Source organism: Phodopus roborovskii, unplaced genomic scaffold (assembly GCF_943737965.1).
Source record: "Phodopus roborovskii unplaced genomic scaffold, PHOROB, whole genome shotgun sequence".
NCBI lineage: Eukaryota > Metazoa > Chordata > Mammalia > Rodentia > Cricetidae > Phodopus > Phodopus roborovskii.
In genome coordinates this window covers 10,871,064-10,943,152 of record NW_026125278.1, presented here as the reverse complement: position 1 = coordinate 10,943,152, position 72,089 = coordinate 10,871,064, and the positions used below count along the sequence as shown (strand labels likewise).

Below are 72,089 nucleotides of genomic sequence, written 5' to 3'. Positions count from 1 at the left end.
GCTGTTGGACAGCCCTTCTTTTTTTTTTACACAATGCAGATGGAGGGATTGCATCGTGGGTTGTCTTTTGTGTTTGCTAAGCTCACGGACCTGCTTTCTATGATAATGTTTTTGTTTGTTCATGTTCATAACTGATTAAGTTCTTATTTGTGTGAGTCAGTTATTCATCAGCATCCGGGCTAGTTTAATGTGGGTAACTGCCTGCATATTTGACTGTTTCCCTAAGCATTCTGCTTCTGTCTTAAGACCATCGCTTTTATCCAGTCCAGCTTCTCTTTCCCGGGTTTACAGCTGGTGTGGGGATGAGTGTAAATAGGAAAATGAGCTCTGTGGTGCTTCATGGAAGCAGGGAAAGCAGGCTCTTCATGTGCTTCTTCCAAAGGGCTTTGAACAGTACCAGCTATTCCACCCAGCAGAGCTACTAACAGGTATGGGGCTGTTCTAGAAAGAATTGTGAAAACATTAGGACATAGGGTCAAAGGCAAAGGTAATCTTAGAGGAAGGGATTTTTTTTTTCCTGTAAGTTTTCATGAGTCATCATTATTTCATGCATGTCTGCCTGTAGTCAGGCTCAAGGATAATTTTTTTCTGCCTAACTTTCTCTTTCTCTCTTTTTCTTCCTAGTGAGGAAAATGAAACCTAAGGGCAGTTTCCTGCTTTGAGTTTCAGTTTTGTTTCTTTGCTTGTGTTTCTGTCTTCTGTCTGCTCCCCAGCTCAGGAAAACGTCTATTTCATTTGCTCTCTGCTCCAGTCTTCTCCAGGTTCTGCACTGGGTAAGCACCTCCTGGCCACCTGGCTCTCCACTTGCCTGGTTCTCTTTGATCCTCAGGGAGAAGCTGGCAGGGTGACCAACCAACCACACTTTTCTCATTCATTTCTGTACTTACTTTAATGAAAATTTCACACATTACTAAGTTCAGGGAGGGTGAACTCTTAAAAAAAAAAAAAAACTCCAAATACTTCTATCACATTTCAGCTATGATTTGCTCCATTCAATTAGAATGCTTTGGAAGGAAAGTAGAAGCAATCTATGACTCTCTCCTCTGTTCCCTTCTTTACTTCTTTCACAGAGTGAAACATAATCCAGACATCATTACCATGTTTACTTCTGGGCATCTACTGTGTGTATTATGTATGAATGGAATCTTTGGTATTGCTTTGTGCTAGTATTTTATGTAAGTGGTGCCAGACCTAATTTCTTGTGCTTAGTTTGCATTTTAAATTAAGAGAAAATTATCTGACTTTTACCCATGTTTATTAAGATGGAGCTAGGCCACTAACATCAACTGCTGTCGATTCTTCATTGTGGAGGTGTACCAGATTTGTGTATCTGATCTATACATGTCTTCATAAACAGTATGGGTCTGAATATACTTTCCCCTGAACTCTGTGTGGACGATGTCAACAATCTTGTTTAGAATATTTGTCTCATGGGTATGTGTGTATGATCGATTGTTCATATGTGTACACACACATCCAGTGCCTATCGAAGCCAGCAGAGAGCCTCAGACCTATTCAAATGGGAGTTTCAGATGGTTGAGAGAGCCCTGGAAACTAAACCCTGGTCCCCTAGAACAGTGGCAAGTTCTTTGAATTGCTTAGCCATCTCTACAGCCTCCAATACCAGGAATTTTGAATCTCTGTATCTGGGCCAACTGTTGGCACCACTGAATATTTACTCTGATGTGGAATGTATTCAGCACAGAGTTGTATTACAAAATGTTTATCACGTTTTCATCACTTGTTACCTTTTTTGGGCCACCATATCTTTGATTTTTGCTCTTCACATTCTTGGGCTATTTTTATTCTATGTGGTTCATTGCTTCCTTATTCCTCTGTAAGATAGCTATGTAGACTATGCATTATAATTCACCAACTAGTTTTTTTAAATTGTGTCTTGCTATAAGGCAATCATTCATTTTCAAAGTCAATTTTTATCTTTCCTTTATAGCTTGTATCTGTAGTGTCTTATTTCAGACATCCAGTAATTAAGTTGCAGTGCAAAGATCCACACCAGAAACCCTGTTTATCTGAACTCAACAAGACTGAGCTATTGGAAAATAAAACAAATTCTGCATACCCTCAGTCTATCATCTCTGGATAAAGCTGGCAAAATGTTTTTTTTTTTTTTTTTGTCATAGTCCAAAATAACATTTCTGTTTTAGTCCTGTTAGTCTAGCTAGAGCTTTACTTAAGTTTTCAGCATTTCAGATGGCTGGATGTGTGTGTGTGTGTGTGTGTGTGTGTGTGTGTGTGTGTGTGTGTCCGCGCGCGCACATACACATAAGTGCACACTTACCACAGCATTTGTAGAGTTCAGAGGACAACCTGTTGTGCCTGTAATTGTCTTTCATTTTGTTTGAAGAAAGTTCTCTTGTGCACTACTGCATTGTAGCCTGCTGTCTGGCTCACATGCTCCTACATGGTCCACAGGCTCCTACCTGGTCCTCATGTTCCTATCTGGTCCACATATTTCTTCCTGGCCCACATGCTCCTACCTGGTTTGCATGCTTCTAGCTCACTCAAATCTTCAGGGGATTCTCCTACTTTTAGATCCCTTTTCACCATGGGAATAACAGTATTATAGATGACCACTATTGTGTCTGGCTTTACAAGAGTTTTGCTCTTGTACTTACATGGCAAACACTTTTCTCACTGAGCCATTTCTTATCCTCTAAGGTACCTCTCTGAAGCTGACATGTACAGCTCAGGGGAGTGTAATTCTAAATGTCAACTTTGCTATTCTGTGCTAAGTCTTCTAAATCTTAGCCTGTAATATAATTATTTACCAAACTTCCTATTAATTAGACTGATTGTCCAATGATTTTTAATACATTAAAAAGCAGTCTATACCATTTCTAAAAATTCTAGTAACTAGTGTAATGGCTACAGGGTTAGCTCTCACTGTGGGACTTACATACCTATTGATAACTTTCTTATTTTTATTATTTTCTTGTGAACTATTTCTGAATATATTTTCATCTCTGTCCTTTAATTCATGCGTTGGCAAATTACAGTCCATGTGTGGCAAAAGAATGTTTTGTTGACATGCAGCCATGTTCATCTGGTTAGATATAGAAGTAGTATGTTTTTGTTACTATAATAAAATATCTCAAACAAGGTAACTTTATAAAGGAAACAGATTCATTTAGCTCACAGTTCTCGATATCTAAAGCTATGTTGCCCAGACATGGTACATGTCTTCTTGGTTGTACCGCATCAAAGAGGATTTTTTCATGGTGGTATCATATATATGCAAAAGATATCAGAATCATAGACAATGCTAGACTTCTTTGGCAACTCTGTCATGAAAAAGAACTAGGATTCTCTGGACAATACCTTCGTTTCCTGGAAACATATGTTTCTAAATTGAAATGTCTATTTCTCACAAAGTCCTGTTTCTTTAATGTTCTATCAGTCAATACCTCATTGGGGGCAAAGCTCCAAACACATGAGTCTTGGGGTGAATCACACTTAAACGACAACACATGTTGTTTATAAATGTTATGATTACCATGGTGGACAAATAATCAAGGTAGAGACTATTGGATCCATAAAGCCTAGATAAATTATTCACTATTTGTATAATTAAGATATTTATTGATTACTAATCTTCCTTTCCTCTAGTCTGGAATTTACTCTGTCAGCCAATGGTAAATTTTATTTATTTATTTATTTACAGAAAAGTCTCCTATGTAATTCTGGCTGGACTGGAACTCACTATGTATTGTAGAACAGGGTGGCCTTATACACACAGAAATGTACTTACCTTTGTCTCATGAGTGCAGGAATTAAAGGAGTGTGCCATTATTTCCAGCCCAGTATTAAATTTTAATGCTACGTATCATTTCTAAAGTATCTACTTTTCATATGTAGTTGTTGTTTCTACATCTCTGCATTGTATTATTTGGCTTCAAAATACTAATGTGTTTCAGTTGCATCAAAGGACAATAGAACTTGCTGGAACTAAACAGTTGTAATTTAAGCTGCTGTATCATGGTAGTCACTCAGCTCCCTTTTGTTTTTCCATCAGTTGCAGGAATATGGAGGTTACAACCAGGTTGACATGGATACAGGAAAAGGTTCTGGAGAAACTACTTGGGAATACATCGTTGACTCTTCTCTATAAGTCTGGAGTTCATGAATTATGCACTCTTGATATGACCAAGAGATGTTCTCATCAGGGTTCCACAATGACAGTAGTTCACTTGGAGCAAGATGTTATGGGTATTTTTATGCTGGAACACTTTCCCGTTTTACATTCAGAAAAGCTAGGCACTTGTGTTTTGTTTGCATTTAAAAATAGTGACAGCGCTGAAATATCAGCTCTATTTTTTAATGCACAGGTAGAAATCAATGCTTCACAGCTGAAATTTTTATTACTCGATCACCGTGGTTTGTCTATCACCGTGACGCCAAGCAAACACAAACTTCATATGAACAGTGAAGTGATGCAAAAACTAAAGCTTAATCTTAAGAGCGTCTCTGAATATTTGGAGTGTGAAATTTTTCGAGTTGATGGTATGTACAAAAGGATAATCTAGTTCTAGTTACAAAAGGATAATTGGTTCTAGACTTCCCAGTTCATATATTATCATTGGTGTACACGGACAAGGAAAATTACCAATAAACATTAATCTGTTATGCAGGACTAAGAACTATGGGCTTCTGTGAACAAAGAAATTAAAGATGGATATGCATAAAGATAGAGATGGCCTTGCATCTGGCTCTCTGATGCACTCACCAACACATTTCAAACTTGCATTGATTTATGATTATCTTTGTTCTATAAAACTATAAAAAAGTTGCAATATGGAATTTGGGATAGCATACACCTGTGTTCCCAGGTCATGGTCAATACAATGACTCCAGAATACATTTATTCCCTTAAAAGACAGAGATGGAGATGCAGGGATTGGAGAGAGGAGAAGAGAAGTGGGGTTGGAGAGAAGAAAGGAGGGTGACAGCAGAGAGAAACTTTGACTTGCAAAGAGATGGATTTTTTTTTCTCTTCTTTCTCACCTTGAACCCTTACTTGAGAAGGCCAGGGTTATATAAACAGTCCAGCTGTGTTTAGGAAAAAGACTTGACCACAAAGAACCAAGCAAGTCAGAGCATACTATACTGTGTTTATTTTCTGTAGGTATTAAGGATGATCCTGGCTTCATAAAGAAGATGGTGAACGTCAAACAGTAGGTTACATTCTTGACCTGCTTGTCATTTATTTTATTTCAATTAATTATGATAAAAGGGCTGACAATGAACTAATAACAAAGATAAAAATTTCACATTTCTTGGAATGACATAAAGTTGTTATTGACAGACAATATTCCAGTTCATATCAAAACAAAATCTCTTTTTTCAATTTATAGATATGAATATATTTTTATTTCCCCTTAATATATTTTATTGCAAATAATCACTTACTTTCAGTGTCCATATCTTTCAAATATTTGTGTTATAAGGTTAACAATAGCTTGTTACAGGTTAGGATTTCATGCTGGGCAGTGGTGGTGCACGCCTTTAACCATAGCACTCAAGAGGCAGAGGCAGAGGGAGGTGGATCTCTGTGAGTCTGAAGCCAGCCTGGTCTACAGAGCAAGTTCTAGGACAGCTAGGGCTACACAGAGAAACCCTGTCTTGAAAAAAAAAACTCTCTCTCTATATATGTGAAAAAGAAAAAAAGAACAAAACCCTTCCACTCCAATATGTGTGTGATTTATCTAAGTGCAAAATACTTAACACAGGATGTTTATGTTTAGGGTGCTATATGTAATATATTATAGAGCTACTAGCAAAATAACCGTGTAGATAAACCCATCCCTAAATGAGAAGAAACAGAAGCTCTAGGCTAACTACACTGCTGTGAGGAAGACCTGCTGTTGCATTTAATTTCTGTATTCTTTTTTTATTTTTTTATTTTGCATATCGACCCCAGTTCCCTCTCCCTTCCTCCAATGCTCCCCTCCCCCTTCCCATCCTATCCCCCCCCTCCACAGGGAGGGTGATGCCTTCCAGGAGGGATCAACAAAATGACTAGGCCCTCCCTTCTGCCTCTAGGCTTAGGGAGTATCCCTCCATGGGGAATGTGCTCCCAAAGTCCTTTCGTGTTCCATTGTCAGAGGTCCCTTAGACTGCCCAGGCCTTCTAACTGAGATGCATAATTTCTGCATTCTTAATAGGCACAGAAAAAGGTTCCTGTCTGCTCTCAGAGCCTACAAGCCCAGTGGAGATGAGGTTTCAGAAGTCTGCATTCTCTTGGTGGGCCCTGTGGGTTCTGGGAAGTCCAGCTTTTTCAACTCAGTGAAGTCTGCTTTCTATTGTCACTATACTCACCAGGCTGCAGTGGGGTCTGATGACACCAGCATTACCAAACAGGTGAGCAACCTGAGGAGTGGCGGAAGATGGTGATTTACAGGTCGCAGTGAATGCATTTGCTCATTTCTTTGCAATTTTCCCCCCTCAGACATACACTTTTTCCTAATCTACAATCAAATGCTAAATAATTAAGTAAAATAGAAGTAAACATTGCATCAGAATTATCTCTATTCCATAATATTATCCAGAGAAGCATTTTGGTTTTACAGATCTGAGAATTAGTTACATAAAATATCTTATAGTGCTTGTTGCAACTATAATTACAAGACTATAGCAAGTTTATCAGTGGTTCTATATTCAAAAACACAAAATGTTTCTAATAATTTCATGAATTACATCTGGTTTCTTATGTGGATTTATTTCATCATATCAGAGTATTTGAGAAGTCAAAGCAAGATGATACAACAAGAATTAATTAAGCATTAATTGAAGTACTTCAGCAACCAAATTGTTCTGATGTCACAGATGGGTTTTGTACTTTCTAGTCGAGTACAGCATTAGGCCATCCTTTGGCACATTTGGAAGAACCATAAAGGCATAACAGCTTTGAACACTGAAGAAATTATTTTTTCAGGCTTCATAAGGTGGTACATGCCTGTAATCTAAGCCCTTGGGAGGCTGAGGTGGGGGGGATCAGGCCAGTTCCAGGCCACTATTTTAAAATATTAACTGATTTCTCTTTTGTCTTGAATGCTAACCAATATAGTTTAACTCAACAATTTTTTACAGTACAGGATATATTCTGTTAAAGATGGAGAAGGTGGGGAAACTCTCCCATTTATGTTGTGTGATTCAATGGGTCTGGATGAGAGGGACGAAGCAGGACTATGCATAGATGATATACCTCATATCTTAAAAGGCTGTGTACCAGACAGGTATCAGGTAAGATCTCTTCCACCCCAAGACACTTAAAATTGTTTCATTGCATCTCTACCCTACAAGACCATGTGAACTATCCTTTTATGATTCCAACATTAACACTACTCCACTTACAATGAATTTATATGTATGAGAGAAAGCTCAAGAGATGGTCCTTACAGTGTGTGCCATTGAGAATAAAACTAAATGCCAGGGCTTGACTTATTTGGATTCCAGGAGATGTTCATAGGACTGTTCTGTTTATATGATTCTTTCAATAATGCCAGCTGTGAGCAAAGAAGTCATTTAAGTAGCTAAACTATTGCTGGTTTAATGTTGTGCATGTATAGTTATACAGACAAAATGTTAGGCTAATTATCTGTTAATGTATTCCAGAAGAGTGAGGTGGTGCTATTACACGCCTAGACACTTTCAATTTCTAATCCTTTATCGTTTCCTCTCTCAGTTGAACTTGATTGAAAAGACTGACAATGTGTTCATTTTCTTTTTCATTTGAAATTATTTGTTAAAATCATAATTTGTTCTAGACACAAAGAGAATAACTTAAAAAGTCCACAGTTAAACAAGAGAGCAGGTATTATTTTCAAGTGACTCATAGTCTACTTAGGGAAAGGAATTGCAAAATTATAGGGAGGAAGAGGAAGAATCAGAAAGACAGGAAAGTCTAATCACTAAGACCCTCAGGTTTCATAGCAGAGAACCAGCCAATTCAGTTCAACACTGAACATGCACGCACGCACGCACACACACACACACACCCAGTGCACACTTATAAATTTTTGCTGTTTTGCAATCTATTCTCTCAATAACAGAAAGATCACTGTCATGTTTGTGGTAAGGAGAAGCTAAACTGGAAATTGATACTTCTTTAGTTTCACTTCATCTTACTTTGCCTTGAAAAAAAATAAGTAGAAATCGTAGCCTTTAAGTTTAAATGTCCTTTCATTATCTTTTCCCTGCCTGCCTCTGCAGACCTTTTAAGCATGCAAAATTCTCAAAAAGGGATTTTAAGATATGCGTAGCAAATCTTAATGGTATTTGCTTCCAGAGATTGGATATTTAAGTCATGTTTCTAAAAGTATTCTTTGCATTTCCCTTCAATAATTACAGTGATTAATCATCATTTTTATCAAAACAAAAAAGTCATTTCTCTTTAAGAACACTATGGTGAGATCTTGGCAATGGGAAGCAGGCAAGAAGGAAGCTGTAAATAAGAAACTGGGGAGAGAAGAGCGAGTGGTTGTGGTTTCTACTGTGGAGCCCAAGAAAAGTCTCTGAAAAATGAGCCTCTACCTGTGTTTCTGTCTAGTTCGATCCATGTAAGCCCATTAAGCCAAGGCACTTCACCTACGCCAAGCCTCCACCACTGAAGGACAGGATTCACTGTGTGGCTTATGTCTTAAACATCAACTCTGTTAACACACTGTCTGATAAAATGGTGGCAAAGCTCAAAAAAATTCACAAAGACGTAGTAGACTGTGGTAAGTCTCATTGTACAAACTTTGAAAAAATAATCACATTTCATAGAAAATTATAAAGGGAGTAATGAAGAGTCCCATGTTTCCCTTTGGTAAGGGTCCTGAGCTCCAAGTTCATAGCAAGTGATCATTGAAAGACTTGACTGAGAGGCATCTTCTTATCTGTTAGCCTTCAGAACTGAAGGACTAGGCTGTCTATAGTTATCTGTTGTCTGAAGGACTAGGCTGTCTATAGTTATCTGTTGTATAATTCTTTTGTAGTTTTTAAAAGGGCTCTCACAGGAAGTAGGTAGTAATATCAAAACCAGGGTGCTGACTCTGTTACACTATTTTATCATATGTAGCAACTCACGAAATTATGTCTACAACCTAGGATACAGAATTATCTCATCACTACAAGGATAACACACTGACCCTTCACCACCATTAACTTCTTGTAGTTACTTCTCTAAGGTTGTAAGCCTTCATTTGCTAATATTATGTAAATAGAATCATTTCTTATGGCATCTTTTGAGAATGACCATTTTAACTTGGCCTAACACCACTTTAAGTCCATAGCAGACATTTTATGTAGTGGCTGCTTACTCAATGGCTGTTGAGTAATATTCCCTGGTATAGTTACATCAAGTTGTGTTTAACCATTGCCTAGTTTTAGGTATCATAAATAAAATGCTTCCAAACATAGGTGTTTTTATTTTGTGGGGGCATAGTTCCCCAGGGACAAGACAGATATATTATATAAAAAGTGTATGTTAATTTTTTTTAAAAAAAAATCACAAAACTGCTATTCAGAGAACTGATACTGGCACTATATGGCTGATCCAAGCTTTCTGCATCCTTTCTATTATTCACTATTAATTCACTCTTAAAAATTAACTTCTGCAATAGATATGTACAGATTTGTCACCATGGTTTTAACTTTATTTACCTAGTGATCCAAGCATTAATTATCTTTTCACATAATCACTGGCCTCCTATATATCTCTAGTAAAATGCTTTCTTTCATATCTTTCACCAGTTTTTCTGATTAATTTATTTGTATGTTTTCTTTTATGTTGAATCTTAAGAGATCCCTTGTCTTAGTGTAATATTTTTGTGAAGAGACATCATGACCATGGCAACTCTTATAAAGGAAAGCATTTACCTGGGGCTGGCTTAAAGTTCCAGAGTTTTGAAATACTTCACTATGAAATCATAGTGAAGAGCATGGCAGCAGACAGGTAGACATGATGCTGCAGAAGTATCTGAGACTTCTACATCTGGATCCTCAGGTAGCAGGAAGAGACTCTGGGCTGGACTTGGACTCTTGAGACCTCAAAGCCCACCCCTAGAGACATCTGTCCTTCAAGAAGGCCACACTTCCTAATCCTTAGGAACTCTGAGCATTCAAATATATTAGCCTACAGGGCTGTTTTTATTCAAATAACCATATCCCTAAATTTGAGTCACTGTCAGACACATGGTTTGCAAGTAGTTTCTCCATGTCAGTATCTATATTTTTTGTTTTGTTTTTCATTATCATTAATCTTGGTTCTGCCATCTCTCATTCCTCTAGGAACTCTTATGGCATGACTACTAGGTCTTTTACCATAGACTGCCTATTTACTTTTCTGCATATCTAATGGACACTTAATGTAACTGTATATGGAAACATCTCTGAAACATTGGTGGATATGGGGTATGACTGAGTTAGAGGAGTGCTAAGATTTGAAGTCAGTTTTTAAGGACATATGGCATTACACCATCATGTTATAAAGTGATGTTTAATGAGAGCCTTCCTCGGGGAAAAACACTAATTGGTTTAATTGGTTGTCTATTTCCAAAGAGTCACAACTGAAAATATACATACAGGTAGATACAGCTGATATTTAGGAATACATATGTATATACATCTATGCATGCAATACCAGTAAAAAATAAAAATGAAGCTATAAATTTGAAGGAGAGCAGGGAGGGTACATGGAAGAATTTCCAGTGAGGAAATGGATAGGAGAATGTTGTAATCAAATTATAGTCTCCAAGCGAGAGGGATGAGGAAGGGGGTAGAGTGTGAATTTTGAAAATAGCAGATCTGCACGCTTGAGGGAGAAGGTAGCAAGATCTCGACTGAACTTTGATGTCAGTGTAGCTGGCTGGTATACACTCTCCCTCATTTTGTCTCTTTCCTTGTGTTTCTCTTTATTTTAATGGTGCAGTAGCCACGTTCCCCATTTTAAAAGCATACCAAGGTTTTAAACTTACAGTGAACTTAGGTATGTCTCAAAGTAAGCTCTTCTTTTGGAAGGAAATGACCTTTAGAAGAAGATCAGACTCAGATTTACTGGGGATATTTCACATCCCTCTCTCCAAACCATCTCACAGAAAGCACTGTTCATTCATACATATATACATTTAAAAATTATCTTGAAGTATTACTATAATAATGATGTCTGTTTGATACAGGTGTAGGACAAGTAGCCCTGCTTACCAACGTGGATAACTGTGACGAAGTTCTTGATGACTGTTTTTTAAACATGACAGAAAGTGTGACTTCTCAAAGCCAGGTAAAGAGTGATGTTTATGATCAAGTGATACAGAATAACAGCCACATGCTCACTTGCTCCTCTCGCTCTCTCTCCTTCTCATCACCACTGTGTGTATATGTATATGCACGCGTGTGTTTGTATGAGTGTGTGTGAGCATGAGCATGTGTGTTTATTCATAGGTGAACTGAGAATTAGATCATGATGAGTTCATTTCTGCAGTATTGTAATGCCAGACACTCAGGAAGCTGACATAAGAAGATTGCAAGTTTAAGGTCCGTTTGGAATGCAGAGTAAATTCAAGACCTTGTCTCAAACTAAAGAGTGAAAAGGGACTGTAGATATAGCTCAATGAGGGAGTACTTACCAAGAAAATGTGAGGCCTCAAGTTCAGTCCTCATTAATACAAAGAACTGGATTGATTGCTCAGTTTGCTGCAGTTTATATTTCATTTACAACTATAAGTATCCATAATCTACATAAATGTGATTGTATTCTGAAGAGTATTCTGTCCTTAATTGTGTTTAATAATAAGTCAAATTTCTAATATTATCTACTTCATACATGCACAAATATGTGTTTCACAAATGTATTTTTACATGAAATGCATTTTAAATATGTTTTCCACAGGTGAAGAAAGTGCAAAACATGTTCAATATTCCTATAGCTAATATCCTGATGGTTAGTAATTACGCTTCAGAGCGAGTGACGAACCCTATGAAGGATGCTCTGATCTTCGCTGCACTTAGACAGATGTTGCGGGCTGCAGATGACTACTTAGAAGACCTGCCTCTTGAGGAAACTAGTAACCTGGCTCCTCTCTAAGGCTCCCAGGAAACCATCAGCTGTCCTTCAATGGGTGGTGGGACACACTTACTTAGTCCTGAGCTGTTCTGTGCTCATTCCTGCTTTTGCTTGTTTTTGGAGGAATGTGAGGAATGGCACAATCTTCTGGTACATTAGTTACCCCTTTTAACCCAAACCTGAATTGCCCTAAAGAGAGTTTGTCTACTAACAGCCTCTTTGAGACTCTGCCTTTGTTAATTGCACTGTTCTGTTTTTTTTGTTTGTTTGCTTGTTTCTTTGTTTTTGTTTTTTTTTATTAACAGCATCAGCTAATGGCTCCTTCAACAGCTAGCCATGTATCAAAAAATGAAGATGAAGCCTGAGAAGTAGAGAGGAAGGAGATGACCCACCACAAATGAGCTTCCAAATGCCTGTACCCACTACAGTTTAATATTTTGATGTCTCTGCTTTTACTTCTCTAGCACATTATGCAATTCTATGAATAACTAATCAATCACACAGTGATTACAAATTATAGATATCTGCTATTCTAAATAGGCTTTGGTACAGCACAAGGTCGGAAGCATTAAGAATACTCACAGTGACTCTTCTGTAACACTTTCTCTAGTCTGATGGTATTTATTTAGGCTTTTAATCCTTATGGATGGAAAGAAACAAAGAGTAAGGTAAACTGCTGGAAAGAGAATGGGAAAATAAGGATGGACAGGGTATTACTTATCTCTGTTTGAAAACATGAATGCTTCTAAACAAATTTAAATTAATTAAAAAGAGCCGATATTTGTTATTTGCTGATACATCGAAGTTTTAATTTCATGAAATAAAGTTTCTTCCTGTAATATTCCCATGCTTGATTTTGTTTGAATAAATTCCAAGGCATCATAGCTATGTGTCCAAAGGGAAATTATTGAGAAATGAAGTCTTGCTAGTCAGCATGGAAGGTTGTCATGCAAGTCCTTCAAATGATTATGAAGTCCTCTAGGCAGCTCTCAAAGTCAGGACTATTGTTGAAGGGAAATAAATGTCACAGTATTCTTTCCAACTCTTTCTGTAAATCTTAATAATTCCTCAAAATTTTCAGTTTAATATTTTATTATTTGGGTACATATTTATTTTATTACCTTTAACTATGTGCACACATATACACACAAGTGCAGGTGAACATGGAGGAGATGTGTCTCATCCCCTTGAAACTGCAGAAGGGGGTCATGAAGCATCCAGTGTGTGTGCTGGGGACTGAAAGGGTCCTTTGCACAAACAGCATGCACTCTTGAACTGAAGCCGTCTCTCTAGCCTCTTAGTCTTCTTTTTAAAAATATGTTCAAAAACTTCCTGCATTTTGACAGTCTATTTTATCTTCAGCCAGGATACTCTTTCTTCTGGCTATTTCTGGGTACTAAGAGGACAAGGATTCCTCCAGGGTGGGTATGAGGAAGTGGATTTTCCTAAAGTAGTGTTTTAAGAGAAGCTGTGCTTTCATGAATATTCATGAAGATAGTTTTAAGAAATATCTAGAAACTGAATAGTCATTTATAGAATAAAAATTGATGAATAAAGACAGAGAAGATATGGGGAACAAAGTTTTGGTAGCAAACGGCTGTGACTGGATGTAGAAGTGAGGATACAAATATCAAGTGGGCCTTTATCCACATAATATAGAGAAAAAATGGGACATGACCATTGTTGCTTGTAGGAAGCTGAAAATGGTTAAAGATTCACCATTGTTCTTGCTGACTACAGGGCCATAGCCTTGCTATCTCTGTCATGAAGAGCCTGTCTGGGCAGAAGGTGACAAGTTTTCATTTTGTATAAAGAGGTAGCATAGAGTAGCCCTCATAAAGGAGATCCAGAATATAGAAGGTGAGTGTGCCGAAAGGGAGTTAGACATGGAGGGACGTCCATAGGAATATGCACACCCTTTGGGAGTAAAAGCCCTCAGACCAAGTTTACTATAGCTCCCAAAACCAACATGACCAGTAATGGTTTATTAACATACACATGTCTCATGGAATCAAATATGAAACTGAAATTCACACAGGGGAAGGCTTGGAAGAGGGCCCCAAGAAGGTTGAAACAAACTACTGTGATGGGAGTGAAAGACCTAAAAAGCAATGTTAATGATGGACTAACCTAGAAACCAATATCTGTTCCTTGGAATTTGCTAGCTTCCTCTCACAAGGCCCTGAGATAAGAAGAATTCACACTGCCCCTCCTTTCCTGTGAGTCAACAGGTGGTAAATAGGGTCAAGAGATAGCTGTAACTCTGGTTTGCCCAGACAAGATTAATTAGCACACCTGAAGCCCTAAGGTCTGCTGACCCTAATAGCGAGACCATCCGGCCTCCAAGGGTCACGTACTCAATGGACAGAGGGTCCCACCCCCTCCCTAAGCTTGTGGGTTTGCCTTTAAAAACACCTGGGCCCAAGGGAGGGGGCTTCTCCCTAGCCTGCGTGCTGGAGGAGCCCGTATGCGCAAACGTTTCCTGTTCATTAAAGCCTCTTGCGTTTTGCAGCAACTGGACTGGACATTGAGTTCTTGGGGTATCGACCAAACCTGGAAGACTCCTCATTCTGAGGGTCTTACAGGAGATGTCATTCTGGATATGTTTCTCATACTGGTTAATGAATAAAGCACTGTTGGCCAATAGGAAAGCTAGATAGGCGGGACTAGGAGATGAGGAGGAATGAGGAGGTAGGAAGGAGAATCAAGATGGAGAGTCTGGAGAAAGCAGAATGCCGGCTGGCTCCCTGGTAAGAGAAGACCACGTGGAAATACTAGATTAACAGAAAGGGCTAATAATTAAGACAGAGCTAGCTGATAAGAAACTAGTAACGGGCCAACAGAATTATATCAAATACAGAGTCTCAGTGTGTTAATTGGGGCTGGTGAGGCGGCGGGACCAGACCAGCGGCGGGCGGAAAAACCCTACTCCTTATACTACTGTCTAGGAGGAGATCTTCCATAATTTATTGATTCCCCAAATATTTCTCTGGTACACTGAGGGGTGGTAGGACTTTCCACGTGTTGGTATTCATGCTATTCAGGATTTTTGAAACTTTATATGACTTAGCTTTCAGCAAGTTATGTAGCCAAAGTCATTCAATTCCTCCTTGATGAAAAAGTATGTTAAATAGTAGACAAAAGATGAGTGTAGCATGAGTCAGATGGGTGGTGTGGAGGCCACGGAAGTGTTGGTGCCCGAACTCTTGGAGTAGTGGTTGAGTAGGTGAGACTTTTGCCCTACAAGTGTTTGTTTTTTCAAAGTTTGTGACTTTGTGTATTCATCCAGTATTTACCACATGATACTGAGAGTGTGTGCTTCATAGCGTGACCCTATGGGTCTTAAAGAAAACAATTTAACAGATTATCACTTGTAGGTTGGTTCATTAGTAGAAGGTGGGCCTAGAATTGGTTATAAGGAAAACACTTGTTTTGGGTGCTATGCTGTTTCCACAGTCTCCAGAGATGATAATTTAGGACCATCTCAGTCTGGTGCTGACGTCACTGCTAGAGATCTCTGCTCATCAGAGATCTTAACAATAGCCTGTCTGTGGTCTGTAGATTATGTGACAGGAAAGGCATACTCCTGTCTTGAGAGTTAGATGAGGCTAATGGTTTGGCCAATTGAAATCTCTCTCTCTATGCAGATTCAATATATTACTGATTCAATATATTACTGACATGTAAGGCGAGTGCTTCGCACTAAGAAAACCAATACAGATATAAGTTGAGGAGTTCAAATCCAGGTGGTGTACCAGGCTCCCATATCATGACACAGAGACTTCTCATTAGCTATGAAGGCTCAGCCTTACCTTAGCTCTTATTTGAACCTGTTTCTTGTCATCTATGTTTTGCCTTGGGTCTTTTTACCTTTCTGTTTGTCCTACTTTACTACTGTCTCTGTGTCTGTTTGTCTGGCAGCTGCTTGGCTTCTGGCCCTGGATGTGTCCCCTCTTTGTCCTTGCTCTCTTCCCCTTCTCTTCTTCTTTTTGTTTTACTCAAGCCTAGATTTCTCTTCTTTATTCTCTCCACCTGCCAGTTCCACCTGTCCTTTCTTTGTCTATCCATTGGCTGTTCAGCTCTTTATTAGACCAATCAGGTGCCTAAGTCAGGCAAGGTGAAACAAATGTAGCACATCTTTACACAATTAAACAAGCACAGCATAAACAAATGTAACACATCTTTTATTTATTTATTATTTTTTATTTTACAAGTCTATCCCAGTTCCCTCTCCTGAGGAACAGCCATACTGATCTCCAAAATGGCTATACAAGTTTGCACTCCCACCAGCAGTGGAGGAGTGTTCCCCTTTCTCCACATCCTCTCCAGCATGAGTTGTCATTGGTGTTTCTAATTTTAGCCATTCTGGAAGGAGTAAGATGGTATCTCAGAGTTGTTTTGATTTGCATTTCCCTGATAGCTAAGGATGTTGAGCACTTTCTTACATGTCTTTCAGCCTTTTTGATTTCCTCTATTGAGAATTCTTTCTTCAGTTCTGTACCCCATTTTTTAATAGGGTTATTTGGTGTTTTGTTGACTAGTTCTTTGTGTATTTTGGAGATCAGCCCTTTGTCGGATATAGGATTGGTGAAAATCTTTTCCCAGTCTGTGGGCTGCTGTTTGGTCTTGTCGACTGTGTCCTTTGCCTTACAGAAGCTTCTAAGTTTGAAGAGGTCTGTGGCCCTGGAGTTATGTTCAGGAAGATCATAGGTGCAGAAAACATATTCAAAAAAATATCATTGAAGAAAATGTTCCCAATCTGAAGAAGGACATGCCCATGAAAGTACAAGAAGAACACCAAACACCAGATAGACTGGACAAAGAAAAAAGACCCCTGGACACATAATAATCAAAACACCTAGCATACAGAATAAAGACAGAATATTAAGAGCAATGAAGGAAAAAAGGCCAGATAACATATAAAGAGAGACCTATCAAAATTATACCTGAGTTCTTCATGAAACTCTCAAAGTCGAAGGTCCTAGATAGATGTTCTACAAGTACTAAGAGTCTATGATGCCAGCCCAGGCTACTATACCCAGAAAAACTCTCAATCACTATATAGAGAAAACAAGATATTTAATGACAAAGCCAGATTTTCACAATATGTACCTACAAATCCAGCCCTACAAAAAGTTCTGGAAGGAAAACTCCAACCCAAACTAGTTAACTATGCTCACAAAGAAACAGGCAACAGATAATCCCACTTTACCAAAACCCAAAGGTAAAGCAGGGTAAATATATTCACAATACCAACAAACCTAAAACAAACAAGCATTAACAATCAATGTTCCTTACTTTCCCTCATCATTAATGGTCTTAACTCACCTATAAAAAGACACAGGTTTACAGAATAGATACGAAGACAGAATCCATCCTTCTGCTACATACAAAAAACACATCTAGCATCAAAGACAGACATTACCACGGGGTAAAGGGTTGGGAAAAGATCTTACAATCAAATGAACCCAAGAAGCAAGCAGGTGTAGCTACCCTAATATCTAACAAGTTAGACTTCATACCAAAATTAATCAAAAGAGATGAAGACAGACATTTCGTATTCATCACAGGGGAAATCCATTAGGACAAAGTCTCAGTTCTGAACATCTAACTCTCAAATACAAAGGCACCCACATCTGTAAAAGAAACACTACTAAAACACAAAGCTCACATCAAACCTCACACTCATCATTGGAGACTTCAACACCCCACTCTCCCCACTACACAGGACCACAAGACAGAAACAAAAGAACTAACAGAAGTTATGTCTCAATTGGGTTTAACATTTATAGAACATTCCATCAAAACACAAAAGAATATACCTTCCTCTCTGCTCCAAATGGAACATTCTCTAAAATCCATCACATACTAGGTGACATAACAAACCTCAACAAATTAAAAAAAACAGGTGGGGTGGGGTGATGTGGGGATGGGCCTGTGAAGACTGAAGCGTGAGGATGACTAAGGTAAAAATATTATTTTGGGGGAAAAAGGTGGCCCCATTACTACAGAAGTTGGCTCGTTGCCAGTAGGGCTAGGCTGGCAGAGTTTCAGTTTCATTTCCTAAGCAGGAATCTGAGGGCTGTGGAAAGGTTTCTATTTACTTACCGAGACAGAAGCTGTCCTCTGTGCTAGCCTTCGTGCGGACTCTTCATATAGGTACGTGTGGCTACAAGAGTACTTACAATTTTTAAAAGCAGTTATTTAAACGAACATTTTGGTAATGATTTTCTTGCTGTGTGTTTGCCCCATGTTCTTTAATGTCTTGTGTTTTGTGACAGAACAAGAGGAAATGAAAGTTTTGTGTGCATCTGTTTGCTCTTCAGGGTTTAATGAGGGTTTGTTCTGGCTTTCCCACTAGGCTGTGAAGTATGGCCATGAGAACATGTTTGACATGGTTGCAAGAAAAATGCCTGCAGAATTATTTTGGAGGAAAACAGTTTTGTCTTCTTTATAAGGCGAGTGTGCAGAAGTTCTCTAAGCAGGATCTGTTCTGGAAATGTTGGGATAATGGTCCTACCATGGTCATGCTGTACAGCAGAAACTGTGTTGTTGGTGCTTATCTGAAAGAGGGCTTCCAGAAAAAAAAGATTTTTATCACTCTTTTTGCCCTCCAAGAGACTGAAGTTTCAGAATGCACAATAGGACCATATCTTCCAGCTTCATTGTTTTATGATAGAGAAAATTTTGATTGTATTCCTAGTTTCTATATAATGTTAGATGAGAAAAATGTGATTATAAGTTCAGAGATCTGTAAAAAGCTCGGACTGCCTCCTAGATGTTCTCCCATGTCCATTGACGACTGTGAAACTTTTCGATGCACAGGTATGTATTTGCTCTGGCAAGTCTATGGAGTTCTCCCCTGCATGTTTGGTGGATTCTAGATGACATACATATCCCTGTGCAAAAGACACCTTTGATCTCTCGGGTTCTTCAATCAGGAGAAATTGAGCCACACTGACACCTGACCAGAAATTGCTAAAATCCAATTATGAAATGAGACCACTTAACATAAGATCTACACTTTTGTCTTGGATCATGCTATCTTTAGACTTCATACTAACCCCACTCCACTTTCATGTAGTCATCAGTTTTTTTTTATTTTATTTTTTAATTTTGAGTTTGACTGTGTTACATTCTCATAATGACTCGACTTTCATTGGTTAAGGTAGGAAGTTATCAGTTCATTTCAGTTTCAAAGAATCAACAGCTGCATTCATTTGTACTTGGTTAATGTTTTACAACTTACATTCATAATTTTATTGATTACTCATTTTAATTTCTTAAGAGCTCTTACATTTTTTTTTTTGTTTCTGCTTTCAAACATTCCTTATTTCCTGTCAGGATAAAGTCTAATTTTATCATAGATTTGCTGAATGTTATTTTACAGTGAGTCTGCACATAATTGTGGTTTTAAGTTTCCTTTCAGGCACTGAGGCAACTTCAGAGAATGCTTTATAAAAATCTGAAAGACTTGATTTTATTTTTTTGTACAGTTTTTAATTCTTTCAAGCTTAATTATATTTTGGTCATTTCTGCTTTTGGTAATTTATTCCTTGCTTGCTCTACATATGGGCCAATAGCGAGAGTTACTACAGATTTGACAACATGGTTAGACTAATGGCTTCAGTTTTAAATCTACCCCCCTCAAAATATTTTCCTTTAAAAAGAAAGGCTGCGCTGAACCCATACTGACTGGCCTGCCTCTAGCCCTCTGCCATTGCTGTGCTGCTACTCTCCTTGGACTGGCTGGAATTTGCTTTTTGTACTTTTATCTTCTCTTTTGACCCAGGAACACTTCCACTGAAAGGAAGACCCTACCAATAGCTGGCTTTGACAAAAACTTGTGCCTATCTTAAAAATTATTTTTATGCATCTCTTCACACTGTATCTTTCAGACCAATTACCACTTTTAGAGAAAACATCAGTTAATATTAGTCTTTCCTTGGTTTGTCTATATTTCCAAATTCTGCTTCTGTAATTCAGAAGTCACTTGCAATCCAGTTCCCAATCAGGCAAAGATGTCTGCACTGCCACTGAATGGAGTGGAGAACTCATTTGCAGACACTTCTCCTGAGGTCTTGTGTTCCCCAAAAAAGGCAATGTAAATTTTCTCCTCTTGCTTTTCTTCTGTGAAAAGACTACTTACATATTTGTCTCTAATGAATTTACTCACATTCATTTGAACAGACATATATTTTAAGAATTTATAAACTCTTTTATTTGTTATTTTCCTTAGAGTTATTGGATGAGAGAAAGACAAAAGGCATCACTCTGTAAGTCAATGTTTTTTTTTAAAAGATCTTTATTAATTTTGATTATGATATGTATGTCAACAAAATTGATCATACAAGTTATTACAGCTAATATATAGACCATCAAAGAATAACAAAAGCCCCTGTCTTTAATCATAAAACAGTCGACACTAGTAACATTAAAAGAACAGTGAGTGGGAGAAGCTATTTTTAATGATACATACTTAGGGGAAAATTGCTTACCTTGTGTTTTAGAATTATTTTTTGACTTTTCGAGACAGGGGTTCTCTGTAATAGTTCTAGCTGTCTTTGAACTAGCTCTGTAGGCCAGACTTTCCTGGAACTCACAGAGATCTGCCTGCCTCTGCCTCTGCCTCTGCCTCTGCCTCCTGAGTGCCGAGATTAAAGGCGTGCACTATCACTGCCCTGCTAGAGTTCTTTTAGCATTTTTTTTCTTTAGAATGTGCTCAGAGCATCTATTAATGAGTTTTGAGAACATGTTAGAAATGGTCCACTTCTATAAACCTTTTAAAGTTCATCATTATTAATCTTCACATATGTCATGGTTGATATTTAATACTGAATTTGCAAGATATAGTAACATAAGTGAACAGTTTTAGTTGCATTGTTCTTGTTTCTTTTACAATATGGCTTATGTTTGGCTAGTGTATTAGCTATGTTTCAGTTGTTATAACAAAATACCACAACTGAAGCAACTGAGGAAGAAAGTGTTTACTTCAGCTTCCAGATCTAGAGGGACAGAGACCATCAAGAGAGGGAAGGCATAGTAAGAGCTGCAAAAACCATGGTACGAGGACCAGGGAGATGACTGACAACAATTTCATCCACAATCAGGAAACACAGCGAGCAAGAACAGGAAGTGGCTGAGGTCATAAGCCCTCAAATCTTTCCCTCATTGATGTAATTCCTTCAGCAAGTTCCACCTTCTCAAGATTCCATAACCTTCCCAAACGCTTACAAGGGACATTCTCCTTCAAACCAACAGTCTTGTGTGTATAGTGAAGAAGGCAGGCTGCTAATCAGAAATACTATAAGGAAGATAAGTGAATTCTTAGAAGGTGTATGGTGAGGTCATGTAAGCTGACCAGTTAATTCTTAAAATGTGCTGAATTTTAATAGGATACAGAATCATTTATTGCATATCCTGAGAACATATAAGCCATATGGAGACCTGGTTCCCCAAGCACGGATTCTGCTGCTGGGTCCGACTGGAGCTGGAAAGTCTAGCTTTGTCAACTCAGTCAAGTCTGTTTTCAGAGGCAGCATCACACACCAGGCCATGGTGGGCTGTGGCATAAATGGGACATCTGACAAGGTAAATACAGATTAGGCTGCCCAGCCTTCTTTAGTTCAAGTTCACTGTATGGGAAACCAACCATCTTGACAATAAATTTCATGTAGACTTATTTAAATATATATATATATATATTTATATAAATATTTATATAATATATATACATATATATATATATATATATATATATATAAATTTAAAGTTGCTGTCCTCGACTCTTCAGTATAGGACATATTCAATCTACGGGAATGATGGTAGCCCCCTGCCATTTGTTCTGTGTGACTCACTGGGACTGAGTCAGGAAGCTGGCTTGCATTTTGATGACATACACTTCATCTTAAAAGGCCACACTCCGGACAGATACCAGGTAAGATTTTACTGTTTCTTAAAAATCACTGATTGATTTTTAAAATGCCTGCTTCTTCCCACCATCCACTTCACACACTGGACTAAGATCATCAATTCAGCACTTGTTCAAATTCCTTTGTTCCTTTATGATAGAAATTTCACTAAGAATTAAAAGAAAAGTACAGTGTATCCTTCTGTTACACCCATCATAACAGCCATCAATTGCTTAGACTGCTTTCTGTGAAACAGACATCCCTCTGTATGAATTATATAAATAACCACTTTTGCCAGCAAGACATATGAAGGCAGAAGCTTGGAAATGTGAGAGCTTTCCTGGGGCTATTAATTTCAGAAGTTTGCATTTTTGAGCATCACAGCATGGCCACTGACTTAGTAAGGGTTAGTATTGCTTTGATGAAACACCATGACCAAAAGTAAATTGGGGAGGAAAGGGTTTATTTAGTTCATGGTTCCACATCACAATTCACCCTCAAAGGAAGTCAGGACAGGAACTCAAACAGGGCAGGATTTTGGAGGCAGGAGCTGATGCAGAGGCCATGGCAGAGAGCTGTGTATTGGCTTGCTCAGTCTGCTTTCTTATAAACCTCAGGACCAGTAGTTCAGGGATGATACCACCCACAATGGGCGGGCCCTCTCCCATAATCACACATAATGAAAACGCCCCATAGCTGGATCTTATGGTGGCATTTTCTCAACTGAGGCTCCCTCTTCTCTGACGACTCTAGTATGTGTCAAGTTGACACAAAGCCAGCCAGGCATTAGAGACTGAACAATCATTTCCTTCGAGGTCTCATATGCTGAAAGTCCCAGACAGCAGTGTGATGGCTTTGGTAGGTGGAGGCTTGGGGAAGTAGTTATGTCTTGAGGGTGAAGCCTTTAAGGGGTAGAATTAGTGTCCTCAGAAACCATGTGATATCGGATCCCTTTTTGCCATTTGAGGGTATTGGTTAAAAATGGATATCTGAAAAACCTCAATACACATAAACTTTTCTGACAGCCTTCATGTGAGAGGAGGTGCCTAGTCTCACTGCTAACCTGACATACCATGTTCGGTTGATTATCCAAAAAGCAAAGGAGGAGTCAGGGGAGACAGGGAGGACAGACAAGAGGGGAGCCGGCGGTCAGGGCATAAACAGTAATGATACAATTTTTAAAAACTGGTTTGTTTCTAACAATGAACAAAAATGTTAGGTTAACATGAAAACGTTCCCTTTTTTTGAGATTTCACATTTCTGCTGTCCTTTTTATTTATGACTACAATTAGTTAAACCTCATTTCTGGGGCTGGCTGGTCTTCATTTGATTAAAATAGAATTGCTGTAACATACTGGTAGAAAACGTAAAGCTGCCTTGGAAATATAAGAGATGGGCTCTTGGCTGTTTTCTGAGTACTTGTCATTAATAATAAGTTATTATTATCATTGTGAACTCAGTTTAAACTGAGTGTATTTGATGCATTTTGATACATTGTGTTTTTTCCATTTCCAAATGCAGTGATCACTAAGGACTTCTAAGAGTTAAACCACAGGTCCTTTGACAGAAACACAAGTCTTTCCTGTGTTTTTTGCTCTGTGCTGGAACTAGATAACCCTGCCAGAGCTTTTATGTTTCCTGTCCTGCATTGGAATCTGTTGTTTTTTTCACAAAGCCCTGGTTTGTAGCATTAGAAAAGTTATTGCTACTTTGTTGGCTGTTTTTTTCTTTCACTTTTCAGGGAAGCACATATTTTTTTTTGATAAGATAACTTATAAATTCATATATATGCATTAAAATTAAAGACCAGAGATTCTTTTTATATTTTTATTTATTATTATTTCTTATTTTACATATTGATCTCAGTTCCTTCTCCCTCCCATGCCCCCTACCCCACTCCCATCCCATTCTCCCCCCACTCCACAGCGAGGGTGATGCCTTCCAGGAGAGATCATCAAAATCTGTCAAGGTGTTTGGAGTAGGTATTAGGCCCTCCCTCCTGCCTCTAGGCTCAGGGAGCATCCCTCCATGGGGAATGTGCTCCCAAAGTCCTTCTCTGCACCAGGGATACATCCTGGTTCCACTGTCAGAGGTCCCTTAGCCTGCTCAGGCCTTCTAACTGAGACCCATGCTCAGAGGGTCTGAGTAAGTGTAATGTTGGTTTCCCATGAGCTCCTCCTTGTTCAGGTCAGCTGTCTCTGTGAGTTTCTGTAGCCTGGTCTTGTCCCCTTCTCTTATCACTCCTCCCTTTCTGCAACTGGATTCCAGGAGTTTGGCTCAGTGTTTAGCTGTGGGTGTCTGCTTCTGTTTCCATCAGCTGCTAGATGAGGGCTCTAGTGTGGCATATTGGTTAGTTATCTGTTATGAGCAGTTTTCCACCAGCCTGCCTGGTCCCACAGCCACAGCAGCCCCAAATAACACACAGAGATGCTGTATTAGGTGTAAAACTGTTGGCCTGTTGTTAGCATTACTTATTGGCGAGCTCTGTCTTAAATATTAATCCCTTTCTACCAACCTAAGTTGTCTTATCTTACCTGAGAGAGTGGCCGGCGTTATGTTCTCCCCACCCTACATGTTGAATCTCCTCCTACCTATCCCGAATCTGTTCTTCTGTAATCTTCCATCTTCAGCCCATAGGCCATAGTGTGTCTAGCAGACTCTTCAGCAACGCAGGAAACTTTAAACTGTCTTCTTGTATTGGCAGTTAGTCAGTCAGTCACTTTCCTCTGTGTCCGGCAGACTGTCTAGCAGACTCTTCCATGAAACAGGAACTCTATAGCAATGTCCATCTTGAATCAGCAGTCACTTTCCTGTGAGTCCTGCATGTCCAGTTTATACAGCATAAAGTCAAACAGTCCAGACAAGAGCAGTATCTTGTCCAAATGGCTAGTCTTGCCATATTGGAAGCAAACCCCATAACGAGTTTCTTCAATGTCCATCTTCCTTTCTGACGCAGGTGGTGTTGCCAGGAGCATTCATGTCTCACTGTCAAGAAAAACCCTAAACAATTTTAAATGCCATATTCTGTAGGTCTTTGAAAGGTTTGAAGGATGCCTATTCATCTCAAATACATCTCTGTATATCTAGAAAACCTAACTCACCTAACTAAAGTTTTGACTATTATAGCTAACTATCTAAATCTGTAATAAATTATCCATTTTTAAATGAGCTGTATAAACACAATACCTATACAAGAGGAGATAAATACATATCATAATATTGACCTTAAATTGTATCAATAAATGAAAATCCATTCCAAAACAAAGTATATATTCCTATGCCATAATATCCTTTTTACCTTTAAAAAGAGATTTTTTGTGATTATTAACCATTTATAACCAAGTCCATTTAAATGAAAACAAACATTTATAGACAATATTTGGGAATTTGGGTGTCATTCTTTTCAAACTGCTTTCCTGCTGGTAGGGGGTACTGTCTTGAGGATGCTAAGAAGACAGAAATCCTGGCTGTAGTGGTCTGTAAGGCTACCTTGTCCCAGGGACAATGCTTCAGAGGGTCTGGCTTGATCAAACCATGTTAGTAAGGAAGGAATCCACAGGTTTTCATTTTCTGTGGAGACAAAAGTAGAAATCCTTTTCCCCAGTAACCTGTCCTTAGACTTAAATTTTGAAGTCAAGGCATTTTAAAAATATATAAATTGGATTAATCCAGCAGCATTTGTTTTAACAGTTGTTGCCATTTCCTCAGCAGTCAAATAATTTTAAGACAATACAATAGCATATAGTATCCAGACTCTTTTTGTGGTTTTCACCTTTATGTGGCTTTTTTATTACTTTATTTCTTACACTTCTATTTTTACATTTTTGAGACAGGGTTTCTCTGTGTAACTTTGGCTGCCCTAGAATTCACTCTGTAAACCAGGTTTACTTTGAAATCACAGAGATCTGCTTGCCTCTGCCTCCCGAGTGCTGGAATTAAAGGCATGTGCCACCATATCCAGCTACTCTCTCCAGCTGCTCATACACACCATTGAATTGTTAGCAGAGCTTCTTAAAAGCCATGCAGGTTTTTTTTTTTTTTTTTTTTTTTTTTTTGCAGCTTATGATGAGTCAGGAAACCTCCCTTAAAGGAGCCGCACAAATCTCTGCTTGTCTCTAGCAAAACAGAGCCCAACTGAGAAAAATGTTATTAAGAAGCCTCGCTTGTCTTTGTTCTTTTGTTTCTAAAATCTGTAAGTTTTTGTTAAGTTTTAAGTGAAAGTTCTTAAGTCCACGTTGGGCGCCATTTTGTTATATCTTCCATCAATGAGTTATCAATCTCATTATCAGGGTAGCCTTTCCACTGTTGCTCAAGACTAGAGAATTTTTATTTAAGCTTTTATAATTATGTTTTTGTCGACTTTTTCCTCAATTGGGAGTTCTTTTTCTTGTTTTCAAGGACAGTAGAGAGTATTGTGTCACAACTAATTTTTTTCATGTCACATGGTAGCTTCAGAACAGACTCCATTATTAGAGCAAGTTACCTAATCATATTTAATATTATTTAGTAAAGTGAGAATCAAAATTGGAGATAATAGATCAATTCTAGCAGATTCTTATACTATGTTCAGCATGAAATCATATATCATTATGGTGCATACAAGTTATACTATTTTAGTCAGTCAGAAATAGTTTGTCTCTAGTTATCCCAACTAAGTTTAACTTGATTTATGAATTTGTTTTAACATTTGATTTTGTTTTATTTTATGATTTATTATTTATACATCTAAAGTTAAATTTTAGGATAAAAATATTTTTAAAAATTGATTCTTTCTCTGTTTAATTAACACAAATCCCTTTGTTTTTCTATAGGAAACCATGATAATTTATTGCTTCCCTTTTGCAATATCGAAAAAATACATATTTGTGATTTCTTCATTTTTAAAAGAGTGGTAATGTCCTATGGCTTACTGGTATATCACGTTTTTGATGCATGAATAGACCTAGAATCAAGACACTGTGCAGATTCCATTTTGTTTTTATGCCTCTATCTCTGTGAGACAGATTCTGACAGAGAAATTGTTAGTTCAAGAATAATGGTATTGTTTCATCATGAAGCACTGTCCCAATTCATTCCAAGTGTGATGCCTCCAACTTTTTTTCCCAGTGTTATGACCCATGTCTTCACACACATGGTTTCTTTTATCTAGAGTGCTTCCTGCCACAGTTTTATTCATTTTCTTGAGAAGAACTCTGTTTTCTTACACTCCAAGTTATATATTCTTTGATCACAGAAGCATTATCAGGCTGTGTGAAAGAACTACTAGATATTTATGCAATTGCCAACTTCTCCATCTATGGTTAGCCTCTTAATATCAGAGATCTGTGTATTATTGTTCAAATACATAGGACTGGAATATAGTTTATGAATAAATACACACTGTGTAATGATTCCAATTTCTTTTTTGAATGCTCTGACTTCTGACATACTTTACAGTTCAATTCCAGGGAATCAATCACATCAAACCATCCAAACTATATTCATGACTCACAGCTGAAGGACATAATTCATTGTGTGGTGTTTGTGTTTGATGCCACTTCTGTTGAACAGCTCTCTTATGGACTGGTGGCAAAGATAAAAAGGATTCGAAGGGCATTGATAAGATGTGGTGAGTGTCATTTTATTTTGCTACTGAAAGTAACTGACTGGACTTCACAGTAGAAATTTGGGGAGTGAGTTGAAAGACTACAATGATCACAAATGTGAGTCTTTCTGGCTCATTAGCATGGTTTCATTCAGTTGAGATCTCAATAGCTGTGTGACTATGTATGTGTGACTTAAACTCAATTTCCCCCAATATCTTACAATTGCTAAAATGATAGAAAATCCATCTGACTATTTTGTTTGTAAATATACAAGTTGAAGAGTAGCCAGGCGCAACCACACACCACCTTCATAGTTTGTTACGCAGTTTTTAACCAAGTGCTACTGATGGGGGATGTCCTTGTGAATGCTGTGAATATGTGTTGCTCTTATTGGTTGATGAATAAAGCTGTTTTGGCCAATGCACAGGCAGGATGTAGTCATATAGGAATAATAGTCAGGGCTACCAGACTAGGGGAATGCCAGGAAGAGGAATGTAGAGCGTGAGTTGCCAGAGAGATGTCATGTAGCTGCCGAGGAAGAAAGAGGTCTTGGCAGTCTCTGGTAAGCCAAAACCACATGGAGATACTTAGATTGAATGGATTAGGGAGAAGGATCTGGGATTGGTATGTAAAATAAAATTGTTTTTAATTTAAATAAAAATTAATTTTAAAAAGAAATGGGTTAATAATTAAGAGAGAGCTAGCCAATCAGAACCCTGAGCTATTGGCCAAAGAGTTTATAATTATTTAAGCCTCAGTGTGTTTATTGGGACTAATGGGCTGTGGGACCAGGCAGGATAGAGACCTCTGCATACATGCTACATCTTTTGTTATGAGTTGTTTTCCTGCCAGCCTGGTCCCAGAGCCACACCAGCCCCAAATAACACACAGAGATGCTGTATTAGATATAAAGCTGTTGGTCTGTTACTAGCATTTCTTATTGGCTAGCTCTGTCTTAAGTAATAACCTATTTCTATTAATCTAATTGTTTCCACGTGGTCTTATCTTACCAGAGAGAGGGTCCAGCATTCTTCTCTCTTGGTCCTACATCTTGAATCTCCTCCTCCCTCTTCCCGAATCCTCCTTGTCTCCTAGTCCCTCCTATTTTGCTTTCCTATTGGCCAACAGGGCTTTATTCATTAACCAATAAGAGAAACATATGTACAGAATGGCATCTCCCATCAATCTTTCCTTGCCCTTAAAGGGTTAGAAGACAGAAAGAAACATTCTAGCAAGGAAAAGAGCAGACATATAAAATGCCTGGTTGATAGAGGCAGCAGGAAGGCAGAAGGCAAACACAAGCTGGTGGTTCTGAATCCCAACTCTGCCTTTCTTGTTTTTATCCACTGGAGTGGGTAAGAGCCCATCACAAATTTGACTGAGAAGCAAGGAATGACTGACTTACCTGTTCACTGAAATTGAAAGGTTGTAAAATCTTATGTGGGAACCTGCTTTTGTCAAAACTGTGAAGTAGGAGTATCTTATTCATCTCTGGCATTTTCTCTACTCTCCATTAAAGACAACACATTTAGAACTAAATACCAATTGGCAATTATATGGTGTAAATTTTAGTTAGTCCTTCTAAGTGGTAACTTGTGAAGCTTTATTTCTCAGCTTAGAACAAAGGGTATATCCCATGCAGAAGAAATTCCAGTGGATGTGTGTGTGTGAGAGAAAGAGAGAGAGAGAGAGAGAGAGAGAGAGAGAGAGAGAGAGGTGGGGGGCACAGGAGGTAGAGAACTCCCTAAATCTAAAGTCACCCCATTGCTTGCCTGCAGCAAAACTGATAATTTACTAATTTAGAAAAGCTGTTGATATCTGAAAGGATATAATCCTATGTGTTTCTTTGACACAGGCATTCTGCATGTGGTTTTGCTTACGCACGTGGATAGACTGGATCTGATTACAAAAAGAGATCTTATAGACATATACAACTGTCACCCTGTGAAGCACAAGGTAATGTGTGAGCATTCATGAGAAATGTCATTGGTATACATAATATTTAACTTACAAAGAACAATAGCTAACAATTAAACTTAAGAAGAAGAAGTAAAATGATTGCTAGAATAGTTAGGGCACATTTCCCAGGCTTAGAAGATTTAAAATCCATGCAACTTATCCTTGTGTTGAACTTTATGTTTGTTTATATTTGCTACAATTTAATTTAATTCAACAAGTATTTGTTGATTTCTTTGTGATCCAAACCAATACTATAGCCTGTAATCTGATACACAGATGATAAAGATGATTATTGTACTAAAAAGATTATAATTGTATAGACAGAAGTGAGAGCATAGGGAAGTGGAAAAAGAGAAAGTAGACAGAGGTATAAGACATGATTACATATACCATGTAAGAAAATGGTGAAGATAATATGTCTTGGTGATTTGAAGGAAAAAAAAATTCACAGGGGATTATTTCACTGCAAAACTGATTCTGAGAGATAGTGTTTAAGCATTATAGTAAGGGAAGAGACAAAGAAGAAAATAATTTAAGCAGGGAAATATAAACCAATGTATTAGAGGGCAAAAATGTAGAATGTTTGAGATGTATGGTGTTCTTAATGGACAGCTAGATATTGAAGTACATAGAAATGCAGAAGCCAGTGGTAATGACACTCCATTTTATGATTTTATATCTTAGAGAATCATGATCTTTAGAAAGTCTCTATATATTCAACATTAAGATTTCTGTAAATTAACATAGGCGAAGAATTGATTGGAAGCAAAAAGTTGTGGGAATACTAGTTGTGAGAGTGTATGATAGATTTTTCTTCTTCAATCATGGTTATAATCCAAGAGATAGGTACAATTAACACTGTGTCATACATAGATGAGGAAACAAAACAAACCAGAAGCAAGCCTTTGCCAATGTTTATTAATAGTGCTAAGAAATGACAGAGCTATATTGACAGCCTAGGTGGTGCACGTTCAGGTTGACCTAGTCTAAGCAAGAATTAAATGTTAAACAAGTCTAATAAAATTGATTCATCCTGTACATGCCTTATAAAAGGAAAACTGAAATTTGCGGACAATAGCTCCTCTATGTTAAAATTGCTTCAGTTTCATGGGAATCTCTATAGATCAAAGAGTTGCTATTCATTTTGGTTGTTTGCTTTGAATTCCCAATGCACCTCCGTTGCTACTCTACACAAGTACAGAAACCACTTAAGACCTCACATTCCCTGCTCATGGCAGTGTTCTTTATTTGTCATCATATTGTTGACCTTTATTCTGTCACGTTCTTCCTTTTTAGTGTTCCCAGATATCCCCTTCCTCCTTTTGATTTCCCTCTCCTCCCAATCTTCCCTCCTCCAACCTCTTACTCCTCTTTATGTCCAGTTTTGCCTCACTTCCCTGCAGATCCCATGTCTGTGTTTTTAAGAGTTCTCATTTTTTTTTTTTTGGACCATAGATTTTGAACCCATTGTTTCCTTTCTCTGGTTTGTCCCAGTTACTCCCTACTTCCATACCCATCCAACTTTATGTTCTCTCATTTTCAAAAACAAAACAACAACAAAATAATAATAAACCCCAAAGAACCACAAAACCAAACAAAGCAAATACTGATGATGATAATATAGTAAGAAAAATAAACACTCATAAAACAAAAGTCAAATTAAAAACACAAAGCAGAACAAAATAAAACAAACCTCCTACAAACAAACAAAAAACCCAGGAAGTTCATTTTGTATTGGACAACTGTTTCTGGGTACAGGGCCTGCCCTGAGGTTAATATATTAGTGACACTCCAACTGATTTTCCTTTTGCCAGTGGGCACCAATACCAGATACTCCAATTTAGGGGTGGGAGCCTGTGTTCACCACCCCCCCTCTGGTTTGAACCTTTGTAACCCTTATGTATTCTGTCACATTCTCTGTGAGTTCGTGTGTATCAAATACTTTTGTCTGGAAGATGCAGTATTATTGTAGCCACATATCACATCTCCCTCCTTATTCTTAACAACCTCCTCTTCTGCATAATAGATCCATAGCCTTGACGGGGAGGAGTCTGATGAGAACATCACATTTAGGGCTGAATACTCCAAAGTCTTTCACTCTCTGTCCAATGTATAGTTTTGTTTCACTGTGTTAATTCTCATCCACTGTATGAAGCTCCTCTCATGCAGGTTGAATAAGGCATTGGCCCATGTGTCTATCACAATCTCACTTTGAATTATTTTATTGCTTTGATCCTTTAGCATAATAATAATATTTGGTTTTATCCTAGGCCCCTGGCCTTTCTGGGCTCAGGTCCTTGGCCACTGCAGTAGTTTCAAGGATGATTTCCTTCTCTTGGAGTGTGCCTTAAATCCAGTCTAAAGGTGGATGGTTACTCCATATCATTTGCACCAGTGTTGCTCAGGATTGTCACTGTTGTAGCTCACAGGGATTGTAGATAGAAGGTACAGATAATCATCTTTCTCCTCCAGTAGCATGCAAAACACTGTCTAGCACCATGGATGCTAGTCTTTAGGGGTGAAGCTTTTGGTTAGGCACTGGCTCAATTTCTCTGTGTTTTATGATATAAATAGGTGTCATTACTATCACGTTATGGAGAGAAACTAATAGCTTGGCAACAGCAGGTGATGTTTCTTGGTGGCGATTCATGGGACCCTTTTTGGCAATGACATAAAAAGTTATAACTCATCTCTGGCACAGGAGGTTTTACTTAGCATAGGATGTCTAGCTGGGGGCATTGCATATATTCTAGGAATCTTATACCTTAGTAGGTTTCATTATTGTTTTACAACTTGCCTTCAGTGCTAATTGTCCTTCCTCATATTTCCTCTTTTACCCATTTCTCCCATCCCTCTCCCTATTTAATCTTCCTATTCTATTTTCCCCTTTATCCTTTCGTAACAGTAACACTGTATTGGATTTCCTATTCTTTTGGAGATTTCTCCCTCTACCGCCCATTTCCTTACTAAGTACATAACCTCCATGGTCATTCAGATTGTAGCACACATAACAAAACCTTAAAGGTAACATCCACATATGAGAGAAAACATGCATCATTAGTCTTTTGGGGTCTGGATTACTGCACAAAGGATTTCTCCCCCAGCTCTACCTGTGAATTTCATAATTTAATTTTCTTAAGAGCTGAATGGTATTCCATTGTATAAATGTACCATGTTTTTATTATCCATTCATAAATATATGGACACCTAGGCCTTTTCCAGTTTCTGGCTATTATGAGTACAATGAACATGGATGAGAAAGTATCTGTTCTAGGATTCTTTTGGGTATGTGCTTAAAACTAGTATAGCCGGATCTTGAGGTAGGCCCATCCCCAGCTTCCTAAGGAACCACCACACCAATTTCCATAGTGGGTGCACCAGTTTGTCATTCCCCCCCCCCCATGGCACCAATTAGTAAGTGTTCCTCTTCCCCATATGCTTGCCAGTATGAGCTATCATTTGTTTTATTTTGGCCATTATGTCTGTAGTAATATGAAGTTTCAAAGTAATCTTGATCTGCATTTCCATAATGGCTAAATATGTTTAATATTTCTTTAAGCTTTTCCCACTCATTTGTTTTTTTATCTTTGAGAGATTTTGGCTTAGTTCTGCACCCCATCTTTTTTAATTGCGTTGCTTATTTTTAATGCTCAGATTATTTTGTTGTTCCTTGTGTGTTTTAGATACTAACACTGTATCAGATGTATAATTGTCAAAGGTCTTTTTATATTCTGTAGGTGGCTGGTTTGCCCAAATAAAGGTGTCCTCTGCCATACAGAAGCTTTTCAGTCCCATGAGGTTCATTTATTAGTTGTTGGTCTTAGTACCTATGCTAATGGTATTCTATTCTGAAGGTCTTCTCCTGTGCTAACGAGTTCAAGGCTATGCCCCACTTTCTCTTCTGTCAGATTTAGTACATTTTGTCTGAGTTGGATTTTTTGCACGGTGGTAAATATAGATCGATGTTTTATTCTTCTACATATAGTCACCCAGTTTGGCCAGCATCAGTTGTTGAAGGTGCTTTATTTTTCTCCAGTGTGTTTTTCTTGCTTCTTTATCAATAGTAATGTGTCTATAGATGTGTGAGTTGATGTTTAGGTTTTCACTTTGATTCCATAGGTACATATGTCTGTTTTATGCCAATACCATGCTGATTTTATTACGGTAGCTCAGTAATACATTTCAGATATGGAATGGTGATAAGCCACCAGTCCCTCATTCGTTTTATTATTCAGGCTTGTTTCTGTTTTTCTTTTTTCTTTTTGTATGTGTGTTTTTATATGAAGTTAGAGCTATTTTGTCACTTTCTTTGAATAGTTATGTTGGAATTTTGATGGGGATTGCATTGAATCTGTAGCTTGGTTTTTGTAGGGTGGTCATTTCCACAGTATTAAACCTAATGATCCATGAGCATGCCACTAATTTTTAATTCATCTTTACTATATCAAAACATTTTAAATGAAAAAATAATGGTGATACTGGAACTTGATGTGAAATTGCTCAAGAAAGTGCTGCAGAGGATCTGATTATGATTTTTTTAAATAGGAAATTTGTTGCCAACCTCTTGTTTTTTATTACTTCTCTGATAATTTACATTGGGATTAGACATTTTAATACTTTGAGACACCTGAGAGGTTGTATGTATGCATCTGTGTATGGGTGTGGGTGTGTGCTCATTCTTCTATGTGTGTAATTACATACATGTATAGAAGTCACTATTTAATTAGGTATCTTCTTAACTGATCTCCACTTTTCTTTTTGAGACAGAGTCTCTCGCTGAACTTATAGCTCATTTATTTGGTAGGACTAGTAGACCAGAAAGTCCCCTGGCATCCTCCTGTTTCTTCCCTAGTACTGACATTTGTTTTAATGTGTGTTCTTATGGATCAAACTATGTTCTCATTTTTATACAGCTCTGGGTTTTAAATTTGTATTTCAGCTAGAAGCAGTCCATAGAGACTTTGGTTTTGCCTTTTCGGACATCTTGGTGGTTAGTAATTATGTCTCGGAGTGGCATCTGGACCCTGTGAAGGACAGGCTAATACTCTTGGCACTGAGACAGATCCTGTGTACTGCTAATAACTTCTTGGAAGACTTGCCTTTGAACAAAGAGGTAGACTTGTGATCTACGAGCTTGAAGGTATTACCAACTTGGTTAATTTTTTATTTGGATCTGTGGCTTACGTGGTAGATCTGTCTCTGGGCTATTGACATATGAGTTGCACTAACATTTAACTTTTAACCTATACATTTCCTTCCTGCCTTCCTCCTTCATTTTGCAAAATCTGTATAACTTCACTCTTGTTTTAAAAAGAAAATTACAGAATGATACATCCCTTCACTGACTGAAAATAATGTGCTCACCTCTGTCCTCTACTCTCACACTGCTCTTGGGACCTAGAACTGGATTGGATCAACACTGTCTCTCATTGGATGTAATCATAGAGGATCTGTGCTCGCCTTAGGACCAAATGTATCTAAAGATCTAGGAACCAAAAATGGGGTAAATATTGTCTTTTGAGACTGCCCTAATTTGCTCAATAATCATCTTTAGTTGCATCTATTTTCCTGGTAATAACATAACTTTTTGTTTTGTAGTTGGAAGAAATTTCACCATGTGTAAACAGCATGGTTTTTTTTGTATTCATTCCCCATTGTTGGACATCTAGTTGGCTTGCTTCCATCCTTAGCTATTGTAAACAATGCTATAATGTACAAGTGTGAAAGTGTTTTGTGATGATTTTAGGATCTCCTCCACCTCATTGGTTACCTCTTCATTTAGTGTAAATATTATCATTTGTGATTATGGACTCAACTTGTCCCGCAGTATGTTCTATTATCAATCTGTGACTGGCATATGCTGCACTGTTACCATTCAAATGGAAGTTTTGCTTTATTTTATTTAAATCTCACTTCATCACATTAGTGTACTATACCCGCTTCATTGACTGCTAATTCCGGAAGAACTGGGAAAGTCTAATACTGCTAGTTTGCTGTCTGACTCAGCCACCTGGGTTTCTCTAGGTCTCTTTCTTGTGGTGTACTGGCTCATAAGCCAGGGCGAGCTTAGTTCACTTAGCATCCTTCTGGTTGCTTCTCACTACAAACCCACTGAGAACATTTTGTTTCTCTTTTCTTAGGTATCAGAAGGGAAATATTCCCATGTGTGCAAAAAAGAAGGAAAAAAATGTGACAATTGATCATATAGTAACAATTAACTCATCAGCAGAACAATGACAAAGCAGGGAAGAAAAAGGGGGCTGAGGGAGGGAACACATGTATGATATAATAGTCCTTTGATACATAGAAAAATAAGATAAGAGTAACCCAGTTATGAAAATCAACATAATTCCTGTTGGATTGATATTCTGTATTTTTGAAAAATAAAATGCTTTGTTGTTATAAAACCCAAATCTTACTCAAGTAGGTGTCTTTCATTTTCAAATGCTACTGTTGTGACTACGAGTTACAAGTGATAAAAACTCAACCTGTACAACATTAGTAAAAAGATGACTATAACAGAGATCTATGATATAAAAAGTCAATAAAATGATTCCTAATGGTATTCTGCTCTACTCATAGATTGTTGCCTAGCCCAATCGTCATCAGAAAGGCTTCCTTGGGCTGATGATAGGAGCAGATGCAGAGAACCACAGCCAACACTAGGTGGAGAGAAATTAGAGATCTCCACTGGGTCCCTCCTTTTGAAGCTTGGGGAAGCATGCATTTGAGGGGGGTGGAAGAATTGCAGATGCCAGAGGGGTTGAGGACGCCAGGAGAACACGGGGACCTGGCTCAGAGGGTCTCACAGAGACAGAAGTTGCAAGGCAACCACAGGGCATGCATGGGTCTGCACGGGGTCCTCTGCAAACATGAATGGTTGTTAGCTTGGTGTTCTGTGAGACGCCTCTAACAGAATGAGTAGGGACATCTCAGACCCTTTCACCTGCTCATGGGACCTTTTCCTTTCTACTGGGTTGTCTTGCTCAGGCCTGATATGAGTGTTTGTGCCTAGTCTTGTTGTATCTTGTAATGGCATGTTCAGTTCATATCCCTGCTCTTTTCTGAAGGGAAACAGAGGATGAGTGCATTTGGGGGAGAAGGGAGTTGAGAGGTGGGACATGCTCGGTATAGTGAATGGAAGGGGGACTGTGGTTGGGATGTATTGTAATAAATATAAAGGCAAAAGGAAAACAGCTGGGACAACGCAGCCTTGCAGACCACTACAGCTACGGTTTCTACATCTTCTTAGGATCCCCAAGATAGGGCCCTCTACCAGCAGGAAGCAGTTTGGAAAGAACAATGCCCAAATTCCCAAATATTGTTTATAAATGTTTGTTTTCATTTATATGGGGTTGGTTATAAATGGTTAATGATAACAACCAATCTCTCTTTAAAGGTAAAAAGGAGATTATGATATAGAAGTGAATACCTTGTTTTGGAATGGATTTTCATTTATTGATACAATTTAAGGTCAATTTTGTGACATGCATATTTCTCCTCTTGTTTAGGTATTGTGCTTATATAGCTCATTTAAAAAATGTAATGTATAATTAAGTACAGATTATAGATAGTTACCTATGATAGTCAAAAGTTATAGTTAAGTTAGTTAGGTTTTCTAGATATACAGAGATGTATTTGAGATGAATAGGCATTCTTCAAACCTTTCAAAGACCTACAGAATATGGCATTTAAAATGATTTAGGGTTTTCCTAACAGTGAGGCCCAAGTACTCCTGGCAGAAAGGAAGATGGGCATCAAAGAAACTCGTTGTGGAATTTACTTCCAATATGGCAAGACTAGCCATTTGGACAAGATACTGCTCTTGTCTAGACTGTTTGACTCTATGCTGTATAAACTGGACATTCAGAACCCACAGAAAAGTGACTGCTGATTCAAGATGGACATTGCTACAGAATTCTTGCTTCATGTAAGAGTCTGCCAGACAGTCTGCAGGACACAGAGAAAGGTGACTGACAAACTGTCAATACAGGTGGGCAGTTTGAAATTTCTTGCTTTGCTAAAGAGTCTGCCAGACACAGACACTTTGGCCTATAGGCTGAAGATGGAAGATTACAGAAGAACTTCAGGTGACTGACCAGGCTAGTTGTCTCTGTCATTTCTAGAGTTTATTCATATCTTTCTGTGGTATTTGAGGGAGTTGAAGGCAGATAGTTATGGTTATAGTTTTCCTTAGTTAGGATTAAGGATATGTTGCATATAGGACTTTAGACCCATAAAGATAGGATAGATGATGAAATATTTTCTTTAAAGCATGCTAAATGTTAATGGACTAAATATTATTAACTGTGGTTATTATTTGATAACTGTTTTGTTATATATTTTTGCCTTGGTGTGGATTTCCATTGGTGGGAGGAGAATGGTATAGTGGGATGGTAAAAGAGCACCTTATCAAAGACTGCATTTTACAGAGATATTGAGACTTTGGACCCTCTTATTTTGCAGACATAAAGAACTGTTTGGGTTTGAATTTTGTTGTCCTTAAAGCATTCTACACATGTTTATTACTTTTTAACTTTGCAACTGCAAGTAGCTTCCAGCTGAAGTGAGTACCGTATTTAGTTAAGTGTGCAAAAATGCTGAACTCTATGTCTAGTATAAGGTTGCTTATGGGTGGGGAAGTGTATTTAGGGAAGCATAAAGGGGAACAATAGGAACTTTAATAATGCATTAAAGATGCATTTCCTAAAATATGATACGTTTCTTAAAAGTCAAAAATAGGAGCCAATAATAAAGCTGTTTATGTTAATCTGGTAGAAAAAAATTCTGTTAAAGTGTAAATAATGACAACTTGAGCTATTCATGGCTACTTTAGTGCAATCCAACTGGTGGTCAGATTTCTTCCTTTCATGACATCAGGCTGGACCCCTGGCAGGAAAATAAATAAGTAAAAATATAAAATTCATATTTCCCCATGCTGGTGGTTTAAATGAAAATGGGCCCTCTAGGCTCACAAGGAGTGGCTCTATTAGGAAGCACAGCATTGTTGGATGAAGTGTGTACTGGGAGTCAGCTTTGAGGTTTTTAAGTGCTCAAGCTTTCCTTTCTGTTGCTTGCCAGTCCAGACATAGAACTCTCTGCTCCTTCTCCAGCACCATATCTGGCTGCTCACTGCCATGGTACCCACCATGAAGATAATGGATTAAACCTCAGAGCCTGTAAGTCAGCCCCAATTAAATGATTTCCTTTATAGGAGTTGCCATGGTCATGATGTCTCCTCAGCAGCAGAAACCACAACTAAGACATCTTGCCCACCCATCTTGCAGTACTTTTTTTTAAAGATTTGTTTTTAAATGAAACTACTAATAAATATACCACACAAGACTACAAATACCTGCACTGAAAAATGCCAACGAAGGAGCTAACAGCTACTGCCAGGCCGGTACAATAACAAACTCATAGTGTGCTACGTCCCTTTATCGTAAATTTAATTTGATGATAATTGAGAACAAAGATAAAATCTGATAGCTTATGAAAAAGAAATATTTAAAGTTGAATTATCAAATAAATGTCAGGGCTTTTATTTTACATGACATATAATAGATACATTTGACTACAAAAAGGCACTATTTCAAATGGGCTAAATTTTAAAGCAGGTGTAGTAACTTATTAAATGTCTTGGTCATATCTGCCCCCTAGTGGCTGTTGCTGTGCAATGTGGAGAGATGTAGACAAGCTAATTCTGAGGTTTTGTTAAAAAAAATGTATGTAATAATAATAAGGAAAAAAAAAGGACTTATAATTTGAAAATTGTCTACTAGAATAATTTGCTCTAAAAATGATAATAAACACTTGTTTCCCGACAACACTTGAACCATAAAGGTTTGCAATGGATTCTTTTCAGTTATGCAGTCCTAAGTCTAGACTTCCTAGAATGAGCTGCTTCTCAGGGTTATTCAGAAAAACAGAAAAAAAAAATAGAGGTTGGCAGGTAGGGATTGATTGGTATGTGTTGTGTATGTGTGTGTGTGTGTGTGTGTGTGTGTGTGAGAGAGAGAGAGAGAGAGAGAGAGAGAGAACATTATTTGAATTGTGTACATAATTATGAAGATACAGTCCTTAGTAGCCATCTGCAAAATGGATGACTGGGCACTGGCTTTTGGCTGCTCTTACCCTGTGTCTCAGGATCGGAAAATGTTGGGTGTAACTCTCGTTCTGAAGGTCAAGGCCTGAGAACTCAGGGAGTTGCTAGTGTCAGGTAAGATGTGGTTTGAATATGAACAGACTCCATGGGCTTACATGTTTCAACTCTTGGTCCCCAGCTCATGGTGCTATTTGGAATGGCTGTGGCCACTGGGAAACGGAGCTTAGCAATATGTCACTGGGCAGCTGCAGGTGTGGTTTGAAGGCTGTAAGTGTTGACCTTTGAGGATTCTATTAGCCTGGGCTCACTTATTTCTTTTCAACTCCCCGAGTATATAGGCAACATGGCTAGGCAGTTTTCTTTTCCTGCCACCATGCTTTTCCTGTAGTGCCATGAGTGACTCGTGTCTTTACTCAGTCACCTTGTGACACTCTAGGTGCTGCCTTTAGTAGCCATGTCTTGAAATTATTACACTCTATGTCAGTTATTTAGCACAGGCACATACTCTGCTGGAGTGTTTTCATGTCTGGGATTTATCAGTGGGGTTTCTCCACACGATGGATGTTCAATAATATTTTGAAGAGACAGCATGATTAGGAAAAGGTCTGAGGCTAATAGGATGCGACCTATTGACACAGTAAGAGCTAACTGAGATTAGAAAAGCAACCATTTAGCAATGTAGGGAAAGTCAAGAAAGATGAAGCTGGGAAGCAACCTTAGTCACTGGTGTGAGGAAATGATAGGCATTTAGCTACTAAATTAGGAGAACAATGAGAAGGCAAATAACAGTATGAAGACATGGGTCAGCCAACTGGAAATCACCCGCACCTTCAGGACGATATGAGGAGACCAAAGGCTGGAACTTCCTTGGAGGGAGCTGTCACTGCAGCCAGGGCTTCCCGGTGAGAAGTGTGTGTAGGGCTCATTTCCACAGACTTACAACCTGCAGCCCTCAAGCTTCAGAGAGTTGGAGGAACCTGGACATGCCCTCTTGGTCTACACATTCTCTAGCCGCCTCTTCCTTCTCTGACCCAACGCAGGGGAAGAAGAAATAGCTGAAGGATGAGCAAGGGACAGTGTCCTGTTGGGGGACTCTGGTGATGCAGATGACATTGGATGGAAAGGTGAGGATGGGTCAGCGAGGGAAAGCTCACCATTGATAACACTTTCTTTCCTTCCCTAAAACTTTTATTCCAACCTTTCTGCCCCTCTCCACTCCTAAACCGAGGAAGCATGTCCATGGCTTTGAGCAATTTCCTCAATTGCTCTCGGAGCCTAAGAGGCAGGGCCAATTGTTGTTTCTACTAACCCCCATGGAATTGTTCAAGTGGGGGCTTCTTACTGATCTTCACCGAGAATGTCACTTAAAATACCACCTGAATTACTTCTCTTGCTAGTTCTTGCATGATCCTTCTCTTATGACAATGATTTTTATTTTATGGCATTGTGCATTATGGGTATATCCTCTTTCTGATGATGTAAAAAAGAATGGCAATTACTTTGAACAGGAATTTCCACAGATCAAATACTGTTTTTAATGCACTCTTGCATCGCCTACAAAAATGTGGGCATTGTGGGAAAGGATGAACACAGCAATGGAGCTGGGCTTGGCTCTGCCCCATTTTCCAAGGCAAAAGCTTTGCTGTTGTTTGATTTCTTCTTCACTAAAGGAGATTTGCTAAGGTGTGTGTAGCGTGGGTGCCATTTGCTTTCCAAAGAACAGTTCATTGTTAAATCTCTAAAGTGCAGGAGAAAGGTTTTGTTTCCCTGAGAGCCCTTGACAAGAGTCAGCCTAACTTTTAAGGAATTCTCACTTTTTCATCTTTGATTTTTGAGATGAAATGAAAAATATTTATTAAGATTATTTTAAAAGCAGTAGGACTTCAAACAAACATGGCTGGGAGTCCTTGGGAGGAGATATAAGTATAGTAGATAAACTAAAAACAATGCATTATTTCATCCAAGACTCATAAGAAAGATGAGGTGCTCTCTCAACACAGAAAATGTCTATTAAAGCATTTGTGATTTATTGGCTGGATTAGTAACATGCTCTGAATTAGCAGATGTTCTTCAGTTAATCTGAATATTATGGTATTTTTCTAGGCTTTTCTACCTTGGGTGGGTTAGACAGCAAATAATATGGACTTTCAGAGCAGTATTGTCTTACACACATGCACATACACATGTGCACACACGAGCACATGCAATATACACACCCACACATGCACAATGCCATCTTTGCCTACATTTATATTCTATTAAGTGGAAGATTTCTTTAAAAATTATTTATTTGTTATTAATTTAAATTAAATTATAAACAATCTTATTTTATATACCAATCCCAGTTCCCTTTCTCTCTTGCCCTGTCATTCTCCCAACCTTCTCCCCATCCCACCCCCCATCCACTCCTCTGAGAGGGTGGGGCCTCCCATGGGGGATCATCAAAGTCTGTCACATCATTTGGGGCAGGATGCAGACCCTCCCCCTGTATCTAGGCTGAGAAAGCATCCCTCCATAGGGAATTTCTCCAGACTGTATAAATCTTTAAAATTTTTAGTTCTCGCTCAATCTTCTGGGAACATCTGTGTTCTTTCCCCGCAGGTATCCACAGAAGCTCTGGCCCTATCTGTGCTGTGTCCTTTTATGTCAACTTGGCAGAAGCTAGAGTCATTTCCAAAGAGGGAATGCCATTGGAGCAAATGCCCCACCAGATTTGTTTGTGGGCAAAAGTGTTGCAATTTTTTGATGATTCATGTGAGAAGGCCCTGGGTTGATTGTCCTGGGTGCTGTAAGAAAGCAGGCTGAGCAAACCATGGGGATTAAGCCGAAGGAACTACTAGAGGCTCCACTTGCTTTAGACAGTGAAAGTTAATTGATTTGTAGCCATGCCAAAGACACGCATGCTAGAACATGGCTTCTGTCATCAATTTGTAGCTAGAAAGCCACACTTTCTTTGTGTTAAGCATGAGCATCTCAGCTTCAGCTTCTCTTGAAGTGCTAATTTTACTTTTTCTCCAGTCTTGTTTCATTTATACAACACCCAGAACTAATCTGGGCTACATTTCCTTTGCATTCCATAGACATAGAAAACACTCATCTTGAAAAATCACCTAAATGGTAATTTGCAAGAATGAACTTCTGCATACATTTCACAAAAATCAATCCCTTCCATCCCATAATAATTATTTAATAGATTCACTACCATTTAGGGCATTTCCTCCTCCTAGAATCCACAGAATGAGTAAGGGGGAATTAACAGAGGGTTCTGAAAGTCTGCATGTGATATTTTGCTTTACTATTTATTTTGCTCTTTTTTTTGTTTGTTTCTGCAAGATTTAGTTTTCTAAATTTTATATATTTTTAAAATAAGGAACTTCAGAAGATTAATCTAAAGTATTTTCAAGGTCTGAAGTTCTGTAATACTATAAAGTTAAAAAATCTCAATATTGATTTTTACAAATATAGGAGGTGCAGTTAAAACTCTGTAGAGTATAAATATCTAATGTGAAGTTTACACCTTATAAGGTGTCAAATACATCAACTGGATTTTGGAAATATTGTTGGTAACCCAATGGTAGAATAAACATTTTAAAAATACATTGGCAACCTGTAAGATATGAACCATATTTTTCTTTTATTTCAACGTTTAGCTCTCTAACCATAATTTTATAGCCAAGATCAAAACAGTGAATAAAATTTAATCTGCTTTTCATGTCATTCAAAATGAGTAAATGTGTCAAATATAGACAGTGTCTCCCAGCTTGCCATGTGTTGTATCAAATGGCATGACTGTGGGCAGAGAATCAAGAATTACATTTCTTCAGTTTCATCCCAGGTGACCAAGCAGCAAGAGGCTCACAACTGGCCATGAGATCTGGGCATAGAGGAAGGGGAGAGGGAAATGAGGGGTCAAGAAGAGAGGAGGATGCAAGAGGAAGGACAGGACAGAGCTAAGGAGAGAGGGAGTGAACAGTGGGGGTAGACGAGAAGGATAATCAGGGACAGTGCTGCCTAGGGGAGTGGTCTTAGTTCTGGCCTGTGGAGCGTAATGAGTAATGATGACCAGGTTGGTGGCTAGCTGGCTCTGTTCAGCTAGTAGTTTCCTGTTTTCTACTAGTCACAAAATAAATGAACTTCATTCAGAAGCACTATAACTTGTAGACCCACAATATACTAATTCTGCTATATTCCTAGCACATTTATTACTGCGGCTGTTCCTCAATACCAATTATTAGGAGTACATTGCAGAAATTTAGAATAGTACATAGGATTATAGGACTAATGGTCCATTCATTCTCTTGATTTTTATTTATTAATTTATATGACATAACACTATAATCTTAGGCCCCCATCAAAGTCAAAGCAAAGAAAGCCACTAGTGCACTTCAAAAACTGTGGCTGCTTTTCTTTGTTGTCTGTATAGACGCATCATTAAAACGATGGGGAGTAGTCGAATGTGAGCTTACGGGCAGAGATAATTTCATGTGAAGGTCAGCTAGCTCATGTCTGGTAAACCAGGACTTGAATATAGGTTCACATTTTCAGTTTCAGTTCCATGCTCTTCTCTTGATCCAGTGTGTACCCTTTAGGTCAAAGGTGTTAAACAAAAATGATCATGGATTTTTGTCATTTGCTGTCTTACCTCAGACACACATTTACTACTATCGATAAGTAAACACCCTTAGGAAGAACAACCTTGCACTTTGAGTCCCCACCACTCTGTCGTTTGCTCTATCCGTGCTTCCTGTTAAGGATTTCCCTTGAGCTTTCTGGTTGGGTTACCAAGATTTCATTTCAAGTTGAGATCTCTTCAACGTTTCTACCTATTTATTGAATTTAGTTTTCAAATCCTGTATAGTCTTTTGTCATTCCCATCAGCCCCAAGCTTGCGTCTTCTTGGTCATCTGATGGGAGGTGCCATTATGCATATATGTTTCTCATACTGCTTAATGAATAAAGCACTGTTGGCCAATAGGAAAGGAAGATAGGAGGGACTAGGGGACAAGGAGGAAAGAGGAAGTAGTAAGGAGGGGTCAAGATGGAGAGACCGGGGAGGCCAGAGGCCTGCTGCACTCCCTGGTAAGGAGACCACGTGGAAATACATAGAAATGGGTTAATAATTAAGACAGAGCTAGCCGATAAGAAACAAGTAACCGGGCCAACAGCATTGTATCAAATACAGAGTGTCAGTGTGTTAATTGGGGCTGGTGCGGCGGCAGAACCAGACCAGCGGTGGGAGGAAAAACCTTACTCCTTACAGTCATCACTTGGCATTTTTTCTTTAATTTTTCTCTAAATTCTTTGAAATATTTTCCTGTGTCTTCTTTAAAGTCCTTGAATTCTTTGGTGACATTTATGTGATTATATTCTGGAGTTCATCTAGGTGAGTGCTTTTCAACCCATGGGTCGTGACTCCTTTCGTAAACCTCTATCTCTAAAAACATTTAAATTACAATTCATAACAGTAACAAAATTACAGTTATGAAATAGCAGTGAAAATAATTCTGTGGTTAGAGGTTACCACAAGATAAGGGAACTGTATTAATAGGTTGAAGTTTTAGGAAGGTTGGGAACCAGTAGTCTATATAATTCTCATTAGTGAACATTTCTATAAGCTTGGTGGATTTAGTGGCATAAATATTGCCTGGATCTTTCATATTGTTTGTATTTTTTGTCATGAGTTCTAGGCATATGGATTTCTTTTGTTTGGTGACTGATATGGACACATAAGACTGAGGGATAGAGCACTATGCATGAGCCGGGTAAAATCAAAAGGTTAGATATGGCTTAGGTAGAACAAGGGAAGGTGGACACATGGGACTAGACTGCCATGCAGGATGTGCATCCTGGAGTTTGATCTTGAGATTGAGGAGGATGTGTGGAGGAGGGGGGTCAGGCAGATTCACTTGGATACATTCTGTCACAAGATGTGCAGGACCTGTTTAGGCAGAGATGAGGTCTGTGAGAGGCTTGTGGCTTGTGGAGAGTGAGCATGGCTGTCCATACTTAACTGGGGCACTGGATGTGGGACCTGGGATAAATATGGAGAGGGTGAATCAAGTGAAGTTGTCTCGATATCCTCCTGCACAAGATGTATAAGACCTAGTTGGCACAGAGTTTGGATGTGAAGCTGGAGGAATATATAAGTTGAGTTGAGCAGGGTGGGTTCTGACAAAGGCTGTGGGTTGGAAGCAGGGCAAGTGTGAGTGATCCAGGCATTGAATGTGGGCTATGTGGTAGATTTAAAAGGTGGAGGGTTACTGGGGATGGAGTGGGGATCAGATGGACTCATCTGGATAGTCCATGGGGCGAGATCCTTCTCACTTTAACTTCTTAATATTTTTGTTAGGGTATAGTCCACATACCATATTTACCTGTGTTAGTTCTATAGTTTGATGGACTTTGGTATTTGCATGCCACTCTACAACTTACACCAAGGTCAATCTCACTGCTTGTGTTAGGTCTGTGTCGTGCTAGAAAATGGCTGAGATAAATCAGCTTGCAAGGAGAAAAGATTGTTTTGGGTTCACAGTTTTGGTGGCTTTAGTCTCTGACTGGTTGGATCCACATGGTAAAGCAAAACTGCTTGCTCACCTCATGGTCAGAAGGTGAAGAGAAAGAGGAAAAGGCTTGCTACCACAGTTGCTTTAGAGAGCATGTCCCAAGTGACCTAGACCATTCCAGTAAGCTCCATATCTGATGGGCTTCAAGCTTCCCACTAGCGCTGCCCTGAGAACCAAACTTGTAGCACAGAAGTCCTTGAGGAGACTTGATCCCTAGTCCATAGCTTTGCCTCATGTTCTGCTGAACAGTCTGCTAGTTCCCAGCTCAAGGCAGTGACTGATTTGCTTTATGTCATTAAACTTTGGCTTTTTGAGAATTTCACACATAGGAAGACATTTAACACGTTGTTTATGTAGGTCTTTAAAATAATTAAAAAAATCCCAAAGTACATTTAGTTTTGATTCTTTTCCCTCAGATCTGTGTTCTACAATATGTTGACTTTTGCTTTTATGTTCCTATTTCTTTCATTGTCCTTTTTGGGAAGGATAACTTGTTGTTTTTCCAGGCTCTTATAGTTTATAATCAGATTGTGTTTTCAATTTTTTTAATTTGAGAGCTTTCAGTCAAAGATATAATTTTCCCCTATATCATGCTTCCTGCATTCCAGTTATTTTAATATGCCATAATTTTATTATCCACCCCCCCTTTTTTTTTGTTTTTTTGAGATAGGGTTTCTCTGTGGTTTTGGAGCCTGTCCTGGAACTAGCTCTTGCAGACCAGGCTGGTCTCGAACTCACAGAGATCCACCTGCCTCTGCCTCCTGAGTGCTGGGATTAAAGGTGTGCCCCACCACCACCTTGATAGAATAGTTTATTTTAATCTTGCTAAATGTTAATGAACTAAATGTTGTTAACTGTGATTCTTACTTGTAACTGTTGTGTGATATATTTTGCTATGCTAAGGTTAAAAACCTTCCTTTTGTTTTAGACAGAAAAGAGGACATGATGGGAGATGTCATTATGTATGTATGTTTCTCATACTGATTAATGAATAAAGCACTGTTGGCCAATAGGAAAGCAAGAGAGGAGGGACTAGGAAACAATGAGGAAAGATGAAGTAGTAAGGAGGAGTCAAGATGGAAAGTCTGGAGAGAATAGAACCACCAGCCGCCTCTCGCTGGTAAGACCACGTGGAAATACATAGAAATGGGTTAATACTTAAGACAGAGCTAGCTGATAAGAAACTAGTAACGAGCCAACAGAATTATATCTAATACTGAGTCTCTGTGTATTATTTGGGGCTGGCGCGGCGGCGGGACAAGACTAGGCTGCGGGAGGAAAAACAATACTCCTTACACCACCTGGCAATTTTTCCATTTTTTGTAGATTCTAATTTTCATCATGGTCACTTCTTTGACTGTGGATGCTTTGAGACACCATTATTGTTTCTGGATGTTTCCAGTGTACAAACATAAGTGTTTTGAAATCCTCACATACTCATTTGACTTCAAATAATTTACAGTATAGTCTTACTAGATTTTTTTTTTCTCATGTAACATTTGACTTTTAGAAATTTTAAAAAACCCTTAGGATTGCAAGGCATCTTATTTGAGTCCATTGTTATTATTAACCTTTTTATGTTTAGTTTTAATGTAACTCCTATATTCAATAGGAATATTTCTATATTCCTATAATATCTAATATACTACTTATCTGCTTCTACTAGCTTTTCCTTTTATTTTGGTTACTGTCTATAGTGTTTTATTATTAGCTTTTCTATGTACAAGCATGTTTTCCCACTAGCCTGGTCCCACAGCCACACTGGCCCCAAATAACACACAGAGATGCTGTATTAGATATAATTCTGTTGGCCTGTTACTAGCTTTTCTTGCTAGCTCTGTCTTAAATATTAACCCATTTCTATTGATCTAAGTGTTTCCACGTGGTCTTATCTTACTTGAGAGAGGGTCTGGAGTTCTTCTCTATCTATCCTACATTTTGAATTGCCTCCTACCTCTCCCTGAAACCTCTTTGTCCCCTAGTCCCGCCTATCTTGATTTCCTATTGGTCAACAGGGCTTTATTCATAAACCAATAAGAGAAACATATTTACAGAATGACATATCCCATTATTTCTATATGTGTATGTTTAAGGCATGTCTCTTGAATATAGAAGACTGCTTGACCTTGCCAAGTCAGGGTAAGATAGCCATTCTATTTCCCAGCTGTTGTTGTGGTCTGTCAAGTTCTCTTGGCCTTAGCCAAATCTGGGTGTACCAACGTCGCTGTGAGACCTAGGGTGACTGTTCAGGTGGCTTGCTGTTTCTGTCCTTGCTGCATCTTTTGGAAGTTGTCCATCCGCATTTCCTGTCTACTCTAGTATTGTTAATTTCCTTCTCAGGTCTTGATGAGGTTGAAGATTAAACTATCACAACTACTATTCTCTCTTCCTAGTTAGATATATTAGGTACTAGACTTACGTTTTCCAGCTTAGGACAACTCTATTGTAAACTCCATTGTGCCCTCACCCTAGGACTGGATATGTAGGTCATTTTGTTCTCGATTTTCCTTTTCTTGGAGCACACTTGTTATTCACTGTTTTGTATATAGTTTTGTATTAAGCCTAAATCTTTTCTTTAGACTAAAAGGGGAATTGTAGTGAGATAGTCCTTCTGTGGCACTGACCACGCCCATTGGGGTGTGGAGCCATGGGCAGAAGTGACCAGTGGAAGGAGGTCGGAGGGGCCAGGAAAGGCGCTCTCTTTCTGGCGTGACTCGGACAGGAGAGGATCGGGTTGAATTTCCTGGTGTTCATCTGTCTAGGATGTAAGTTATTTCTCCCTGAATAAACATCTATTCGGCCTATTTGTTTATCCTGATCCTTATTTACCGCAATACTCTTGTAAGATGAAACAAAGCAGGGAAGTAAAGCTGGCCATGGCTAATGATATAAAAATGGGCATTCAGAGACACCATGAAATACGAGCTCATACAAAAAGCCCTAAAGAAACCAGACCAACAGTGAAGTCAAGAAGCCTCTCTGCCAGGTTTCTGCCATTACTGTATATATGACTCCAATAAGGATCCCAAGTGATGTGTTGAAAGTATCTAGTACTAACCCTTCCATTCTTTATGGTAAATTTCAAGTTGAACTTTGAAGAAAGCAGCTCCAGTTTCTGATGTGTAGTTACTGTGATGAAATCTGTGAGGAAGCAAGGTCAGCAGACTTTCAGGGCTGACCTCATCACCTTGCGGCACTCTTTCAAATGTCGAGCTGTTCTTCCCACTAAACATGAAAGTAGAGGCCAGCATTTGTGTGTGTGTTCATGTATGCATACACCATGCAAGTGTGTGTGCACCTGTGTGTGTGTGTATGCAAGTGTGTGCACATGCGTGTGTATGAGTGTGCCTGTATGTGTGTGTGCGTGTGCATGTACCTGTGTGTGCATGCAAGTGTGTGCACATGCATGTGTGTGTATGTGTGTGTGTGTGTGTGTGTGTGTGTAAATGGTTTTGGTTTCATGGGTGTCTGCTGCAACTACTTAGCTATGTTCTTATAGTATGATAGCCAGACAAAGAGCAAATGAATGAATGTGGTAATGTTCCAAAGGGACTTACTTTACTTATGAATATTGAAATCTGAAGTTTATGTAACTTCCATGGTTCATAAAATAATATTTTAATTTATTTTAAAAGATTGTATAAAAACAGATGGGAGGACAGATTTGGCCTATGGCTATAGCTTTCTGATCCCTGACTTACAGAATCAAGTCTTTATATTGAGGGTTCTCAGGAGAGTCAATAAATTTTTTCCTCATAGTAAAAATACTGTGGCCAAGTGGACTTTGGTGGAAACATCCTGAGACAGTCTATGACTGGAATTAACTTCAGCTGCTTAATAACTACACTACCAAAAATATAAAGAAATAAAAAGGATGGCCGTTGATTATACTCAGTTACTTTTGCTCCATAAATAAGTTGCTTGATTTTTCTCCTTGAGAGAGATAGATTCTAAACATGAGCGAGCAAAGAGCCAGCATCATTCAATGTCCTGCCATGAAGGGACTGTAGAATGAGATAGGATTGTTGTTGCTGTTGAAATTTACATTTATTAATGGGTGATTCCTGCTTAGTCATAGACATAAGATTGAATTTCTACACGTGTTCAAGTAGATTGTCAGGTACTAAACAGGCATCTGGGATGACATTGAAAACTCTGACATTTATTATTCTTGATGAATCAAGCTAGAGAATATGTTGAAAAATGAGGAAATTAAGAAGGAAGTCAATGGCAATATAAAACAAGGACACATGGAATATCAGTGTCATAGGGTTCAGGGAAGAAAAAAAAAGCATTCCAGGTTTGTTTGAAAGCTTAGGTAGCTGAGAAACAAACCAATGAGTGGACATGTTTGAATTTTAAACAGTGAAGTCATACAAGCACGTTCTGGATAAAGAGGGACCACCAACCTAAGTCAGGTTTCCAACTCCAGAGAACTCTCTGCATTGTTCTTCATAGAGAGTTCTTAAGTTCTTTCTCCTCTCTGTCAGAAGCCACATTCTTTCTTTCCCAAGGTTACTTCAAAGAAGAGATTAATTTTGTCAAGTCCCACTAACAAGGAATAGCTCAGCACATACCATTCTGTTTGCTTCAGAGACTGAAACTACCACCAGAAGCTGAGAACCATAGTGAACATTCTCTGTATTTGTTCTCTAACCATTGGAAAATTGTCCAAATCTAACAGTGAGTGAACTTGGGCAAGACAAGTAACTGAAACACCAGTAGATGGCATAAATAAGTCAGGATAGACTCAGAGGCTTGGTGGGGGGGGGGGAGGGGAACAATTTGGAAGCTCCCTATTTTCGTGCATATTCTGTCTTAAGCTCATGCTCTTTGCTTCTGTGATCCCAGCACCCCAAGCTACAACTGTGATTTTATTCTACATCCAAATGCTCCGTGCACTGCTGTCATTATTTTCCTATTTCCACTTCTGCTTCTATTGCCTCCATTCTTCTCTACTCCCTCCTTTCTTTATCTGATATGCCAATTTCTGAGGCCCTTAAACTCCTTCCTGGCTTACCATCAGCAGGGTTTGCAAAGCTCCTCTTGTGACATTTTCTCCTCATTCATAGACCTTTTGATTCTTCTCCCCCATAGGTATCCACATTCATTCCCTGGTTTCTGCCTTTGACATTTATAAAGCATGCATTGTTTTCAGACTTTATTCTTTTGTGTGTGTGGGTGTTTTTCCTGCATGTGTGCCTGTGAGTCACATACATGCCAGTTGTCCACAGAGGTTAGAAGAAGGCATTGGATCCTCTGGGATAGGGTTTACAGACATCTGTAAGTTGCCATGTGGTGCTGGGAGTTGAACTTAGGTCCTCCAGAAGAGCAGCCAGTGCTCTTAACCACTGAGCCATCTCTCCAGCCCCCCAAATGTTTTATGCATGCACACATTGCTAATTTTCACAAGCAGAATTACAATGTTGATTTCTATGACTTTTCTTTCCTGATCAATTCTAGTTTTCTAAGAGATGTTCAAGAGGGTGTCATATAGCTGCTGCCTACATGTTTCTACAGTATGAACCAACTACCCTTCCATTGACCACCCCTTTAGTCAGGGAAAACACATAGCCACGGTTATTGAGGAGATAATCAACACTCTTGTTTGGGGTTTGTCGAAAGGTTCTGATCTAAGATCCATCCATTTCCATCTAATGTGTACGCACCTAGGTTGTGAGTAAAGAACAATAGCCTATAACCAAGGGTGGTGGTCCCTCACATCCTTGAAACACACTGTGAAACTGCTTCTGAGAATATCAGGTTATTCCAATTGAGGGATCTGCCACATCTAATTTACCTTCTTTCAAACCTGTCTTCTCATTTCTTTCTTCCTTCCCATCACATTGCACTTCATAATTGAAAAAAATCCTTTACTGATGAAAGTATTTATAGGAAAGTAATAGTAATAGCTAATTACATGTAACCCAGTAAGTTGTATGTCACATTTCTTTCTTTTGTTTTAATTGAACATAGATTCTTCTCTCATACAATATATCTTAACTACAGTGTCCTCTCCTGTATACCACATTTAAAATAAGAATCAAGACAACTGAGCTCCTAAATGCTAATGACAACAAAGGAAAGGAACTCACTGTAAGTCACAGCTATAGTGATGCAGTGGTCTTCTAACTGTAACTGTTTTCAGCAGGGATCATGTCTTGTCACCGACTGTTCTGTAAAGTCTTGCTGCTTTTGACTATGAAGCTAAGAGCAAAATGTGGTCTCTGTTTGCCTTTCTTTTTGGTTGTTTATTTTACCTTTTAGGTTATAAGGTAATAAAATCATTTCCCCATTCTCTTTCCTCCCAGCAAGCCCTCCCACAAAACCATCTCTGCTTTCCTTTCAATTTACTGCCTTCTTTCTTGAATGTACATAAAACATATACATTTTTATTCTTTATAACCTATAGTATGATTGAGTATCCTAGTATATGGTTTTTTTTTTTTTTTTTTTTTTTTTTGCCTCAATGTATTATCTTCTATCAAGGCCTGTAAAATTTCTAAAATTCTATCTAGAATGTGTTTATTTGAAATCGTATCCCTAAGAGAAATGTAGATACTCTTCTTGAAATAGATTTAAGAGAACAATCCTTGTGGATCTATAAAGTCCCTTTTACCACATTTCTTGTCATGTTTTACTCTATCATATTGGGGTGTGTGTGTGTGTGTGTGTGTGTGTGTGTGTGTGTGTGTGTGTGTGTTATGTGTACTTGTTTGGTAATATCTGATGTTTGTAGACTTCTGGAAGATATCAATATAAAGAAAGGAAGAAAATATCCCTTTCTTATTAATGACACATTATCTCATTCTCCAATCCCTGAACCCCTCTCACACACAGACCATGATCCTTAATCAGATTATACTAGTATGACCATGTTTGTTTTCAGGTAAACATAGTATTGACTATCTGATAATAGCCACATGGCTGTCACCCTTTTATCTCTGCAACATCTGAGTGAAATTATTTAAGGGAAGAAGAATTTATTTCAGCTGATAGTTTCAGAGGTTTCATCCCGTTGGCATTTGTACAATCGTTGCTGGGCCTCATGGCAGAAGGTGTGGAGCAGAACAAAGCTGATAGTCTGGTGATAGTTGAACAGACCAAAGAGAGGATGGCAGAGGTTGGGGGGCAAGATATATCATTTTGGGGCACACCCACCAAGAACCCACTTCTTTTGATAAGGACCTAAATGCTTCATAACCTTCAGCTTTCATTATATCATCAAATTATGAACCTACCAATGATGATGTCAGAATTCTTATTTTCCAATTAATCTCCATAAATAGCAGATCTGAAAATACCTGCACTAAGGACCACACCTCTGCAGGACATTCTGTATTTAAGCATTGCAGACTATTATGAGACTAGCATGCTTTTAGCCTTTTATCCTTGCCAACAGAGAAAGAGCTAGGGAAGAAAGTTATTGGATCTCTGTTCTTTTTTTCCTGGTGATGTCTTGATGTTATTGAGAGACCAGGATGTACAGGTCATCTTTACTGGGGTACAGAGGAATACTGAGTGTAGTGTAAGTAAGGCTTGAGAGTTACAGTTTTGCACATGAGAAGTGAAGTTGGTTCCAGATCTATGCATGGTATTGGGATGTGGGGAGTGAAACATGTTCCTTTCCTATTATTTATTTATTTATTGGAAAGCTTCCTCCAGCCGCCTGGTACTGTCTTGCCGCTGCGCCAGCCCCATTTAACACACCGAGACTCTGTATTTGATATAATGCTGTTGGCCGGTTACTAGTTTCTTATCGGCTAGCTCTGTCTTAATTATTAACCCATTTCTGTTGATCTATGTATTTTCATGAGTCTCCTTACCAGGGAGTGGGGCAGGTGTCTGGTCTCCCCAGTCTCTCCATCTTGACTCCTCCTTCCTACTTCCTCTCTCCTCCTTGTCTCCTAGTCCCTCCTATCTTCCTTTCCTATTGGCCAACAGTGCTTTATTCATTAACCAGTATGAGAAACATATACAGAATGACATCTCCCATCAACCAGTTAATGAGAGATAACTGAGGTTTCACTGGAACTAAATGAGCTGTGTGGACAGAGACTTCTAATTCTGTTCTAATCTCACCTGGGGGGAAAATCAGCTACCAATAATTCTGTGTGAAATTTCTAACTACTATAAGCTGAGGTTTAAGATTCAAGTGTCACATAGGTCCTATATGGTGAAATTTGGCTGTTTACCATAGCGATATAAACTTTGGATGCTAAACAATAGCTAATTGCACATATGCATCCATGAATAGCCTGGCGGTAGGCAGCTCTAGGGTGTGCATAACTGATATGCTTATGACTGCAGATCCAGCTAGCATCGGCTCCTCTTTGAGGGTTGAGCTCAGATTGGCTCCATGTGTGTTTACTTAGGGCCTAGCCTGAAGGAGTAGCAGCTGCTGCAAGGGATGCAATTTCAATAATCAGAAGGCAAGACATCAAGACGGAGTCCTGCCTCAAAGCACCAAAATAAATAAATAAGTAAATAAATAATAAATAAATAAATAAATAAAACAAAACAAATCAAAAAACCAAAAACTCCTTTGTGCTATATTTGCTAATAATATATTGATCAAAATGAAAGTCAATGTACAGAAGGAAAGAATACCTTTTCCATCCAAGTGGGCATAGAAAAGCAGTAACTAGGTGTGAACAAAACAATAAGAACAGAATGCACTTTGTTCTAGCTAGTTTTGTTTCTATTTTATGTGTTGATGTCTCCAGGGAAAGAGATCAATATATAAATGTTCAGTGTGGTCAGGTGAACTCATGAATGGTGCAGGTGAGATAATGGAATAAGTAAAAACCAAGGCCTTCAAAGTAAAATTAAATAAACACAAAGGAAACACTTTTATCACTGATTTGATCTTCATTGTTCTGTTTAAAAATCTGACCAGTTCTCTCAACAGTATATATGGACTGGATAAAGCATTGGAGGAAGTATTATCGGAGTCAGAAATGACAAATACATTCAAGAAATCTAAAGTGTTTCAACAGAAATAGCAGTATAGTGGACACAATTTGTTTTTACAGAATAAATTCATTTGTGAACAGTATTACTTCATCATAAATGAGCTAAATTTCTTTCTCAATCCACACTCACCTTTCATGAAAGGAAAAATGTGCCTAGCAAAATTCAAGGATATTGCTTTTCATCTTAAGTTAAAAAAAAAAAAAGGGGGGGGGAACTAAGATGTTTATGTATCCTAGCACAATGGCCTGTGCAATGCTGTTAGATGATAAGTACTTGCTAATGCTGGCCTCTGCTGAGACATTCAAACCACCTGTTAGGCCTTGGGGGAGGGCTCCCCTTGATGTGAGTAAGCTCAGAGTCAAGTGTATAATGTTAGCCTGAAGACAAATTCCCTCATCCCAATTCTGAGGCGCTTTTGTTTGGTTCAACTCGCTTTTGCAAACTCATACAGTACATGAGAAATTAAAAGCAAACAGAAACTTTTGGCAGCTCTTCCTACCCTGTTGGGACATGCTGGAACTCTTTTAGGAAGCCTCAGGCTTTCCTCCCCACATGCTTATGCAGTTGCTTTATCCCCTCTTCTGGGCCATTCTCTGTGGCTCCAGAAGAACAGCACAACACATGCCTGTCTGCCAGCAGATCCCACAATTCTTCTCGGCTTTAAGTCGTGCCTGCGCAGGGACTTGGAGACCTGGAGTTTGGGCACCAGCCACCTGTACCACTCACCAAGCCCCCTTCCTCAGATCCTCATTCTCCCAAGTGTTGGCGATCTTTATTAAGGTTTGTATACAGGCAGGAAAAAAGTGTTTCCCTACATCAATTTTTAAAAAAGTTTTTTTCTCTCATGTCCTCTTCTAGGGTAAGCCTACTTTATTTTTAATTTTAATAAAAGCAAACTAGCTTATAAAGTGCCAGACATAAACATGGCCGTTTTGAACAAAACATGCTTGAGTAATTGTCCTGTCCATCCATCTCTGGACCTTTCTGTTACACCTGATCCCCTGATTTGCCTTCCCCAAGTCTCATTTCATTTCCTTTCAAAAAATAATGTTTATTTAAATTAAAACAATCTTATTTTACATCTCAAACCCAGTTCTCTCTCCTTCCCATCCTATCCTCCATCTACTCCCCATGGAGGGTCAGACTTTCCATGGGGGAATCATCAAAGTCTGTCACATCATTTGGGGCAGGACACAGGCCCTCCCTGTATGTATCTAGGCAGAGAGAGTATTCCTCCTTGGAGAATGGACTCCCAAAGTCCATTCATGCACTAGCAATAAATGCTGGTTCCACTGCCAGAGGCCCCATAGACTGGCTGCCCAGTCCGCCCAGCTGACACCCATATTCAGGAGGCCTGGTTCTGTCCTATGCTGATTCCCCAGCTGTCAGACTGGGGTCCATGAGCTCCCACTAGCAGAGGTCAGCTGGGTTTCCCTAGCTTAGTCATGACCTCTTTTCATTTCATATCTTTCTTATGTCTCTTTGCCCACCCCTCATCCTCCCACATCACCTACAATCACCACTTCTTTGTGTCATCTCTTCTGCTCCATTCTAATTTAAATATATTATTGCTTCTGGATCTACCAAAGTTGTGGGTTTCTTGATTCTATATCAAAAATTTGAATTTGGTAGCTTTCTTCTATACTTGTACTCACCCTTAAGAACAGCAAGGAAAGAAGAGAGAGGAAGAACACGAATGGATATCATACAATTGCATCCAAACTAAGCAGTTTTAGAAGAGAAAAACCACATAGCAACAACAGAATGGTTTGCAGCGCCCGTGTGAGACTCTGCAGTGCCTTGCGGGAGACTCTGCAGACTCTGCAGCTCCCGTGTGGGTGACTCTGCAGTGATTGTGTGGGAGACTCTGCAGCGCCTGTGTGTGAGACTGCAGTGCCTTGTGGGTGACTCTGCAGTGATTGTGTGGGAGACTCTGCAGCGCCTGTGTGTGAGACTGCAGTGCCTTGTGGGAGACTCTGCAGTGCCCGTGTGGGAGACTCTGCAGCGCCTGTGTGGGAGACTCTGCAGTGCCTGTGTGTGAGACTGCAGTGCCTTGTGGGAGACTCTGCAGCGCCTGTGTGGGAGACTCTGCAGCGCCCCTGCGGGAGACTCTGCAGCGCCTGTGTGTGAGACTGCAGTGCCTTGTGGGAGACTCTGCAGTGCCTGTGTGGGAGAGTCTGCAGTGCTTTTGGCATTTGCACATCATCTCATTTAATTTGCACTGTTGCTTCCCTGGGCCAGGCTCTTGTGTAGATGTGGAAATGTGGATACATTTAATCATTTAATGAGCTGCATCTCCTGGGATTGTCAACTTAGCATGGTTAGGAAATACAGATATCCATGCAGCTGGAGTTACCTTGGGGAAAATGATGCATCCTTTTAAAATATAATTCTTGTTTCATTTGTAAATTTAAAATTGCTAATGAGCAGAGGATATTTCTCGAGGCTTTGCCAGATGTACAAAAAGATGCTTCAAGTCACAGATATTTAGCTTTGCTTAGCAAACTTTAAAGTGTCAGTATAAATGGCACAGGTATTGAAGTTTAATGAGAATGCCACTCTTTCTCCTCTTTATACTTGCCTACTATATTAGTTTATTCTGTGAGGTATTTTAGCTGGGGTAAAACCTCAGCTTGGACCTCCTGGCCAGCAGACATGTTGGCTCAGGTATACTTAGCTCTAGTGTGAGTAATTCTGGGTGTAGCAGAGAAGGCAGTCTCTCAGAAAGAAGCTTTGTTAAAAACCCAGAGTGCAGAGGAGACAGGGAATCAGAAAAGGATGAAGCAGTAAAATAAAGGATTATTTTCTACATAAAATAGCCATTGCTTATCTTTGGTCTTTGACTGATTTTAAGCTTTAGAGAGAGTTGTAATTAAAAGCTGATGATTTCATCAGGTGGGATTTGGTGAGACTTTTACTAGGACCCAGTTGATGAACTGTGCAGAATACGAAGAGATATTTTTTTAAATTATAGCTGCTCACTTCATCTTAGCCAATATCCAAGAGATAAAAATGTGAGTGCTGAAATTCACAAGTATTTTTAATGAAGTCCACGTGGGCTCAGCCTGCTACAGAGGAGCAACTGCAAGAAAACTTTCTCCAAGCACAACAAATCACTATTGGAGTACAAACCACTCAAAATTTCATAGAAAGAAAGCAACTCATTTTCTCTTTGCAAAGTTCAATGTTTAATAAAGTTCAATTTGTGAATTTAATAAACTTTAATCTTTTCTGTAGCATATCACTATGTGATCTTAACCAGTTTAGTTTAAGATAATTTCTTGGTCATGGCTTAGAGATGATGAAAATAAGAATAAATATCTCATTGTTTTTCTTACTATTTATTTTATAAATGCAAGTAATACAGCCATTCCAGGATAATCATGATAATAATATATTCTTCTATGGATCCAGAGGTTTGAGATAATTATTTTCTTCCTCTTCCTGCCTTTTTTCTTTCACTTCTTCCCTATCTCTCCCATTTCCTTGAAGTTACCATTGTCTGAAAATGTTATGAACAATAAAGATTACTTTTTTTTTTAAACCTACAGCACCCAGTATTCCGAGGCGGTCTCCCAACCAAGTACTAACCAGGCCCGACCCTGCTTAGCTTCCGAGATCAGATGAGATTGGGTGCGTTCAGGGTGGTATGGCCGTAGACTAAAGATTACTTTGATTGCTCCAGAATTCATCCTCTCTAAATATTACTGATGTTTCTCAAACTTATTTCTACATATGTTTTTTACCTTTTAGTTTTGAATTAATTTTATATTTACAGAAAAATTTCTTGTACGGTGAGGTAACTGTCCCAATGACTTTTCCTACTTTATTCTAAACTTCACATTTCACCTAATGATGATATACTTTGTCATATACTGTATAAAATAAGTTTATTGAATCCAGAAAAATGTAGTCATTTATTCAGTCAGAATCTTCAGGTTAACTATTAGAAACGATAAGACATGATAGATAGACAGACATACAGTCATATTTGTTTCAAATACTAAGCGACCTTGGTAAAGTAGCTTAGCTCCCTTAAAAATATTTCTTTTACTTTTGAGATTACCATATAATTACATTATTTCAAGATATAAGAATATGTCTTGGTAGTTTCCAAAGGATGAATTCATCCAACAGTGCTACCCAGATATGACACTTATGGACTAGATTGCAGGTGGAGACTGTTAACAAAAATTTACAACTAGTCAAAATGCAGATAACAGACCATTGGGTTCCAAACCCCATCTCCCACTCACTTTCAGGGATCATTCAAATAGCATGGACAGAAAGATTGTAAGAACCAAAGGACCAGAAGAACATCTGCTTTGAGATAGTGTTTTATAGGAGTGACAGGAAACATGCACCTACGAATTCTCATCAGTGTGATTGCATGAGCAAGACCTGCATAATCTCAACACTGATCCAATTGGGGTAGGGGAAATTTCTCAAGGCCCCACCCCTAGATGATGAGGTATAGGTAATTAATGAATGAGGGGGAAAACCAGTCTTCTCCAGGGATGATCCCCCTGGTAGATTATCCAATATCAAGTGCTTATGGCCAAACACATATACATATGTATGTATAACACCAAATTGACCCAGATAATTATACATACACATATATGTACATACATTTGTATGTACACACATGCACACACACGTATATGTGTATACATATATGGATGAATGGGTCAATAATTTGAGAGGGAGAAGGAAAGGGAGAGGGACATCGGGGGACATTGGAGGTTTTGGGTTAGAATGTGAAGAAAGAGGGTTGAAAATGATATAAAAACAGAACTCATGTATGAAATTCTCAAAAATTAAGAAAAATGAAGAAAAATGAAGAAAATTGTAAAGAATTTGATATAAATGTCTCCAATGTTCAATTAATTTCAAAATATTGTGGCTTATGTTTTCTGTTTGTTTGTTTGTTTATAAGTTTTAAATGGCCACTCCATGTGTTAGGTGAAGACTATAGCTCAATGGTCTTAAATGATAAGTTGGAATGATAAGATGCAGAATAGAGGGATTAGGGATGTGAGGTCAGTATGTCTTCTAATTTATCCTGTCTTCCTCTATTAAAGAATCTCAACATGGAAATACAAACACATTCATTTGAGGTAGAGGAAAAACATTTATTTAAATATCTATATCTACCACAGCAATTATACTTTCTCTTCCCCAAATCTTAGCCATTATAATAATTTTATTGTTTACAGTTTATTTGTATGACTTCTTCTACTTGGAAAAATAATGTTACATTTAACTCATAGCTTTTTGGCACTGTATGGTTTGGAAAAAGATGGCTTGTAACTGTCTTTTTCAAGGGGAAATTAACTAGGGAAATGAAAGGCTTTCTATATTGTCTTGCAAGGCAGGAGCTCTTCACCCTAGTTTGTAGGCTTGCTAGGTTTCCTCGTGGGATTGGGTGACACTGCTCTGAAGTGGTTATTATCTTCTATGAGCACTCCAGCTGCAGGGTTGGATGGGAACTGCTTCTTTTTATGTTTCCCTTTACCCCACACATGTAGAGGAGCTGGCCTGCTACTGGGGAACAAGGGGATAACTGTGTTTTTCATACCCACATCCTTCACTCTCATTTTTCACAGAAGCAAATGAGGATCTGAACTCCAAGCCCCATGGGGATGCACTTGGGCATGGTTGGTGTACCAAGGCATCAGGCAATCTGTCTTTCTTATAAAGAAGTGTGGTATATCACAGGCAATGGCACCAATGAGCCTTCCAAACAAGCAGGGATACAGTTTTTAATAAGAATTGGAAAATGAGGCCTGTGGTGTCTTGCATGTCATGGTGAAAAAAGAATGAGGATATACAAAAAGTCTTGTCTTTTGTAAATTGGTACTTGTCTTTTCAAATGACATTTTTGTTTTCTATCAAAGTATACAAAGATGCCTTATGAGGCCCTGGAGGGAGCAGTGGGGTCAGCTGGCAGCCAGCAAACAATCATGAATCCTCGACTCATGGTGAGCTGGGAGGAAGTTAAAGTGGCTATATGCTGCTTTGTCTGTTGCTGTTTCCCTTATTTCCATAATAAACCACAATTTTCACTCTGAGAGTGCTGCTGGCATCAAGAAATCTATAGAATATATCTACCATATATAGGAATGAACCACAGTTCATGCAAACTGATAATTAAGTGGATTTTGAAATGTATAAGGGTAAGAAATACCAGAATTAAGGACTTACATTTCCAAATAAAATAGAGTATATCAGAAGGATCACATTGCCATTATCCAGTCTTAATCTTCATTCTGAAGAAAAGTTTTGATTTCAGCTTAAGAAATGCTTTTGGCAATCTGTACAGAGAAATGTGTTTTGGATGCTGAGCATGTTGTACAGTGACTATGATCAGTCTGATGCGCAGAGATGAATATTAAAACTAATATAGAATCAAATCTGTCAGAGATCTGGAACAAGCATTATATCCATCTACTGGTAATCAAAGTATCATCTCTCTAACACAAAAAAAATCTCAAATGCTTTAGGATAAATCTAAACAAATTATTGATGTGTTTTATACTTGAATGTTGCTTCCTGGGTTAGGAGACTCTCTTCTATCATAGGAAAAGGAAAGGACAAAAATAAGTGCAGAAATGTAAGGAGGCGGATATGAAATTGTTATACAATGAGATATTGAACTAGCTGTTCCTTCTTTTCATCTGAGCCTGACTTAAAAGGAGGATAATGTGATTATACAGAAGGGAGATGAGTTTCTAGATAATCTTATTCTCAGCTTGATTGCTGTACTGATAAGAAAGGAGGACTTGCAGATGTATATTTTATGAGTAATGCATTTATTAAGGAAGACTGTACATAATGCATTAGGCTTTATGTGCACGCTTTGGTCTTATCATTCCTTTAGAGCGTATTTTTAAAAATAATTCACTGCATCTATGCTAACCCCTTTATAGCTGGAGTATGACTCCACAGACCTGGTTTGGCATCTGTGAGTAACTTGCAAGATGCTTCCAAGGAAGAGAAAGTTTGCTCTTGCATGTATTACCAAAGTCAATGTCTCCAGGCTCTGTGTCCCCTCTTTCTCCTTGAACAAATGTCTCCTCTTCTCCTGTAATCTTCTAGTCAGTCAAGTGCACTGACAGATCCGTGAAGACTGTGACATGATTATAAATTAATGGTGGAAGAAATAAACAGAACTAAAAATAGTTTGTAGTGTTAGAGTCAAATGTTCGTCAGGCAGAAGTAGCATCCAACGTGATCACATGTCATGTCCTCTGACAAAGTTAGGCACAATCTTGATTGTTCTTTATTGAGAACAAACAACCTCCCATGGAGAACTGTAGTTTGCTTTCACATCCAAGCTTAGGGAGACAGCTGTGGAGATTATCACCCACCACCTGCCTTCACAAAGTCGTCTCCTGCATATTAGCTAATAAATTATCTCTAAATTTGTTTTAAATTCATTCATAAATGGAAAAATCCTCTGGAGATTTTTCAGAGTTCTATAAACTTCTAATTAAAATTTCCCATATAGTCTCAAATCTGGCACATCATTTGTCAGTTTTAGCATTACCCTGACCACACGGTTGGGTCATCTGCAGCATGAATAAGCTATATCCCTTTGTGCTGAAATAATCTAAGTGGGATGATTTTATTCATCCTCTCAATGAGAATTTGTAGTTGTCTGGTGGTTTATGGCCATGTGAGGAGAGAATCAGCACTTCTATTTGGAGTAACCGGACTCTGCAAAGCTTCTCTATTTTTGTTCTTGGCTTTGTTACTCATAAGAAGCACATTGCATGTGAGGAAAGTTTAACTCAGTCCAAATGACAAGGAACCATGAACCGAGACTCTCAGAATCATCTGTCATTGCATTCAGTAATATTAATGTCATTTTGCTATTACAAATTTGAGACCAATCTGACCCAAAAGTTTCAAAGTATCTTTAAAAGGTCCTGTTGACTTAATATAGTATCTACATGGTTCAATCCCAAGAAAAGGTGAGTAGGAAACCCTGAAGGTGACTGCTAGACTGAGTCATCTTATTCATCTTTTCTTATGCCCTGCTGTACTTGAGTGAAAATTCTGACTGAGTTAGCAGAGTCTTCAGTGCACATGCATATCTGATGCCCAAGGAAAAAGGGAAGACAACTTTTCCCTCACCATTCTCACAACAACTACTTCTTTCTTAGTTTTTCTAATAATCATTATCCCAACAGAACATCGGACTATTCTTTTATCTGTCTACTTTTAGCATAGTCTAATGATTTAAATTTTACAGATGGGAACAATTTCAGTGGCTCAGTGTGTAAGCTCTTTCTGTGCAAGGTTGACAGGAAACATGAATTTTATCTCTGGTGTCCATGTAAAAACAGAAGAAAAGAAATGACTAAACAAAGTTGTTCTCTGATTTGTACATGCACATTGTAATATGCACACCACACCTTCCATCTACGCTCCCACAGACATACAGCACAATACACATTAACTAATTAAAATTATAGATCAAGATTGCCTATTTTGCCTACTACTCCGCAGTCATTGGCAGCCATTGTGTTTGGTACAATGCAGGTGCTTGATAAATATAAATACATGTGAGAATGGATGAAGGGTGAAATTGTGATTACTCTTCACTGTGTATTTTATTCACTTGAGGGCACTTGAGGCTGCCCCTTTGCCAGTTACAATGAGTGTATAAGACAGCAGAGGTGAAGTGGGCCTACCACATTTCTTTCACTTTCTTCTTTCCCCCAAACTCTTTCCAATGCTTTCCTTTCCTACCTCCTTCTCTTTCACATTTTTTTCCTTCTTTCTGGTATGGCGGTTTAATAAGAATCAGGATAAACAAATAGGCTGAATAGATGTTTATTCAGGGAGAAATAACTTACAACATAGACAGACCAACACCAGCAGGTTCCACCAGATGCTCTCCTTTCCGTGTCCTACCAGCAAGAGAGCGCTCCCGGGCTCCTCCTCCTCCTACCTAGTTCCCCAGGTCACTTCCACCTCTGTCTCCATCCCCAATGTGCATGGTCAGTGCCACAGATGCTGACAAAGTGAATATCTCACTATGATTCCCTTTTTAATCTAGAGAAAAGGTTTAGGCTTGATACAAAACTATATACAAAACAGTGAATAACAAGTGTGCTCTAAGAAAAGGAAAATCGAGAACAAACAAACTTAAGACCTACATATCTGTAATACTCCTAGGATGAAGGCATAAGGGAGTTTACAATAGAGTTGTCCTAAGCTGGAAAGCTTAAGTCTAGTACCTAATATATCTAACTAGGAAGAGAGAATAATAGTTGTAATAGTTTAATCTTCAACCTCATCAAAGACCTGAGAATGAATATAACAATACTAGAGTAGACAGGAAGTGTGGATGGGCAACTTCCAAAAGGTGCAGCAAGGGCAGAAACAGCAGGCTACCTGGACAGTCACCCTAGGTCTCACAGCAACGTTGGTACAGCCAGTTTTAGCTAAGGCCAAGGGTACTTGACAGACCACAACAAAATCAGGGAGGTAGAAAGGCTGTCTTACTTTGAGTTGGCAATGTTCAGCAGTCTTCTATGTTTGTCTCCTGCAAGCACACAGGACCACATGTCCAAATCAGTGGTCAAGGTGGGGGCAGTTCTTTGTCCAACAGGCCATTTGCTGAGGCGAGAATGAACTCCAGCAGGAGCAACAACAGTGTCCAACATATTTTCAGGAAAGTGCACAGTGCTGTCAGGAGCAACAGTGTCTCATGTAAATGGAGTACTAATATTAAAACATTTAAATGCCATGTTCTGCAGGTCTATGAAGTGTTTGAAGATTAAGCATCTATGTCTGACTAATCTCATAGGTATAGGAAACATGGGTGAAGAATCTGTAATACTCAAGAACTTAGAAAAAAACTGATTGAAACTTCCTTGAGTAAACCAGGGACAAATACCTAAGCAATATGTACTTATATATACATGTAAATCCCTAAAACAGAGGTAAAGTAGAAATGTCTAGACCAGAGGTAGAACTATAAAGGGCAGCATGATAAAATATCCTAAATTGTATCAATATACAAAATGTTTTGAACATAAATAAGACTATACATACATAGAATATGGTAAGGATAATGTACATAAAACATCATAAATACAAAGGTTTTATACAACATGACAAAATTTAATATACAATTTTTCCAGGAAGGTAATATAAACTTAATTTTACATAGGTTACCATAAATAAGAATATATAACAATATAAGCTATATAGTACTAATATCTCACTGTAGTAAAATAATTCACAAGAAGATAGGCTAATCTGCCTATATTCCATCTAAACCATACTTTCCCCAACCACACCCTATTCCTGTCTAATAGAGATACCTGAGTCTAAGCATCACCTTCCATACCCAACTGTAAGTAACTGAAACCAACCCTAAGAAGATGAATATTATCCCTAAATTCCAAGAGTGGGTAAAGGGGACAGTGCTATCTTAAGATTACTTCCTGCTGAAATGGGATGATGATTGCTCCATGAGATCCTGTAGGAAGAAAATTTTTAGAAACCAAATTTCTCGACAGGCCTGGCTGTGACATATTTAGCTAGTCACTGTGTGGCAGGAAATGCTTGACTGTAGTTCTATCTGAAATTCTGGCCAGGGTATATAATAAGATGGTGCACCATTACAGCTAGCTAGTCAGAAGTTGTCTCTAGCAAAACAGTCTCAAACAGGTTTTAGGGTGATATTTGTAGTTCAGATGCATCAGGTTGAGTCAAGTGGAAATGACGAAGGTGGGCCCCATCTTCTTTCTGGAGAGTTCAAAGATTGCTGTTAGGAATTGTTATTATTCCTTGTGGAAAACTTAAACATCAATATTAAAGTAAAAATTTCAAGTTTTAAGGTATGCATATAGGGAAAGGCAACAATAAGCATTAAAATATATATGAGAAAACTAGGAGTTCAGAGAGAAAATTGTGTATAAGGAAACGAGTCCCCAGATTTTGTTTTCTTCTGCCTTACACCAATTGGCTTCTTGATATAAGGCAGAAACTGTGAATTTAATCTCAACAACATGCTTGAATTTAGAGGAAAGCCAAATCCAACTCCAAAGCCAGCATTGGTTTACATGAATTGGGACTACAGGAATACTAGATAGTAAAGAGAAATAGATTTCTGTATAGATATAGTTAACTAGAATTAAATATTTGTACCATAAATCAGATTCCTCTTCATTAAGTGATTGTTTCTGGAGAGCTGTCTTCTCTTCTGTAGGTACCTACATGTTCAGTGTCTTTTGGCTGCTTGAAGATGGGTGTTCTCTGTTTTCCTGTAAGGACAAGAAAAGAGCACTTTCCCTACCTTTGAGAGTTCTCTGCACATCTCATGGGACCTAATTTGTTGGATGACTTGTTATTTCTCTTCATTAAGATGTTTCTCTTGTCCAACTCAGATCTTGATTAACTTAGATGGTATCCATAGCGTTTCTTCTCCTGTAGATACAAATGCGAAATCCCTACCCCAATGTAACACATATCCTGGTTTCCATACTGAGGTCAATACATCCTTAAAGTACACCGGTTGATTTAGTTCAGAAGTTTTTTCTATCGTCCAGTGTCTTTCTGCAGCTGTTTTTCCTTTTTCATTAGCATTAAGAAAGTTTAATGTTAATAAGGCATTATGTAATGTGTGTTTGGGTGTCTTGGTTCCTCCTGCCTGTTTATGGAGCATTTCTTTTAAAGTACGATTGGCTCTTTCAACTACTGCTTGTCCTGTAGGATTGTGTGGTATACCAGTTATGTGCTTTATGTTATAAAACTCAAAAAACTGTTCCAATTTTCTGGGTACATATGCTGGAGCATTGTTAGTTTTTATCTGTGCAGGTATGCCCATAATGGCCATTACCTCTAATAGGTGTGTGATAACAGAATAAGCCTTTTTAGAGCTCATAGCTGTGGCCCATTGAAACCCTGAAAATGTATCTACAGTGTGGTGCACATATTTTAATTTTCCAAATTCTGCAATATCTCTTTACATTCCAGCTTCCTTCCTCCCTTCCTTCCTCCCTTCTTTCCTCCTTCCATTCATCTAGCATTTCTCTTCCACCAGGAATTGCTAGAAGAATTTTATATATAATAATCCACATACAATTAAGCTTTGGACATTTGGGTTCCCTAATCTTCATGGATGCCACACTCTTGTAGTCAGGAACTGTTGCTTTGCTGTTTCCAATTTGGGATTAACTAAAACATTTGCAGGATGAAAACAATTCACTATGGTTCCAATTGTTTTTTGAGACTTTCCTTGTCTACTCTTTTAGGCCGTTAAGGTCTTAAACTCCCTGAGAGAAGCGAGAAGGGGGAGAGGGAGGGAGGTGCAGTGAAGGAGTTAGTATTCTGTCAACAATTCTGGGGAAGTTGTAGGGAGAGTGGTAGTGTGCACCTGAAATCTCACACCCAGGAAGCTGAAGCAGGAAGTTCACTGTGAGTTTCAAACCAGTTTAGATAGACTTCTTTGCAAACACCAGGCTAGTTTCTCTGCTGGTGAATATAGAAGGTGAGCTATAACACACATAATGCAAGCCTGGCTTTTTGACTGGAACCTTAAAAAAACAAAACAAAGCAAAACACAGCAAGCAGGACTGTCAACATCAAAGACAAACTTACAGTGAAAAGTCCATTGTAAAATCGTGATGAGAAGAATGGTCGGCATTAGGATGATTGCTGTGGGATACCCCTTCTGTGTACTGTGAATATGTGCTGATTATAGAAGCTGCTTTGGCCTATAGCAAGGCAGAATACACTAGGTAGGAAATCCTAGCATAGACACAAGGAGAAGGGCGGAGTAGAGAGAAATTCCAGCCAGCCACCAAACAAGTAAGATGAGAGAAAAAGCCTTGAACCATGTGGCAAAACACAGATAGAAGTATGTGTTAATTTAAATGTAAGGGTTATCTAGTAAAATGCCTGAGCTATTGGTCAAGCATTAATAATTAATACATATCTCTGATTATTTAGAAATAGCTATGGGACTGGGAGGGACAGATATACCTCCATTTGTGGATGATAAGGTATTGGAAGTCTGTGATTATTGGTATTACTCAATAATATTGCTCAATAATTGTCATGGAAAACAAAATGAGAATTTCAAAACCACATGGCCTTGAAGGGTTATGAAGCTACAGCTGTTGTGCAAATAGAATAAAAATGGATTTCTTGGTATCAAATGATCAAGAGTTATGTGGGAGAGGACAGGTGATGGGACCCATCTGCATGGCCATTAAAGATGCACAGGAAGGGCTAAGATAGGAGCCATCATTCACTAGGATGCCGTTCTAAATCCCAGTGGTTTACATTGTGTACCCAAAGCAGAAGGAATGTGACTTGGCTACATTTTATGCCACTGATCATATCCCTCCCTCCCTCCCTTCCTCCCTTCCTCCCTCCTCCCTCCCTCCTTCCTCCCTTCCTTCCTTCCTTCCTTCAGTCCACATCTCAACAGTACCACTTACCTTTATCCCTGTCTCATCTATAATTCTCCACTGTGGGTTTTCATGAGGGAAACAGGTGTCTGCATATTTAAAATGGACCTTCTTACACGATGCTGTAGCCTCCTTTACTAATAGCACTAGTTACCATGTTATTTCTTACTTCATTCACAAGGGTGTATCCTACTTGTTTTTGAGACAGCAGATGGTTGATATTTAATGTAATCAAAAATTTTAATTTTCCTTTTTTGATGTTTATGAATAAACACAGATGGCCAGTTCTAATCAAAATGGACACATTTGGGTAGTGTAAGGTGCATTAAAATTTAAATGAGTGCTATGTGACATTATAATTCAGGTAGATAAGGGAAGATATTGGCATCATATCACATCTAAACTCTAGAATACTAGCATAAAGCTGTAATCTCCTGAAGACAATTTTCTCAGTGTTTATAGCATGAAATATGGTTTCTCACATAGTTTATATAGTGAAACAAATGCAGATAAAATGACATCTTTAAACAGTGATTTTTCATTTTTAAATAAAAATTTTCATTTACATATTTTTCTTTCTACTTTTCCTGCATGCATGTATGTATACTATGTGCTTGGTACATGCAAAAGCGAGAAGAGGGACTTGGATCCTTTGGAACTGGAATTAAAGATGGTTGTGAGCCACCATGTGGGTTCTGGGAGCCAAACCTAGGTCTCTGCAACAAAATTATTTTAAAGATATGTACATATATATGCACATATATCTTTATATATATTTTCTCCTGAAGAAATAATATCTATATTTTAAGAGATCATAATATATGGTTTACATAAGCAACTTTAAGTTTAGTTTTAACAGAAGATAATTAAAATACATTGACTCATACTCAGAATCACATGTCAATACTCACATGATGGCGCACACCTTCAATCCCAGCACTCAGGAGGCAGGATCAGGCATATCTCTGTGAGTTTGAGGCCAGCCTGGTCTACAGAGCTAGTTACAGGACAAGCTCCCAAACAATACAGAGAAAACCTGTCTTGAAAAATCAAAACTAAATTAAAACATTTTCTAGAATAAGAAGACTAACTTTTGTCAAACCTCAAGGGAAGTAGTTTATAAAGTTGGAGTCGATTTTGGTAAAAGCACATTCTAGCCTATGTCTATGGAGGAGAAGTATTAATGAATATTCTTATCTTTTGGAAAGAAGTCTCAATTTCATGCACTGGTATGAAATTAAGATCCCTCGCTCTTTGGATGAAGACACTTTGCATGTTTCATTTTTTTTCACTTACTTAATGGAGTTTAATTATTCTTTGAAGAATTATGCAGCCATCCAAGGGTTCATACAAGACAATGTACTAGCTTCATCTTTGCTGATGCTAATTTTTATCTTATAAAATTTTATAAATTAGTCATTAATATCTTAAAAGTAAGAAAAAAGTAATTTGTCACTTGTGCAAAAATGAAGACCATAATCAATGGAGAGGGTTGTTCCCAGGTGAGGAGATTATGTGCATACTAAATGATAACTGAAAATGACCAGCAAGAAGTGAGGATCAGTATTATGGTACAATGTGTATGTGCTATGAGAATTCAACAAAAAAGAAATTTTCTCCTGAAGAAATGATACCTTCATTGGGCTCAAAATAATACTCACATTTCACTCTGCATTACCAGGACTGATGCAACATCTTTTACATAGGACAAAGAGCAAGCTGACACTACTAAGTCTGACCAAGGTTTTATTTCATGAACAATGTAAGACCAGATAACTGGTTGCAGAGGCCGTGTGCTAGGTTTATCCCAATGCTCAAACCAAGAAGCAGTAGGTGTGTAGGGCAGGCTTGGCCCACTCTCAGAAACAGATGCATCTTCTGTGCTGCACCAGGTTCTTCCTGGAGATTTCATAGCGAAAGTCAGACTGGATGGGGTTTGGATTGGGCCATACTGGGCATCTGGTCACGAGGGCTGCCTTCGACTCTGACAAAGTTGCTATCGTTGGTATAAAAGGCTCTTCTATCTACTTAAACTATATAGTCCACATGTTCCAGTCTGATATACCTCCAGAAAGTTACACAGCACTGTCAAGAATGAGACAGGAAAACTTGATATCTATGGGAAGGCTACCTTTTAAGAGCAAAGACATCTACTGCCATCGAATAGGACGATGCCAATGGCCCACAGGCTGTGGAATCTATTGCTATTTTCACTACAATGGAGGAGCTAGAGCTCACTTCAAGAGTGGAGTCAAAAGAGGTCATCTCTGCTGCTTCTGCTGATGCTCCCATCTTTGAGAGAAGTAGTGTAACTCACTAAATATAATCAGTAATGCATCCTGTACTACCAACTGCTTAGCTCCTCAGGCCAATATCATCTGTGGCAATTTCAGCATCTTTGAGATACCGAGTCTGTTTTATTTTTCTTAAAACAATGATCTCCAGTTCCATTCAATTTTCTACAAATGTCATGTTTTCATTCTTCTCAAGAGCTGAACAAAATTCCACTATGTATTTGCATAATTTTTTTTAAAAAAAAATCATTCACCTAGGCTGATTACATCACTTAGCTATAAACACAAATAATAGTATGAAAGCCCATTACTTTCTATACTGCTAAAATACTTTTTCAAAGTAGGTTTTAAAAATTAGCTTAGAAAGTAAAAGAAGAGCCTTTGAGGAGGCTTAGGGGGCAGATATTCTTGCATGCAGGCTTGATAACCTGAATTTAACCCTCACAAAGTGGCGGGAGAAGACTGACTTTGCCACATTGTTTTCTGTCCCCTTACCCATGACCTCCAAATACACATTCATGCATACACATATGCATACACATTCACACTGTTATGAGTAGGTTTTTCCCTGCCGGCCTGGGCCCACTGCTGCGCCAGCCCCAAATAACACACAGAGATTCTGTATTTGAGATAATTCCGTTGGTCAGTTACTAGTTTCTTATCGGCTAGCTCTGTCTTAATTATTAATCCATTTCCATTAATCTAAGTACTTCCACGTGGTCTCATCTTACCGGAGAGAGCGGCTGGCGTTCTTCTCTCTCCGCCCTCTATCTTGGAACTCCTCCCTACTACTTCCTCTTTCCTCCTTGTCTCCTAGTCCCTCCTATCTTGCTTTCCTATTGACCAGCAGTGCTTTATTCATTAACCAATACAAGAAACATATTTACATCTCCCATCAACACACACTCAACTTTTTAAAAAAAATTAAGGATGAGGATGAGGCATTAGGTGATGCTATCTGTACTGTGTTAACCGCATTCCTATGGGCTGGCTGATTCTGTGTGGCTGTCTCCCATAATTAATTTCAATAAAATATAGAACCACACTAAAGGGAAACCCATGAGAGGCAGGTCTACAACAGACTTAAATAACATCATCTACATGTATAACCTCATGACCAACCTTGAGCAAACGTTGTTGCTATACTAGTTAGCCTTGCCTGAATGGAGAGGAAAATTTTAAGTTATTTCTATTGT

General features: G+C 38.5%; 2 protein-coding genes and 1 non-coding gene across 7 annotated transcripts; 2 read left to right on the top strand and 1 right to left on the bottom strand.

Annotated features, from left to right (window-relative positions):
• Positions 1-724: 724 nt before the first annotated feature.
• Ifi44l (interferon induced protein 44 like) lies at positions 725-12,904 on the top strand. 2 transcript variants are annotated; one of them, XM_051195409.1, is made up of 8 exons: positions 725-773; positions 4,034-4,521; positions 5,144-5,192; positions 6,183-6,378; positions 7,108-7,260; positions 8,567-8,738; positions 11,178-11,278; positions 11,888-12,904. In XM_051195409.1, exons 2-8 carry the CDS (start codon positions 4,044-4,046, stop codon positions 12,080-12,082), a joined length of 1,344 nt encoding a protein of 447 aa, XP_051051366.1. In that variant the 5' UTR covers positions 725-773; positions 4,034-4,043; the 3' UTR covers positions 12,083-12,904. The 2 variants fall into 2 exon arrangements, with proteins under 2 accessions (XP_051051366.1, XP_051051373.1); XM_051195416.1 differs by lacking the exon at positions 725-773 and having other exon boundaries at positions 4,169-4,227; positions 4,347-4,521.
• Positions 12,905-18,142: 5,238 nt separating this feature from the next.
• Positions 18,143-36,863, top strand: Ifi44 (interferon induced protein 44). 4 transcript variants are annotated; one of them, XR_007835166.1, is made up of 9 exons: positions 18,143-18,220; positions 18,423-18,886; positions 20,301-20,337; positions 21,457-21,652; positions 21,855-21,998; positions 27,409-27,580; positions 29,413-29,513; positions 34,456-35,019; positions 35,657-36,863. XR_007835166.1 is itself a non-coding variant. In XM_051195395.1 (9 exons), exons 2-8 carry the CDS (start codon positions 18,433-18,435, stop codon positions 34,639-34,641), a joined length of 1,290 nt encoding a protein of 429 aa, XP_051051352.1. In that variant the 5' UTR covers positions 18,143-18,220; positions 18,423-18,432; the 3' UTR covers positions 34,642-34,656; positions 35,657-36,863. The 4 variants fall into 4 exon arrangements, 3 of the variants coding, with proteins under 3 accessions (XP_051051352.1, XP_051051339.1, XP_051051330.1); XM_051195395.1 differs by having other exon boundaries at positions 34,456-34,656; XM_051195382.1 differs by having other exon boundaries at positions 34,456-34,656; positions 34,831-36,863.
• Positions 36,864-58,702: 21,839 nt separating this feature from the next.
• Positions 58,703-58,821, bottom strand: LOC127230797 (5S ribosomal RNA). The gene has a single exon (XR_007835204.1). It is a non-coding gene; the product is annotated as a 5S ribosomal RNA (ribosomal RNA).
• Between the last annotated feature and the right edge of the window lie 13,268 nt (positions 58,822-72,089).

Bases quoted from the DNA above. Each gene is read 5' to 3' on its own strand.
- Ifi44 (XM_051195395.1), top strand. From the start codon at position 18,433: ATGGCCATGAGAACATGTTTGACATGGTTGCAAGAAAAATGCCTGCAG. The intron at 21,653-21,854 runs GTAAATACAGAT...TCGACTCTTCAG, and splicing joins TAAATGGGACATCTGACAAG to TATAGGACATATTCAATCTA. The intron at 27,581-29,412 runs GTGAGTGTCATT...TCTTTGACACAG, and splicing joins AAGGGCATTGATAAGATGTG to GCATTCTGCATGTGGTTTTG.
- Ifi44l (XM_051195409.1), top strand. From the start codon at position 4,044: ATGGAGGTTACAACCAGGTTGACATGGATACAGGAAAAGGTTCTGGAG. The intron at 5,193-6,182 runs GTAGGTTACATT...CATTCTTAATAG, and splicing joins AAGATGGTGAACGTCAAACA to GCACAGAAAAAGGTTCCTGT. The intron at 11,279-11,887 runs GTAAAGAGTGAT...TGTTTTCCACAG, and splicing joins GTGTGACTTCTCAAAGCCAG to GTGAAGAAAGTGCAAAACAT.